At 49.8% G+C, this 72,089-nt stretch overlaps 1 protein-coding gene across 1 annotated transcript; it reads left to right on the top strand.

Annotated features, from left to right (window-relative positions):
- Nucleotides 1–12,677: 12,677 nt before the first annotated feature.
- On the top strand, nucleotides 12,678–39,340 carry HDHD5 (haloacid dehalogenase like hydrolase domain containing 5). Its single transcript, XM_078609647.1, has 9 exons — nucleotides 12,678–12,998; nucleotides 20,019–20,231; nucleotides 21,283–21,395; nucleotides 29,346–29,439; nucleotides 31,469–31,502; nucleotides 32,873–33,047; nucleotides 34,232–34,420; nucleotides 35,223–35,526; nucleotides 36,771–39,340. The coding sequence occupies exons 1-9, from the start codon at nucleotides 12,903–12,905 to the stop codon at nucleotides 36,927–36,929; spliced, it is 1,377 nt and encodes a 458-aa protein (XP_078465773.1). The 5' UTR covers nucleotides 12,678–12,902; the 3' UTR covers nucleotides 36,930–39,340.
- Nucleotides 39,341–72,089: the final 32,749 nt, after the last annotated feature.

Genomic DNA, 72,089 nt, shown 5'->3' with positions numbered 1-72,089 from the left:
TGGTCTCGGCCCGTGCACCAATTTATTCACAAACGTAATATTTGTTTGTTATTTTGGCTAATTATATTATTAGTGCTGCCCGTCCCCTTATATGTGGATCAGAGGTCACTGGAACAGTTCTCTGAAGCAGTTCTTTGATATCCGCTTCCGCGGTCTGTTCTAGTACACGAGGAATTCCATTGCTGTGCGAGACTTCCAAACAGTGACACGTCCCGAACATTACGCTGATTACACAATCCGAATGAAGTGGTGAGAAAAGAACAGCAACAGAAAAATAATACCCCCACAGAAGGTTAAACGTTGATTAACTAAGCGACACAGTTTGCGAGGCATTGCGTCATTTCACGTAGGTAAAAAATAAAAAGAACGCCGTGATTTAATTGATTTATTTTCATTTGTTATTGTTTACTTTATTATTTTATTTTTATTATTTTCCCCTACGTGACTTTACCGAAAAAGACCTAAGAGTATGAATCCTTGCAGTCACGAAAGCTTCAAATCTAGAATTGCGTAATTTGTTCCATCGAAAAATCACACCTTGTACTCTATGGGTCGCGCATGACATCACTGCGCGAGTATCGTCATTTTACGACGGACAATTTATAGAGCAGGTTTTACAGTTTCTCTAAATAGGTGGTGGCTATGCACGTGGCCTGGAGGAATCCAGCACTGTAGAGGCAGTTAGGTTGGTGGATCACACATAGATGATGTGAAAACTCCCTTCCGGTTGGCTTCGAGGAAGTGCCAATCCCCCCCTTGCTCGCCAGGAGAAGGCAGTGCGGCAAGTGGACTAATCGCCATCTGTTTCCATCTGTATAGGGTTAGAGTGTTCTCTCATCGCGTGCGTGGCTTTTCTCCGGGCGCTCCGGTTTCCTCCCACTTGTATACAAAAAAAAAATCATTAATTGCCTGGAAACATCTTAAAATAAACACCTCATGCAGAAGCCGCTAATTTTTCTCCGCCACTGAGAGTAACGTTCGTCGCGCAACATCGAGTCCCAAATTGTCAATTCTCCGAACTGGAATTTCGCCAAATTAAGTTCAGAACAAAATGTCATGTTCCAGGTTTTTTTTGTACGTGTTGTTGTTGTTTTTGTTCAGTCATTCGTGCCTGTGTTGAGACAATAAACTCATTGCACTTGAGAGTCCGGTTTCATCAAGTTCAAGTTCATTTATTAGGCATAGCCCTGTGAGCCATTCGGCTCTTGAATCGGGCGAGCGACTACAACCTGGATTCGAATCCACATTCTCAGCAGTGGTAGCTCAACGCTCAACTGACCTCTGACCTCTGAGCCACTCGGCCACTTCTACAAGCATAGTTGCCAACTGAAAGATTAGAGGAGTGTATGGTTATTGGTTTTTTACCCTTTTATCTGGCAACAAAACTGACATCTTTTTTACAAGGAGTCATGTTTGCATAGACCACAATACCTGCGGTCGGAATGCAAACAAAAAACACAACTCTGATAATGTATGCATTGTCCTTGAAATTGATTGGTCCACACCCGAGACAGCTTTCTGAGAGCCTAGTCTCACATGGTGTTGGACCAGATGACGCCAAAAGGCGCACAACTCAAAGACAATGCACCATCAGAGTATGAAAGCTCGGGGTAAGCATTTACACCATTTACATGTTTATAGTATTTACATGATCAAAGTTGTGTTTATTGTTTGCATTCCGACCGCGGGTATTGTTGTCAATGCAAACATGACTCCTTGTAAAAAAAAGGTGTCAGTTTTGTTGCCAGATCAAAGGGTAAAAAAACAATTATCATATTTTGTTACTGGCAAAGGAGGTTCCAATGGAGTGTATGGTTGTAGGGTCCCCAGCATATGGGTGCCATGGTAGGGAGATGTTAACTACTTCGCCTGGTATACAGGATAGTCGTGGGCTCGATCCCGACCCTGACGCCTGCTGTATATATTTGGAGTTTGCAAGTCTCTGTCCCCGTGGTTGTGCGGATATTTTTTCTCCGACTCCTTCGGGTTTACCCTTCACATTTAGAAACATGCGTTTAGAATATTTAGCTCATATACATTTCCACATGATTATCAACTTTATTGAGCGATCAGTTGTGGCCATGTCGCTTTCAGAGAAAAAGAGATAGATAGCTTAGTGGGTCTTATCTGGTAAAATCTAAAATTGTTCAGTTTCAGTTCGTGGTTTAATTTTCTCACAGCCTCCCCAACGAATGCATGCATGTCCCAAGCCTTCCCAACGAATGCATGAATGTTCCAGAGGCATGTCATCGTTACCTGTGTCACAACCATGGCATCGCTTCTGATGCCATCGCGGTTGCCACGTTTTCCAAAACAGCCTCTTGAATGTGACTCATGCACTAAATAAACAAGCGCCTGGGATATTTGCATAGACGGATGGATAAGGTGGCGTTTATTCATGACCAGGTAACAGCCCATCGAGACCGGCATACAGAGTCAGTAGTGGATGCGTTGCTGTGGTGCATCAGGGGCGAAAGCAAACACAACAGTACAGACGAAACTCCATTCTGTGTCTCTGCAAAGAATTAAAATACGATACACACATTTAGTACACACCGAGCATTATCGAGTAGCGTACATATATAAAAGCAATACAACTCTATGAGACCTCCTTTACCAGTGGCAAAATTTAGTAATGGGTTTTTACCCTTTTAACTGGTACAAAAACTGACACCTTTATACAAGGGGTCATGTTTGCAATAACCACAACACAAGCAGTCAAAATGCAAACAAAAAGCTGTCTCGGGTGTGGACCAATCAACTTCAAGGACAGTGCATATCATTATCATGATCAGAGTTGTTTCTTTTTGTTTGCATTTTGACTGCTTGTGTTGTGGTTATTGCAAACATGATCCCTTGTATAAAGGTGTCAGTTTTTGTACCAGTTAAAAGGGTAAAAACCTATTAGCATTAAAACTGTGGATCGGTTTCAACCTTCTGGGTTTCAGCAAGAGAGTCAGTCTTATACTTTTAGTTTTTTCGGTAAAGTCACGTAGGTAAAAAAATTAAATTAAAATTAATAAAATTTAAATAATAAAAATCACGACGTTTCGGAGGCAACACAAGTCTCCGTCATCAGGTGGGACCGTCACAGCCAGATTTGCTGTATCAAGTGAGGCAGGGATTCCAAGATGCAAGTTCTTAAATACAAGTGACTTTACCGAAAAAACTAAGAGTATGAATCCTTGCAGTCACGAAAGCTTCAAATCTAGAGTCAGTCTTGTTTCAACACATTCTGCTGGATCACCAGGACGTTGTTGGCGCCAGCACTGCACATCAATTATGGGAGACCGTTCATGAACTCATTGTGCGTCTGACCCCCAGCATCACTACTTTTATTCGATTGCTTTCTCCTCGTACATTCGGCTCTTCTCCGTGCACCGCTGAAGGTTCCTCTCGCGCACTTCAGCAGAGAATGTTCCAGAGAATGCGGTCGATCAAAGCTGCACCTGAATCGCGCGCTTTCAGATGCGCTTTCAGAGGCCGTCTGGAACCTTCTTCCGATATGCTTTGCACTCCGATCGTGTTTTTGTTCTTGTTTGTTGTTGTTGTAACATTCTGACCTGTGGTCATCTGTGACAAAGAGCTTTGGAGCTAATCGGATTCCTCCAGTAAAAGTAAATATTCTGATATTAGAAAGCCACTAGACCTATGCACATTTAATTATAGATTGAAAACGAATTTCTTCAGAATCGCTGTTTGTGTTTAGTTTGTTGTCTTTCCCGCGCACCTCCAACCAGCACGATTGGCCTATGTACGGTGCGATAAAAGTTCATGCAATAATTGCGAGACTCACTTAGCCTCTCTGGGTAAATGAATAAACTTTTTTTTTAAATTAAAACCGATATCTGTGTTCCAATGCTTCGCTTGCAGCGACATGATTGTGCCGCAATTAGCTGTGATCCGGGAAATCAACATGTTTGCCTTTGCGCGCCAGGCTGAGTGCACGCCATGCCCGAGACCGTCGTAAATATATTTACGAGCACAGAGCAAAGGTTGTTGGAACGTTAATAACGCACGTGGCTCCATATGGGTCACTCAACCAGCTATGTACGTGCCTGGCTATCGTCCCAAGCCATTTCCTTCGTAAACAGCCAGAGTGCCACGTGTGTGTGTGTGGTCAGTGAGCGGTGGACACACACGCACCTATTTTCGTCAAGACGCGCCCCCAACACACCCACTGCTTTTACAACTATTTATCAATGGAGGTGCTTTGCCAGTCAAATGATTTATACTTTACTGACTTTGATCGACAGAAGGGTTTTAAAACCTGAGAACAGTATTGAACTTGCGTGCGTGTGTGGTGTATGTGTATAGATGAGGAGCGGTGGCGCAATGGTTAGCGCACTGAGCTACAAATTCGGCCACTCGAGTTGGATTCACGATCAACAACAGCGGCGAATAATGGAACCGGTCCTGGGCCTCCTCCCCTTGGTCGACTCGGCCTTAAACGATGAGCACCTGATGCGGCGTGTACATTTCAGCACTGGGGAGACAAAGGGGGGCGTGCGTGGTGTTGGCCGTGCCGGCATTCCACATGTGCTCGCTAACACGACTTGCCCCAGCGGTCCGTTAAAGGTTATACAGGGGATCTTTGTCTTTGTGTAGGTGAGTGTCCCGTGTGACGTAGCGAGCGCTGATGCAATGTTAGTCAATTGCACATATTCTTGGTTCTTTCGGTAAAGTCACGTAGAAGGGAAATAATAAAATAAAAATAAAACGTAATAAAATAAAATTCTCACGACGTTTCGGTCACAACACAAGCAGCCGTCCTCAGGTGAAGAACAGAGCTGTCGGAAAAACAGCGTCTCAATGAACACTGCTACTAAACTTGGCAGCGTATTTTCAGCTGGGTCTGAGGAACAGAGCACCTTGACAAAGGAATTTTAGCATATTGACGCTAGAAAACCGCAACTAGCCTATTACCATACAATAAATCGATGTGAAGAAAACTAAATATAAACTACATTAATATAATCAATGTACTTAATATACTCTCCAATAAGCTGAGCTATTAACATTAAGTAACTGGGTATACACTACACTATATAATGGCTACCGTATAGTGAACCGATAAAAAAAAACTAAAATATAAACTACATCAATATAATCAATATGCTCAATATACTTTACCGAAAGAACCAAGAATATGAATCCCTGCAGTCACGAAAGCTTTAAATCGAAAATCGATTGCACTTAAATTTTGATTTAAAGCTTCCGTGACTGCAGGGATTCATATTCTTGGTTCTTTCGGTAAAGTCACGTAGAAGGGAAATAACAAAAGAATTAAAATATTTAAAAAAATTGTTTTATAAACAATATATTTTTTTATTGTTTTATATTTTCATTATTTTGTTATTTCCCTTCTACGTGACTTTACCGAAAGATCCAAGAAATGCAATTGCACTTGTTTAACTTGCAGGCGAGAACTCAAGAGAGCAGCAGGCTGAGTCTCACAAGTCAACACGATGGCAAAAGCCAAAACAATGTCTTGTGTAACAATTAAGCAGACAGAAATGTGTCACTGTCACACGAGAATCGAAAGTGTTGCACAAACATAAATCATTGTTGAAGTGTGCGCGTGTGTGCGCGTGCACGTGTGTACGTACGCGTGCGTCCCGTGTGACGTAAGTGGCACTCATTCAAATTAAAAGTTAGGTCTGTGTGTGTTTGTGTGTGTACGTGTGCCTGTGATACAGAGCAGTGGCCTGGCCAACTGGGTTCGATTCCCGGCCATGGCTAACATCAGCGGCGAGTGATATCCGAACCGGTCTTGGGCCTCCTCTAGGCCGACTCAGCCTTAAATGTGTATCTGGTGCGGTGTGTAAACATCAACACTGGGGAAGAAAAAGGCGGCCGGGCGTGGTGCTGGCCACCCACCCCATCGTGGACACAAATCCCATCGTCCTTCACAGGTTCTCGATTACAGCAGTTGCCCCGACGGTCTACGTAAGGCTCCACGGGGGTTGGGGACTTTTACTTTGGTGTGCGTCCGATGTGACGTCTAGGGAGGGAACGTCGATTGAATCTGACCCGGCATCAGCTGTGTGTGTTTGTGACGTCAGAGGGTTCTTAATTTAACCTCAGCCGCCGCTCTGCGTCACTTAGGGCGGCGTGTTTACCAATCACGAGGCAGCAGCGAGTTATGTTTGCACGGAGAAGATTGGTAAACACGATGAGGCCTGCACTGGAGTTTGGCAAAACTGTCCCGTGTGTGTGCACGGTGACCCGATTTCGAGTGACAAGATGAATGGGTAAGGAGACAATACTGTTTCATTCCTACGCCGGTGACACGGACTTTTGAGAGTGATTCTTTCCACCCCAACCCCGGTTGTATTGGTTCCACACAAGCCAGTTCCTATGACCACTGTTTCATTGTTTTTTATGGCTTTATTTTGGTGATTTTCGAAAAGTTTTTTGGTTTGGCCATGTTTGTTTGTTGTAGTACAGAGTTAGACTGATGGCCTTAATCTAAGTTGACTTGTGGTTGTTGTTGTTTGACTTGCATCCCACTGGGATATTTGCACAGGGTTGGTGTACGGTGATTTTTCTGCAATATTTTGCTGTCTTTTCTTGGATTTTCTGTTTTCACATAGTTACTTTAAGATGTTTTCTTATTCATGTTTTTGTTTTTTGTTTGTTGCGGTTGCACCCGATTCAAGAGCCGAATGGCTCACAGGGCTATACCTAATAAATGAACTTTGAACTTTGAACAAGCAAACGCGAGACCGGCTTCGTCACTCAATGTCTCATCAGCAGACGGCGCTGGTGAACCCCCCGATGTTCCTTGACAAGGGCCCTGTCTGTGAAGGATGGATCCCTTCTCCCTATTTATAGTGGAACCCCCCGTGAGTCATTATACAACGTGTACCCATATCCAATTCGCATGGGTAAACTTACAGCGAGTCGATTGGCAGGTTGCCTGTAGTGGACTCAAGTGTGGGTATTGCCAGCTCCTCCAAGTTGTCTGGCTAGTGTGGAAGAGTAGGCCAATATACCCACGAGAAGGTCTCTCGTAGTGGAGGCTCTTCTACAAGCAGTGTCGTGAGCAAGCGGCTGCACGACTTCATTGTATCTACCCAAATCGCGTGCAGTCTACAGACGCATTGACGAACTGAACCTTATGGCGGGAGCCCGGGGTCCCGAATAAACGGAAGTCAAAATCGTAATTAGTAAATTTATTTTTGGTGACTCTGTCCCACCGCGCACATGAACGCCGCGACCCGCCAGAAATCAATCATCTCGTCCTTCGCCAAGCACCCGTCGTTGTCAAAATTGCCGTTGTCATAAACACAACTTTTAAAATGTGATTAGCGCATCGTGTAGAGCTCGTCGAGAGGAATAGATTGCCTTCATAGACAGATATAACATGACGTCGCAACGCAGTTTATGCGAGAGCCGGGGGCTTATGGGACCTCGGGGTCCCGACATGAGGTTCATTGCTATGGAACAATGTTTTATTTTACCAGGTAAAGTCCACTGAGCTATTTATCTCTTGTTTAGAAGCGACCTGGTCACAAATAATAGCTCGACGAAGAGGCTTATCACGTGGAAATGTATAGTATCCAAATACTCTAAACGCGTGTTGATTCTAAATATGGAGGGAGAAACCGGAGAAAAATCCATTCGACCACGAGAACATGCAAACTCCAAATATAGAGCAGGCGTCAGGGTCGGGATCGAACCCACGAATTACTGCATATCAGGCATCCATTGCATCTGTGCATCGGGGCATCTCGGGTGGAATATTTTTTTGGTGATTCTTATGTATTGCTCAACAGCTAAACTATTAAAAATCGCTCATATTAAATAGTTATCACATAAACCATATTCGTTGCAGATATAAATAAATTGACACCACTGCATGATGTCATTCCAGGCGGTAACTGCGTTATGAACCCAGCCACATGAATTTGATTCACTGCCACGGCTAACATCACTGGCGAGTGACATCTGAAGCGGCGCTGGATCCTACCCCAACCCTTTCAAGTTCAAGTTCATGTATTAGGTATAGCCCTGTGAGCCATTCGGCTCTTGGATCGGGTGCAACAGCAACAAACAAACAACAAAAACATGAACAAAAAAACATCTTAAAGTGAATATGTGACTGAGTGCAAACCGAAAATCTAATTAAAGACAGAAAAATATTGCAGAAAAAACACCGTAAACCCTTTACCAACCCGCACTGTCCAGCGTGGTGAAATATGGCCAAACAACTCCCATGACTGATACAGCACGCATGGGGAGGCCTTCATCCAGCAGTGGATTGACAAAGGGTTTGGTGGCAGAGCAAGGTTGGCATGGGCCCTGTTAGAATGATTGACATGGGGTCTACTTCCCAATCAATCCACGCACCCCCCCTCCCGCCCCGTTTTGCAGTCCGGGATCTGAGCCCCCCCCCCCCCTCTGGCCCATGGGCTCCAGCGCAGTTGCACCGCCTGCACACGCGACAGTTACACTCAGGGCCGGATTGATGCAGGGGCTTTAGAGGCTGCAGGCTGCGGCCTCGGATTTTGGGGGGTACCCACTCCAAACAAAAACAATTGTAGAGCGTTATACTGGTTAAAATATAATACAGGAGCGCTGTGAAGCATCCTAATGGTAAGTACTTAATTAAAGCCAAAGTATCACTTTGTGTATTACGACCAGTTATGCACCGAAATTAAAATAGATTCGTCAGCGTGGACGTTAATTTGGCCTTACAATTCAAATCATGACATTTAAAGACCACAAATGAAATAACCACGGTGCACAACAATGGAGTGTTTTGTCCTCGGGCACGAGTGGTGGTGAAACAGCAAAGGGGAAGAAGGAATTGAACATCCAAAGAGGGCCCCCCCCTCCACAAAACTTACATAACAGTCCCCGGGCCTCCACCAAATCTAATCTGGGCACGCCTACGTCCACCGAAAAGGTCGTGTATTTTAAGGCGTGAATTTACCTGGCCCCCGTGTCTCCTGGCCACCCTGAGCGGTGGCTCAAAATCCAAATTCCAGCTTGATATGAAGGCCACGCGAGACCCAACACCCCGCGTGTGTTACAGTGCTCGTGTGAGTCTAGCAGCGGGGAGCGGTGGTGTAGTGGTTAGCGCGCTGCGCTACGAACCTGGCGACCCGGGTTCGATTCCCGCTCACGGCCAACACCGGTGACGATTATCTGAACCGGTCCTAGGTCGACTCAGCCTGAAACGAGTACCTGGTGCGGTGTGTAAACATCGCCACTGGGGAGACAAAGGCGGTCGGGCGTGGTGCTTGCCACCGAACTCCTCGTGTACCGTTTCGGCCTTCATAGGTGCTCGCTAACAGCACTTGCCCCTACAGTCTGTTAAGGCTATAGGGGGATCTTTGTGTGAGTCTGGCACGAGGCGTCAGGGTAATGGGACTCGGCCACTTAACGCTGCCAACCGCCTTGCTGCCTGTAAAAAGGGACCCTTCCTCGCTCACATCCGCGGGTAATCTTGGCGGTCCTTTGGATGCGCTGTCGTCGTGTACGAGGAGGCGGCCTCGAGAAGGTCTGCAGCAGGAGGAGAGTTTTTTGGAAAGCTGAAATTGTCAATGAAGAGTCACACACGCCACTGTAGCCAAATATAGTTTTGAATCGGTGTGTAAGACGTAGGAGATCGTGGGCTCGATCTCGACCCTGACGCCTGTGTAATTGCATGAGTCTATACATTTCTCTATTCCCGTGGTCATGTGGATTTTTCTCCGGTTCCTCCGGTTTTCCCCTCCACATTTAGACATGCATTGAGAGTATTTGGCTGCTATATATGTCCACGTGATAAGCCACTCTGTTGAGCTTTCTGAAAAAAGAGATATAGCTTAGTGGGCCTTAACTGGTAAAATAAAAAATGGTTTAGTTTTAGGTCGTAGTTTAATTCTCCCATAGCCTCCCCCACGAATGCATGCATGTTCCATTGTCATGTCATCGTTACCCATGTCCCATCCATGGCATCATCGCTTCGGATGCCATAGCTGTTACCAAGTTTCCAAAACAGCTTCTTGAAGGTGACTCATGCACTAAATAAACAAGCGCCTGGGGCATTTGCATAGCTCATTAGGCCTTGCCTGGTAAAATAAAATAAACTTCTGCATGTATGTTGATCTTCTATACGTATGTGGAACTTCTGTATGTATGTCGAACGTATGTTGTGAACCTCTTTTGCACCATACGTAACGAACCGTGCTAATTGGAGGTGCGGGGGAAGGACAACAAACTAAACAAAGTTCTCAAGAAATTATTTTCAATATTCATTATTTAAAAGTGCATAGCTCAATTAGCTTCTTAAAATCGGAAGGAAGAGCGTTCCAGACGGCCGCAGAAGCACATTTGAAAGCGTGCGATGTGGTAAATAGTGTGCCTGTTAAGCATCAGTGATATTATGCTCTCCTCCTCTAACCCAGCTTAAATATACGCTACCAAGCTTGGTGGTGTTCATTCCGACGCTGTCTTTCCGACAGCCCTGTTATTCACCTGAGGACGGCTGCTTGCGTTGTGGCCGAAACGTCGTGAGAATTGTATTTTATGATCTTTTATTTTTTTTATTTCCCTTCTACGTGACTTTTCCGAAAGAACCAAGAAGATGAATCCCTGCAGTCACGAAAGCTTTAAATCGAAAATTATGAAAATAATTCAGCTTACTGTGACGACCCTGTTGTTATGCTCGACCAGAGCATTGAAACATCGATTATTGGCCACTTTCCCAATCACCCGATAATGTAAACAGCTTTGTGGGCCACTGCATAATATTTGCGGTTTATTATCATCAACATGTCATCACTCTTTCCCGTGCATAGTTTTGAAAACATATTTACGATAGAACGCATCGTTCTTATGTGCTGTATAGTTAAACGTGCTCACACATTCTCAATATTGACTCTATACACACGCGTTTTAGGATACTTGTCTTGTGTTTCAAGGTCTCTTATATTAAAATGACTCTCAATAGTGCAGAGAAACTGGTTAAATATTCGGTTAACTGACCGAAGATCAAATTGCCCTGAATGTATCCATTCCCATTATATCCCAGAAGTTAAGCCAAATTGAGCTCGGTTCGTAATTAGATTTCACATCTGCGTGAATGAGGGACTGAATGTCTAAAATGTGACGTGGTCAAGAGATGGCAGTACGTTCACGGATTCCTGAATCTATCTGTGCGGTGCTTTGAGTGTTACCCGATTGTGAGTGTGTGAGAGTTTTCACAGGGTACTCCAGTTTCTCTCTAATGCGAAACCAAAGACTCGTTAATGAATTGGCCAAACATCCCATTGTGCGGTCCTCCTGACGAACAGTAGTGGGCCTCTGTGACACTTTGCTCGATAAATACGTGACAGTACATTATTGTTAAAATAGTAAAAAAAAAAAAGCCCATCGTTGATCCACTGCTGGATGAAGGTTTCTCCGAAAAGTGTCAGTCATGGGGGGGGGGGGGTTGTTTTTATGTATGTTGAACTTCTTTCGCACCGTACGTAGCCAAATGTGCTATTCGGAGGTGCGGGGGGGTAAGGACGACAAATTTTGGCCATACTTCACCACAAAGGTGAGTTGGTGCAGTGGCTGACCGGGACCGGTTTTGATGTCACACGCCACTGATGCTAAGCCACGACCAGGGATCGAACTCAGGTTTAGTACGGGTTCAAGACCGTGCTTCTAAATGATTGTGAATATATGGTCATTATTGCGCAAACCCAGTTTTACTTGTAAGAGAGAATGGCCATTTGACGTATTGCTTTGTCAATATGAATATTGTAGGTGTTTATTAAACCATACTATACATACATCTCGTAGAGCGTTCACAAAAGTACTTACACTTCACATTCATGTCAAATACTACACAGATTGTTATTATTCGCCTACTATAATATGTATTCATAGATGTATTGAGGACTGTACTGTCGATTGACCATATATGCCAATTGTACGCTCCCCTACATCCTGTTTACTTGACTCGGCTCTGCCTTGGAAACAACACACCCAGTCATTTATATCAAATCGCCTGCTTTTAAAAGACAACGGACTGTATGTAACCTTTGTAAATAAAGGCTATGATTAATTCATTAATTAAATACATTTTTCTAAAAAAATATATAAAGAATCTTTACAAGATACGATTAGGCTTGTTATGTAAAGGATGTGATTAATTCATTAATTCATTTGTGGAATATTGTTTGCTTAAATCAATGACCCGTCTGTACAACGTGCTCTCTCTCGTACGGCTAAATGAAGGATATTATGAATCAAATAATAATAATTCGTTCTTTAAATGTTTTAGAAAAATAATTACCTATCTGTTACAACGAGCTTTCTCTCGTATGACTAAATAAAGTACTGCATATAATATATTAATTCATTCGTTTATTTTCAATTCCAAAACGTTTCCTGGTCTGTACAACGGCGTCTTTTCAGCATCGTTAAATCGAGCACGTGAGTCATTCCTGCACGAATTCATTCATTCATTCGCTCACGGAACGAACCGTAACCCCTCCCACCCACGCACACGCACGCGGCCTCGGCAGCCAATGGCGTTCCATCGCGGGCCAACGCCTCCGCGCGCACAACAACAAACGCGACCTCCCATTGGTCGGCGCGGCTCCAACGCACCAGCGTTCTCGACCAATGGGAGGGGAGGTGTGCGGGGGTGGGGCGGGACTTCCCGGAGGGGTCCCCGGGGGTAGCGGCAGCGCCCGCTCATTACGAGACGCGAGGCTCCGTGCGAGGTCGCTCCACGCCGCCGTCGCCACCACCGCCACTACTACCGCCGTCACCGCTCAGCCGGGCTGTCAAAGGCAACCACGACGCTGGTCTTCCGCCTCTCCGCCTCTCCTCCTCCGCTCCGAACTCAACTCGGCCGTTGATTTTTTTGTGTGTGTCTGTGGTTTGCGTTGTAATTCACGCGGCCGGTAGCGATGCGGCACCTCGGCAAGCTGTGGCGGAGCGCCACGGGGCTGCTGCTTCTTCAACCGCCGGCGAGCGGAGGAGTCCAAGCGACGGCCTCTGTCCGGGTGAGCGGCGCCGCGTGCCCGACTCGCTGTGCCGGTGCCCCCCCCCCCTGCCGGCCTCCCCCCCCCTTGCCGCCCTCCCCCCCCCCTTGCCGCCCCCCCCCCCTTGCTGCCCCCCCCCCCCCTTGCTGCCCCCCCCCCTTGCTGCCCCCCCCCCCTTGCTGCCCCCCCCCCTTGCTGCCCCCCCCTTGCTGCCCTCCCCCTTGCCGCCCCTCCTTGCCCCCCCCCCTTGCCGCCCCCCCTTGCCCCCCCCCTTGCCCCCCCCCCCTTGCCGGCGCCCCCCCCCTTGCCGGCGCCCCCCCCCTTGCCGGGGCCCCCCCCCCCTTGCCGGCCCCCCCCCCCCTTGCCGGCCCCCCCCCCCCCCTTGCCGGCCCCCCCCCCCCTTGCCGCCCCCCCCCCCTTGCCCCCCCCCTTTGCCGCCCCCCCCCTTGTCGGCCTCCCCCCCCCTTGCCGCCCCCCCCTTGCCCCCCCCCCCTTTGCCGCCCCCCCCCCTTTTGCCCCCCCCCCTTTGCCGCCCCCCCCCCCCCGCTGCCCCCCCCCCCCCCCCCCCGCTGCCCCCCCCCTTGCCGGCCTCGTTGCGCCCGGCACCCCCAGGCGTACCGCGGGTTTCCGGTCTCTTGCCTGTCGCGCCTGCTCGGCCCTGCCCGCGTTAGCGCGCCTCTCTCTCTCCGGTGACCTCTCTTGTCTCCGTCGGCTAACTCGGCTGTCTCTCTTCCCCACTTGTGTGCCGTCTGCCGTGACCTCCTGCCGTCGGCGAGCCTTCGAACACTGCACGTGGTGGCCTCCAGGTGCACCTAGCCTGGCACAGACGCCATGTCCACGTCGCCGTCACTTAGTAGCAAATGGCGGCAATTGTTTTATGCCTTTTACCTGTCGACCAATAGTTGTTACTTCCCTATCCACCAACTCATGAACGTATCTATGACCCCCCCCCCACTTACATACCCACATCTACTTCCCAACCCACATACTCAAATACCAACCCACATATCCCGCTAACTACCTGTTCACCTGTCCGCATACCAGCCAGTCAACCTGCTTGCTTACCTGCCTAAATATATAGCCACTCATTGATCCACCTACCCACCCACACGCCCACCTACCCACCCACGCGCCCACCTACCCACCCACGCGCCCACCTACCCACCTACCCACCCACGCACCCACCTACCCACACACACACACCTACCCACACCCACTCACCTGCATACTCAATTCACCCACCTACCTCCACGTCTCTAACTACAGTACCTACTCATGTTCCTATCTGTTGGTATAACAATATATCCGCCCACACAATAATTTCCCTACTACTCACATCCCCTACTACCCATATACCTGCTCACTTACCTACCCATATTACGGGCGTCCCTACCTACTAATTTACCCACTAGTTGCTTTGGAATACCCACGTACGTGCATATCTACCTACCAATCTGCCTACCTATTTGCATACCCACCTGTCTACCTATACAGACACCTACTAACCACACATCCCACATACCTACCAGCCTACCTTCCTACCCACATACCCACCAAATCGGTAAAGACGTTATCTGGTGATTCCCTACTGCTTTGGCGGTGGTGCACAAGCACCAGTGACGTATACAATCGGCGACGTTTCGGGCAACAGCCCTGCTTCACAGGACAACCCAATCATGCTCATCGCCATCGTCATCATATGCCCATGATCTTATCCACTGCTGGATGAAGTCCTCGCCAATACTGAACCACGCGTGGGCTGGGGGGTGGGGTGGTGTTCCAGCTCCATGGTGCGGCCTCTGATTGTTCCTGTGTTGTGATGTGACAGGGGTCACGTGTGACAACGTTGGGACTTGACGTGGGACGGCTTGGGCCGTGGTGCGAGCGAGTTGTGTGGTTTGCAGAACTTTCGGAGCCGATTCCGACGTTTCATTTCACAGCCGTGGGGTGCCATCGATCTGCCGCAGCCTTAGTCGGTGGGGGCTGGTGGCCGGTGGGACGGGAGTTCGGGGTGCCAGTCGGCTTGGCAGCTGCGTCCGAGCCAGTGGTATAAATGCGGTCCGGATTGAAGGGTGCTTTTAAAATGTAATAATTGTGTTAACAAATCAAATTAATCTTCTTGGTTCTTTCGGTAAAGTCATCAGACGCTGTCGCCTCGACAGACCTGGTTTTCACCTGAGGACGGCTGCTTGCGTTGTGGCCGAAACGTCGTGAGAATTGTTTTATTATGTTTTATTTTTATTATTTTATTACTTCCCTTCTACGTGACTTTACCGAAAGAACCAAGAAGATGAATCCCTGCAGTCACGAAAGCTTAAATCGAAAATTAAATCAAATTAACTCAAAACTCGTTTGTCACTCCACTGACGGGTTGGGAGGGGTTTCCTCCCTACCCACGATTGTTGCGGGTCTTGAGGGTTATTTAACGGTTTGTTTTTAACCATACTTCACCACCCTGGTCACTGTCGGCCCACGATGGTGTTTATTGATTTCGTCCACAATGAAGCATTGTCTGGTGTCGTAATTTGGAAAAAACTGAAGAATTAAAAAGTGATTTCCTGCTTATCTCCTCGTTTTACAGCCCTGATCCATTGGTGGAAATTCCACATTCCTATGGCAGGCGTGAGTTTATCCTTAGGACAACCACTGTTGACTCCCCCCCCCCCCCCCAACGTGGTACTGATTGTATCTACCCTGGAGGGATGATGGGCTGAGTCAACCCCAAACCAGGAATGGTAGTCGCCCATTCAAACACTGTTCAGGGTCAAGCTTTCTTAACCTCTGAGATATGACTGGATGGATTGCATTCTGGGTTATTTGGTCATGGGCAGATTCCGTACACATCGCAGTGTATCGTGTGTTCATTTGCACGTGTGCTCTTAAGGTATTCGCGCGTAGAATGTATCTCCCAAATCAGTCCCGAGAAAAGGAATTGGCCAAACATTCCAATGCGGTGAGGATTTCCAGAGCCGATAGGTTAATCGTACTGCAAACTGTTAAAAACAGTATGCAGTTCGATTAACATATCACACTGCATATTTAACCCGTTTATTCACAGCAATGTAATTATAACCCGAATGTGACATTAACTAATTTACTGTTAAGTCGCTTAAATATATATAATTATTGTTAATGGCATGTGACAGTGTATTTGCTGACAGCTTTAGCATTTCGAATTTGGCCAACACTGAGCAGGTGGGGATACAGATAAGGGCGGATTGATATGATCCCTTGTACAATGAGTAGTCTTACATAAGGCTGCGTTACATAACACCGTCAAACGTGTAAGCGGCGTATGAAGTTGTTTAGTATATCCACGTGCGACGAGCCTGTTCATGAAACTTGTTATGCTGTGTTATTACATCTTCACGGGTGACACAATCCACAATTGTCGCAAGCAAAGAGGATGCACGAAGGGCACGATTGTTAACATTGCACTGAAATCTTCACTACATGGATTTTTATGCTCACGATCGAGTACAAGGTGGATACAAGGGACACGTGATCTAAGCATGTTTCAGATAGAGGCACACGGGTCCTTGCTACCAAAGGGATGGGGCCTGTTGTCGTCCACTTGTTACTGTGTGCAAGTTAAGTCGTGCGAGAGAATCGCTACATTATTTTGGTTATGGATGGTTGTGTGCAATGAGCTCACATGAATGCTGCAATGGACTGACAACGTGCTGTTATTGATGAATGATATAATGACCATTTAAGAGAAAAATAATGAATTTTGATTTAAAGCTTTCGTGACTGCAGGATTCATATTCTTGGTTCTTTCGGTAAAGTCACGTAGAAGGGAAATAATAAAATAAGAAAAGTATAAAACAAAATTCTCACGACGTTTCAAGAAAAGCATTTCTTGCTGTGGATTTCACACCTGATGATGATTGCTTGTGTTGCAGTCTAAACGTCGTGAGAATTTTGTTGTTTAATATTTTATTTTATTATTTCCCTTCTACGTGACTTTACCGAAAGAACCAAGAATATCGAAAAATAATGATTTACGGTGGAATATATGGCCACACGACCGACACTGTACAGGGAGACGTTCATCCAGCAGTGGCTTAAAAATAGGCTTTGATTTATATTTAATTAACTTACAAAAATGTACCAAATGTAAATGGACTCAATTGGTATAATAATTGATCGAAGCAGTGCACAGAGACACAGACGCTTCGGGACTGATGCGAACCCAGTGGCCAAATGTGGTTGGCATGGGCCCTGGTCAGAATCAGAACCTTTATCCTGGATAAATCCGATGAGCTATGAAGCTCTTTTAAATATATGTCCAGTAGGGGCAGGTCATAATGTTGCAATAATAAACAATACCAAAAAAACCGATCTGAGTACAAAGTATAGGAAAGGAAAACAAATCACACAAAAATAAATATTAAAATAGATCAAGTATATAAGTTCCAATTGTAGCAAGCAAAGATTGTGCAAGGAATGAAACGGGGGCCACCTTGCCTGTCCACTATCCCTTCCTCTTCACTGCTCACTCCTAGTCCCCGGTGCAGTAACACCGCCTGCACACTCGATGACTACGCCACTTGCGGTTGAATAATATAATGACCCGGACTGAACTGGACATTGCAGATGCCCTCAATTGAGCAGCACTGCGTCTCCGAAGCGCAGCGTTATGTAAAGGACAGGCTGACCCGAATCGTGCGCGGTAAGCTTACACAAGACGGAGCGCTACTAAGCGCTCCGTGTACCCGGCACGCTTGTGTTGTACGCTGGCAACGGGTAGCTATGGAGAAGCGGTGGCGCGGATGTTCCCACACTGCGCCGTGTTCCTGGCGACCCGAGTTCGACTCCTGGCCTCGTCTAGCGTCAATGGCGAGTGATATCCGAACCGGACCTGCAGCAGAATTGTGGCGGTGATGTCACACGCGATCCACCACTACATACGCGTGGTGTGATTGTATTGTACTGCGTGCTCGTAATGAGTAGCCGTGGAGGGAAGATGAGGTTCCCGCATTGCGCGATGAACCCGGCGACCTGAGTTCGATTCCCGGCAATGGTGAACATGAGTGGCGAGTGATATCTGAACCGGTCCTGCCTCCACCCTCCTCCGCCCACGTGACCAACCTGCACTTATACATGTGGGGAGGTGTGGTTCAAACAACCTACATGATGACACGGTGTATGCATCCGTTCATCCAGCAGTGGCCGTAATGTATATTCACAACGGCTTGCTCGTTTTCCACTTCTATAAGCTTGGATTGTGACATTTACCTGGTTCGCTGACGAAGGGAATCGTATTTTTGTTAAGGGGCCATCCATTTAGTACGTACGCATGGAGGGGGGAGGGGGGGTTAACCCAAATGCGTACGCTTGCGTATGGGGGGTCTACTGACAATGTACGCATAGGAAACTGGGGGGGGGGGGTGAAGCCTCGATACTAATTTGTCTACGTTGGCCTTCAGATGAGTTAGATAGTCCGGCGGTGGACCATCTGTTTGCTTAAACACGTGAATATTATTAATCCTTGATCGTTTCTGCGTGGATTAAATATCGGCCGTTCTGTAGGATTTGGGGGGGGGGGGTGCGTCAAGCGAATGTACGCAGGTGGGGGGGGGGGGTAAAAAGTACGCGTGCGTACAGGGAGCGGGGGGAGCGGTCAGGTTTTGAGAGATTTTTGCGTACCTACTAAATGTATGGCCCCTAAGTGCTAGCATGAAACCTGAAGCGGTTTAGAGCGTCAGGCTTGACGACCCTGCTGTACGAGTGCAAACCATTCAACTTCCACTTTCTAAGTTGGAACCCGATAAAAAAAAAGTCCCATTCATTTATCGCCGATCGTTCGGGCAAAATGTAGCGGACGCCCTTAACTAGCAGTGGATTGACAAAAAAAAGGCTGGAGATGTACATGCGAGCGAGCGTAGACTGGAATTTTTGTGTCCAGGTGTAGTCTGTGTAACCCTTTAGAGTGGTGGTTCTCAAAGTGCGGTCCCAGGATCACCAGGGGGCCCCCGTCGCTTCCCTTTCCGCTCCTTCCCCCGCCGTGCTTCACACCTCCCATCCGCCACCTTTCCCTAAGCTCCTGCAATGAAAACCCTTCGCTCGATCCAAGGGATGTGTCGCACTCTTCACATTAGTTTTTTTACATTTTTTATATTGCTGCCGATTGCTGGCTGCTGACATTTTGGACCTATGGTCAGCAGCTGTGCTGTTTAAAATAAAAATACATTTTTTTAAAACCATTTCGGAAGCAGCTTCCCACATCATTATCATCATCGTAATCGACACAACCGCAATAGTTACATAAAATGGGAACTTAATTTCTTGGGTTTTCTCCACTGTTGACCATCTTTCACACCGTGCGTAGCCAACCATGCGCGTGGTAGGTACTTACAACTGGAATGCAGCCAACAGAAACCTCGGGTTGGGGCGTTGACGCATTATTCATGCCTGTCCAGTGTCCCAAGGCATCGCTTGCCTTCGACGCGCTGACGCCAAGGCAAGGCGGTTTTGTGTCGTGACTTTAGGGCAGGGCTATTTACATGGGTGTGGGTCACGCACGAGTAATTGACCGCGGTAATAATTACTGGTGAGATTATTCCATTCATTATCGTCATCATCAGCGGCTATTATTTTCCTAAATGGGTCAACAATAAATGAAGTTTTTTTTTTGCCTATCTAACACATTTTTTTTTATCCCATCTGTGTTTATGTATTTTGCTGATGACTCCTTCCTATGGGTTGGGGGTTAGGGCCCCCCCCCCCCTCCATCATATTTCCCCAGATAATTTACAGTTGGCTGTATTTTAATCTCTCTCGATGTGTATCCGTGTTGTTTGGCGCGAAGTCCAACGTTTCGCCCCCACGTGTTGGCACCTCGTTCAGGAACGTGCAGCGATTTGTCGAACAATCTCCGCACCTCCGATTAGCACGGTTGGCTACGTACGGCGCGAAAGAAGTTCAACATACAGTACACACACACACACACCTCTCTCCTCTATGCTCCCTTCAGCAGCTCCGTCGCTGAATGATCGCGGCTCCCCCCCCGCCCCCCTCTCTCTCTCCGGCCTGCAGTGCAAGACGCAGTCTGCCTCATTCGGGCTGCTCTTCGACATCGACGGCGTCCTCGTGCGAGGCCGCACGCCGATCCCCGCGGCTCGCGACGCCTTCCGCAAGCTGCTGGACGCGAGCGGTGCGCTGCGCGTACCCGTCGTGTTCGTCACCAACGCCGGCAACTGCCTGCGGCAGGCGAAGGCGGCGCAGCTCTCGGATGTGCTGGGAGTGCCGGTGCGTTGCGTTGCGTGCGCTGCGGGTCGGTTACCGCGGTGGCGAGTCGTTAACCCCTTTCCTGTTTCCGATATCGGAAGAAAAACTAAAATAAGTTTATCGGAAGCTCCCGCAAGGCCCACGCGGCGGGGCGTGTGGCACAGTTTGTAGAGTGCGGTCGTGTCGCTACGGTTCCCTGTGGTTGAGTGCGATCTCTTTAAAAACAACGGCGCTACTACGCCTCTCTAAATATGATTAAGGCTAACCGCTTGCGCGTTTCGAGATTCAGCAGTGACCGGGGGCCACGCTGCAACTTGCGGTCGTCTCGGAACGGCAAAGGGTTAACCACCTCACCTGGTATCCAGGAATTCGTGGGTTCGATACCGACCCTGATGACTGTATATTTGGAGTTGGCATGCTCTCTCTCTCCCCGTGGTCGTGTGGATTTTTGCTCCGGGTCCTCCGGTTTTACCCTCCACGTTTAGAATCACAATCAGAATTTTTACTTAGACTGCAGGAGGAATCCTATGAGCTATAAAGCTCTTTTTCACACATGCCCAGTATGGGTGGGTGAGCAAGTTACAATGATGCGTTGAGAGTATTTTGCTGCTGTAAGTTTACATGTGATAAGCCACTACGTCGGGCGATCATTTATGTTAGCCAGGTCTATGCAGCTCAGTGGACCATGCCAGGTAAAATATAAATTGTTTAGTTTAGGTCGGTGGGTCATTCAGCTGGTCCGTCGACCGGTCCGTCCATATGTCCGTCTGTCTTGCCCAGTGTTGTAAATGTGACGAGGCTGTTGGGTGCGAGAGAGGTGCCGGTAAGTCCATCGCTCGGTGGCTGTGTGGGTCGGTCAGTGTTGACCCCCCCCCCCCGCCCCCGCCATTGTTAATGTGACGATGCATCGATTCCTCGATTTAATATTGGTTGAGATTTGTGGTCAATCTTAATAACAACAACCGCACTTTTTAGGTGACGTCACAATCGCGATTACGATATGAGTTGCACAGTCACCGTGGATCGTAGTCTCTGACGGTGTGGTACGCGCGCGTTTGTGTCGCGTGCGCAGATCTCCCAGGAGCAGGTGATGCTGTCGCACAGCCCCTTGCGAATGTTTGAGCAGTACCACCACAAGCACGTACTCGTGTCCGGCCAGGGGCCCGTGGAAGACATCGCCAAGAAGTATCCTCCCTCTGGTTCGATGTGCTGTTCTCCATCTCCAACCCACACTCCCCCCCGCCCTCACCCTCCCCCCCCCACCCCTCTTTGTAGGGGAATATAATGTCCTACGATTGTGCGTCTTGCCAGGTCTCTTGATTCTGAGTTGCAACATGAGTTCTAGATTTGAAGCTTTCGTGACTGCAAGGATTCATACTCTTAGGTTTTTTCGGTAAAGTCACGTAGGTAAAAAATAAAATAAAAATTAATAAAAGTAATAATAGAAATAAAATAATTAAATGTTATTTTATTTTATTTCTATTGTTACTTTTATTAATTTTATTTTTATTTTTTACCTCCGTGACTTTACCGAAAAAACCTAAGAGTTTGCAACATGAGTATTCGCTGCTGATTTTTTGCACAGCAGTGCCGTCAAAACTGGGCCGATCTTTCAAATCGTTAGTCCGAAGTCCCGCGGCAATTTAACGATGACAGCAGCGAGAAAATTCAGTGCAAAAATAACACGATTCGGATTTATACACGGAGTCTCGATGTTTCAAGAACGCCGTACAGGAAAAGTAGGCATATTTGTTTGGTAGAGAGAAAGGGGAAGTGAGTCATAGGCAGACGAAGAAATTAAGGAAGGCCTTGAGTCTGGACTTGAACAGAGACGCGGAGTCGACAGAACAGATGGCTGGGCGGTGGGGAAGAGAGTTCCAAACTTTTGGGGGCAGCAGAGGAGAAGGAGCGACCTCCCTCTGAGCGACGGGTTGACTGGGGGCTCGTTTACTGCGCCACCAGTACATGTACACAAAAGTGTTGGATGTGTGCCTTGGAGTATCAGGCAGAGTTCAGTACAGAACGCGTGTGCATTAGGAACGTATCGATGCAGCCTCCGCGCAATTTTAGTAGATTTCCACAATTTGGGGGTCAGGGTGCCATTAACGGCGAGGGAAAATGAGCAGGTAAATTTCGGCTGATGATTGCTCCAAAACCGTGGTTGGAAAACAAGAAACAGTGGGGCAATTTTGTATGAACAAAAAACAAAGAAAAGGGAACCAGTTTGAAAAGTAGCTGCGCAATTACCCTGCGTCCTTTTGCTTAAATATTTATTTTTAAATGAAGAAACACAATACACGTGATGAAAATCAACAGAGAAGTGTCAAAAGGCGAAAGGGTTTATCAATATATATCGATCACCTGCTGTGACATATGGATCGGAAACAATGACAGAGAAAATGTAACAAAAGCTGGAGAGTGCTCGGAGAAGCGGGGAGAGGTTCGTGCTTGCAAGGTTCATGCTTGCAATATTTCCTCCATAAATGGAAAAATCAGGGACTCCACCAAACTGCAAATGCGGTGGGGTGCAACCCATCAGGCGTGTGTGAGTGACTGTCCAACACTACATGCATACTCTGGTTCTTTTAAAATTCTTTATATTAAGTTCACTTGCTTGCTTGCTTGCGCGCTTACGCCTGTGCAAATCTTTCGGTCGTTTTTTAACCCACTTCCCGTGATCCAATCGAGCTGACATTTTGCACACAGACTCGTTGTGCGTGACAATTTATTTTCGTGAAATTTTTTTTTCCAAAATGTTACACTTTTTAGGAAAAAAATAATTATATTGAATTACCAATTGCTTAATGGTGGCAGGCAATCATCTGACCCATAGGTGGCAGCTATCTCAAGCCAGAGGACGAGAGGACTCTAGCCGCCACGCATATAAAGGATTTATAGTGAAAAACGTTGTTTTTACGGGTTAATTTTTCTTCTTTTGTATGGCTAATCTGAATGCAGAGCAACATCTTACAATCGGTAGCTCTCTCGCTCTATTTATTCCTGCCTCAGCAGTCCGCCTGCTGTATTCTTTTCACCTGAAGACGATTGCTCGTGTTGCGATTGAAACGTCGTGATTTTATTTTCTTTTCTTATTTTTCTATCTACGTGACTTTACCGAAAAACCAAAAGAGTGTGAATTCCTGCAGTCACGAAAGCTTTAAGTCAAGATTGAACTTACAATTTCACATTCGGGTGGTGAAGCCAGCTCAGTGGGCCTGGTAACATCCAAATTGTTTACAGTTTAGTTTCGTAGCATCGAGGGAGACGTTGGATCACTGGAGAGGGCGACGGGTTGTTGGGAGGTCTTCGTCCAGCAGTGGATAGATCGTGGCCGATGCCGATCATAAACGGTGGCGGTGATGACATTTCAAAGATGCTGTACCCGCGTGGCCAAGTCGGCTGTCGGGGGCACATGCGTCGTGCATTAAGATGGGGAGCGGTGGGGGTTGACCGGCTCGCTGCCGTTGTGTTAAACCGGTCTGAGCCGGCCGACGCTTGCCGAGCCGCCCCCACGTGGGGGACCCAGCGCTGTGACCTTTAGTGGAGTGCCGTGGCTCCGGAACGACGATCCTCCCTCTAACCGCTGTTGGTAGAGACTCGTCACTGGTTGTTAATTTCGTCGTCGTCGTCATCCCAATCCACGGGCAGATAGCCCATAAGTGTCTCCTGCAAATTGCGTCATTTGTTTCCACTTTCCTCTCTGTCTTGTGCCAATATGCTCAGGTAGTGCCACGTCTCTCGGGCACTGATCTCTTAAGTCGTCAAGCCATTCTCTGTTGTTGATTTAGTTAAATGAAATGGGCGACAAAATGATTGTCAACTAAGCGTTTTTTTGGGGGGGGCTTTTAATTTTGAAGTGGTGTGCGAATGCTGCGCTACGAAACTGGCGGCCAGAATTCTCTTGTGTCCCCGCTGAGAGACGTATATCCAGAGTTGGGTAGATCACAGCTGATGGTTATGACCGCACCTCCGATTACCAACGGGTGAATGCGTACGCTGCGAAAGAAGTTCAACATAGGTGACGACAGCCAAACAGATCTGGTGCAACTGTGCGAGTGCCGAGCGAGCATCCGCATTGCTCCTGTAATTCTACATTCTTTCTGCTCGGCCTCCCTCTTGACAAGACACTCGTGTAATAGCCCTACACATACACACGTGGTGTACTGTGGCATACACCGGTGGTACAGTAAAATCGGAGTAGGATGGGGGGGGGGGTGGCGGCGTGGGTCAATTTGGCGGAGCCCCCCTATGGCACGCTACCTCTGACCCCACACAGAGGTTATGTCAGTTTTGAGTGAGAGGTCAGCCAGAGCGCAAGTGCGGACGCGGCGTAGGTCGCGATCCAGACGTGCGGGCCTGGACGGTCGGACGAACGAGCGAGGACGCGCGACGAGCTGTGCGCCTTCTTGGTTCTTTCGGTAAAGTCACATAGAAGGGAAATAATAAAATAATAAAAATAAAACATAATAAAATAATTCTCACGACGTTTCGGCCACAACGCAAGCAGCCGTCCTCATGTTCATTCAGACGCTGTCTTTCCGACAGACCTGTTCTTCACCTGAGGACGGCTGCTTGCGTTGTGGCCGAAACGTCGTGAGAATTATTTAATTATGTTGTATTTTATTATTTTATTATTTCCCTTCTACGTGACTTTACCGAAAGAAGCAAGAAGATGAATCCCTGCAGTCACGAAAGCTTTCAATCGAGAGCTGTGTGCCGTCGACGTGCCCGATCGCATCCTGACGACGCCGTGGGATTCGGCCTCGGAGAATGTCGGTGTCGCATTTCTCACTGCAGGTGTAGCAGCAGGCTGCGCGAGTACAAAAGGTCCTGCCACCCCCACCCGCCCCCTCCCCGCAGTCGCCGCACGTCGGCAGTTTAAAACGCTGCGGTCGCGCTCTGCCCTGCTGCGGCACGGCTTGTTCTATCTCGTCTTGCCCTGCCTCCGGTCAAACGCAGACAAATCGACGTGGAACGGTTATGTTTTGTTTGGGACGGCGAGTGCTGATGCCTCGCCTTTGGATTGTGATTTAAATTGTCACCGTTTGGGCAACGTTGCATGTTTCCTCGCCCGCCCCCGCCCCGATAAGACGCCGTTGCCCGCCTTAGCGCGTATACGAGGCAGGGTTATTCATGGACGTTTCTGGCATTGCTCGGTGAAATTGAATAGCACGTAAAGTTTTTTTTACTCCCGATTTAGCGGCGACCTTTTTCATTCCACGGTGACTCGTGCGTTTGAATTGTGCGCTCTCTTAAACAACGTCTGCATCGTCTGCGTTATAGAACGCTGCCGCTGCGGATTTGCCGCCTTCCGATACGGGTGAAAGCGCTGCCTTGCGCACGCAGCGCGATCGCCGTTCGCATCGGCGCAGGGTTACCGTGCGGTCCCTCCGATGTGTTTTCGTGTCCTACCGCGTGCCGTTCGGAACGATGTTCAAACATCTCACTCCGTGTGTGCGCGGTGGGAGGGGGGGGGGGGCAGCTTCTTGAGGAACTGAAATTCCACGTCGCAAGAAGTTCCCCAGCACGTGAAATGGAACTGAATTAGCATCCAGAATCAGAATATAAGTTTTGTACTGGAGGAATGCGATGAGCTATGAAAGCTCTTTTTCACTGATGTCCAGTAGTTCACAACACACGGGGGGGGGGGGGGAGGTAGCTAAACGTCGGACACCACGCTGAAAAAAAATCTGTGGCACAACTTTAAAACGCGCTGCTGGAGATGTTTTGTGGCACATCTGTGGTAAAATTGTTACAGGTGTGGAGGTTTTTTTTTTTCTTGCAAAAGAACAAACGAGTTTGGGGGGGATACAATTTCCATGCACAAGAGGACGGAGTACAAAAACCTGTGCACGCGTCCTGGGTCTCCCTTTGCACACGGAGGGGGGCAAGGCACGTCGGAGGGTTTTGACGTCTGGCTATATATAATTGGGAATAAAAATATGCGAGCGCGGACAGATGGTGGTGATGGTGACAAAACATAAACAGCTTTGCAGCTGCTACAATTACGATTCCAGTCGAGTGTGGATTTGTCACGCGTCTGATAACAGTTATAATAATATTGGACTTCTTTCCAGTATGAGATACCAATAATTAAAAGTATCAATGGCAAATACAAAACATGCACTTGCAAAACAGCAAAATGTAAAATGCTGTGGAGCAACTTGAATGTTTTTGTATGTAGGCAGGTGGCGCATGGTGGCGTAAAGTGTGTTTAATCCCATCTGTTCCAAGTCGTCAGGCCTGTGTGGAAGAGTAGGCCAAGATAACCTCTGTAGAGGGGCTCTCTAACGCGCCCTCCAGTTGGATGCCCTTCCGCCAGCAGCGGCGTGAACTGAAAACATTTGCAAGTGAAAAATATTAAAACAAATTGATAATGGGAGCAAGATCAAGACTTGAGTGAGGTCGAAGGCAGTGGATCAACAGTTTTTACATTCACATTGTCCCAGCGATTAATCAAGTTCACCCCGTTAAACCGAGTGGGAGGCAAGAGTGATTGACTGTAAGCGCCATGGTGGCAAGATGTTAACTACATCGCCTGGTGTACAGGGTATCGTGGGTTTGATCCCAACCTTCACACCTGTATAATTGAAGTTTGTCTCTCCAGGTCCACCGTTTTTTTTCCTCCACAATTAGAATCGACGTGCGTTTGGAGTGTTTGGCCGCTCTCAATTTCCACGCGATAAGCCACTTCGTTGAGCGATAATTTTCTGGCTGGGTCGCTAAAAAAAGTTGAGTTTGAATGAATCGTTTCAGAGAATGCCATTCCGTTCCAGGTTCACTGAGCATCGCGGATGAACTCGCACCCGCCCGAGTCTCGCGTGAACTCTTCGGCGCACGATGCAGGGACTTGAAGGCGCCTCGTAATCCAGGTTTTGGATCGGGGATTAGTCAGTACAAGCAAGCCAGATGAACTCGCCGTTTGTGTGGTTAATGCTTCGGGGACAAACCGAATCGTTGCAAGTCCCTCACGAGTGCCAGTTTGGCTGTTAAAGGGCACAATGCGGAATTTGTGCGGTAAGCCTCACCCAGTCTCGAAGGTTCTTTTCAGGAGGGCCTTGCGTTGGGGATGTTTGACAAATTATGTTAATGAGTGTTGGGCGCCATGTGGGACTTGAGGAGGCCTTCATCCAGCAGTGGATTAATTGTGGCCGATATTATTATGAGGAAATGATAACCAAATGTCTGGACAGGTAGATTCAACCCATTGCTGTGACTGCCATCTCCTGGCCAATTCACATTATCTCAAGAAAATGCAGAGTTGATAATTGTTTTTTTACCCTTCTATCTGGCAACAAAACTGACACCTTTTTTACAAGGAGTCATGTTTGCATAGACCACAATACCTGCAGTCATAATGCAAACAAAAAACATAACTCTGATAATATATGCACTGTCCTTGAAGTTGATTGGTCCACACCCGAGACAGCTTTCCTTAGAGCCTAGTCTCACATGGGTTGGACCAGATGACGCCAAAAGGCTTGCCAGATAGAAGGGTAAAAAAACAATTATCATATTTTTTACTGGAAAATGAGGTTCCAATGGTGAAAATGCAGAGTTGATACAATAATGGAAAATATGAACACAGAAACCCGAATCGGATGTTGGTCATAAATCCAAAGTTGAAAACATGAGAAAATTCCCATCTTCACTCGTGGCTTTTGTTGGTAAATATGAAATGTTTTATGGTCACAGTTATACACGAGTAATACATTCCACTAATGTTAATACAGTGCAAGATGTCAAATTGAAAGAAAAAAAACATTAAACGAGATAATTTCAAGGTGTCATCATCAGCCATGGTCAATCCACTGCTGATTGAGTAAATCGACTGCAAATAAATAATCGCGATGTTTGTTTCACGAAGAAAATGATCTGCTTGCATGTAAAAGGTTCACGATACAAGTAGGGAGGCTGGGAATGTGAAAACTCCTGATAACAAATTGGGACACACGCAGCAGCAGCAGCCAGCTGTCATCTGTCCACTGCCCGAATGAATGCTTCCCCAAAGTTATAGCCATCTCGCAGGGTCTTGCGATGGATGCAACTGTCCACCTGGGATCGGAGCTTTGGAAAACCCACCGGTACCGTGGTGACGTCACCGCCACTTAGTGGCGAATGGCGGGTGTTGTTGTCATAAGGAGAGTGGTAATGGTGAGTTTTACTGATTTTTGTGAAATCAATAACGACAAGGCCACAGATAACGGTGATGATGTCGTATGGAGGAGCAGCAATTTGCAGTACAGCATGACGTTAGCTCTCCGATGTGTTGTTCGACAGCGATGTCCGATGCTTCCAAAGCGTCGCGGAAATTCCGTACCCGTTCTTGGAGTAGCCCCCGGCATGTGGAGCGAAACATTGGCACAACGCGCGGAACAACACGCCGCAGTACGACCCGAACAACACACGGGAGAGCCGTATAGCGCGACCGTGATATTAATTATAAAGGTTTTGGTGTTGGATCGCGTAAATATAAACGTGTCGTTAACTCATCACCACCCGGCACAGACAGTTAGTAAGGTTTGTCCCGTGAACAAAGCGTGGCATTTGGTTACTACTCCAGCACATCGGCGTGCTGGCGAGTAAACGCGGGACGTTTACAATCGAGTACGACGTTTCGCTCGTGATTACAACCAGCTTCGCCAGGCGGTTTTCCAGAATTGTGTAGAAGTCTTCCAGATTCCGCTCTTAAATAGAACAAAGTGATAGTATCACTGTGAGCCTATCAGGTGCAAAGATCAGAGGAGGGCGGGGGGGGTTATTGCAATCATATACCATCGTAATACTCGGTGCCATCGCGGTGGTTGATCGTTCGCTATCCGGTCCAGAGCCTCCTTGGATCCGGAGTGGGTTTCAGGGATGTACCTTGAGGGGGAACGAGGGCGGCGTTTGAGTTGTTGACCAGACGTCGCCCCGATGCCGACACGTGCGTTCCCGTAACTCTGTAACCCATCCTTGCCTCGTGGGTGCCCCCCCCACCCCCCCCACCCCCCCCACCCCCCCATCCCCCCACCCCCACCCCCCCCACCTCCACCGTGAAGCCGCCGCGTGTTCTCCCCGCTCGCACACGCGGTTTGTTCCTTAACCGGAGCCACCCTTCGCCCCCCCCCCCCACCACCTCCTCCCCCCTCTCAGCCTGGGCTTCACGCAGATCGTCACCATCGACATGCTGCGCGAAGCCTTCCCCCTTCTTGACATGGTGGACCAGAGCCGTAGGCCCAAGGAGCTGGTGAGTCGGCTGCCGTTTCGCTGTCGATGAACAAGCTTTATTTTTTTTTATAGAAATTATTTTATTATTTTATAAAAAAAAAATTTAAGTGTTTATTTTGCTTCTATTTTACCAGGTAAGGCCTACTGACCTATGTAGCTTTTTTTTCAGAAGCGACCTGGCTATCACAAATGATAGCACAAACAAGTGGATTATGTGGAAATGAATAGCAGCCAATATACCCTAAATGCGTGACGTTCATTCTAAATGTGGAGGGAAAAACCGGAGGACCCGGAGAAAAATCCACGCGACTACGGGGAGAACATGCAAACTGCACGTATACAGCCATCGGGATTTGAGATTGAACCCATAACCTCCTGTAAACCAGGCGAGGTAGTTAACATCTCCCCACTGGGGCATATATAGTGCGGCGTGCCAACCATGCCCCATCCCTGGCATGAGCCAATTGTTTTCCTAACCGGTAAATGAGAGGCCGTTGCTGCGTCAACGATTTCACGTGTGTACGAACGTTCCCAGAGTCTATTTCGAAACGACGAACGGATAAATTGTTAGACGACCAGTGGGCCAGTGATGCGCGCCCCTGGCAGGCGCGTTTTTTTGCACCGCGGCATTGATGTCCGCGCGTGCTGCGGAAGGTTGATTTGACCTCGCCGAGATGGGAAAACTGTGTCGAACCGCCACCCAGCCAGTAATGTGCTTCACGTGGTCACCATAAATTGAAGCACAAGTCGCCAGGATTACGTCACGGACACGCGTACGCGCGCGGCACCCGTGATGCGTTTTACTTGGCCGCTTGTGAGGATAATTACGCAGCGGAGCAGATAGTGGCACGTGTGTATGTTGAACTTCACATAAGTGATAGTGCGTTATCACATATCAGTCACTTTGTATTGTCACTTATAAAGAAACTGGAACCGCTAAACTTTAGCTGTGGCTGGGTATAAAGCACAGGTCGGCATGTTCATCGCGCAGTGCTCTAACTGCACCGATGCTATCAAGTGCAATTATTTTGAACTTCTGTATGTACGTTGAACTTCTTTCGCACTGTACGTAACCAACCGTGCTAATCGGAGGTGCGGGAGAAGGGCAACAAACAGCACAAAAAGCAATTTTGAAGAACTGAGTTTAAAAAAAAATTCTCAGCCGCTTGCCGACCCACTGCTGGATGAAGACGGCAAACATTTTTGTTTGACCGTGCTTCACCACTCTGGCCATGCTTGGGGTTTAGATTTTCGGAGGAAAGTGGAGTAAAGGGCGGTCCCTGCTATTACGACGTAATGTGTTACTGGAAACCCCGTTGTAAATCGACCCCTATTTTAGCATAGACAACAGACACGGTAGAAACATCATTTGCCGATGTGTTTTTTTTATCTGTTATCAGCCATATTTAACAGGGTTTAAAAGGTTGAAATCCAAAAACAAACTTGAGTATGGCAAAAGCTCCACGCCAAGTCACGTTAGAAAACCATGGATTCATCTTCTTGGTTCTTTCGGTAAAGTCACGTAGAAGGGAAATAATAAAATAATAAAAATAAAACACAATACAATTCTCACGACGTTTCGGCCACAACGCAAGCAGCCGTCCTCAGGTGAAGAACAGAGCTGTTGGAAAGACAGCGTCCCAATGTTCTTTAGGATGCTGTTCATTAGGACGCTGTCTTTCCGACAGCTCTTTTCTTCACCTGAGGACGGCTGCTTGCGTTGTGGCCGAAACGTCGTGAGAATTTTATTTTATTATGTTTTATTTTTATAATTTTATTATTTCCCTTCTACGTGACTTTACCGAAAGAACCAAGAATACAGACCGACTCTGTTCAAATGCATTTGGAGTCGTGTTGGAAGATGCGTTGTGTCGTTTCTGCGGCGTAATTTGATCCACGGTGGCGTTATATTAACACCGTGAATGTGGATCGTTGTAAATTGGGCGCGTCCGACACTGGAGATGCCTGTAATGGGATCTGCTGGCGACATTGTTTGGTAGTTTCGGAATATTTTACTTACAGTGTATTTTCTGTTCTTGTCTTTTCAGCCAACAACAACGCCTGATTTCCCAAAGATTGATGGTAATTTCAAGGCAGACACACAATAATAATACTTAGACATTTGTTTGGACCTGCACTTATAAAAAAACGTGAATATTTCCCTCACGAAATAATTTTTAACACAAAACATGACCGTATTCCATCGGTTCATATGTCAATATGCTATGACTTGTAATTTCTACTTGTTTGTTTTGTCTTTGAGATATGCCCACATTTCCAATGAAATATGGATTTTGCATAGCATCTAAATGTGCAATTTATTACCACGCTTGGCAGGATTCCACTTCTAAATGTTTTTTTAACCGACCTCGGTGCTGTTTCTCAACCGATGTGTTTGATACGAGATGCGTTCTCCCAGCCTCGTGCTGGATGTAATGTGCTGATGCACGACCTTGCCATTTGGAACTTGACCTCTTCAGTTGTTTTTGGATTGTTCTGTTCATGATTTTTGCTGTAACCAGGTCCCCCTTAGGAAATGAGCGTTTATTTCCCAAAGGTTTTTTTGTTTTGACTTGCGCCAAATATAAACAGACAATGATGAATTCATGGGACCGCGTTTCATGATGCTGTACAGAAACAGTGGGCTAAGCTCGTCTATATAGAGGCAGTGAGTCATAGGAGGGAAGGTTTTGAGCCTCTACTTTAATAGGGGCAGGGAGTCAACAGCGCGGATGACTGGGGGAAGAGAGTTCCAGACAACGAGGGCAGCAAAGGAGAATGAGCGACATCCCCACTGGGCAATGGTTGATTGGGGACTGCTCGCCAGTAGCTCTCCACTGGCTTCCTCTCGCAGCCCAGTGGATTTGAGAGTTTCACAGATCCCTGCCTAATCCACCAACCCTCAGCATGCCCCCGTGTGTATCTGTTCATGTGCGCGTCTGTGCGGGCGTGCGTGCGATGTTGTGTTCAGTGGTAGTGTGGAGTGGTTCGCGCGCTGCGCTACGAACCCCGCGACCTGGGCTTGATTCTGACCACGGCTAGCCTCGGTTGGCGATTGATAGATTGTTTATCGGCACCAGTCCTGCACCTCCCCTAGGTCGACGCAGCCTTAAATGAGTACCTGGTTCGGTGTATAAACATGAGCACTGTTTAGTTTGGGGGGGGGGGGTAACCAAAGCAGCCGTATGTGGGCGTTGTCAGCCACACAACCACTGCTCCGTGCGGCATCCCGGCCTTCGTAAGTTGCTCGCTGAGGCCCCTTGCCCCACGCTGTTGTGTGTCGGTGGCCACATTGAGTGGGCGGCGGCAGCGGGAACTTTGTTTAATTTTATTTTTTTTTCTGACAAGAGCCCCGGTACAAAGCGCGAGCGATAAACAAAAGGGGGACGCAGGAATTCCGCGGAGGGACCTTTAAATTTCCCTTGAATCTTTTTTGCTTTTTGCCATGACAGCGATCATCCTGTTTGGGGAGCCAATCCGGTGGGAGACGAACCTCCAGCTGGTGATGGACGTGCTGCTGACAGATGGGCGTCCCGGCACGGGGGCCCGCGCCGTGCCCCACCCCCACCTCCCGCTGCTCGCGTGCAACATGGACCTCATGTGGATGGCCGAGGCCAAGATGCCACGGTGACGATCCCAGATAATCGTTGGGGGGGGTGCTGGGCGCTGGGTGGGCATCCCCCCCCCCACGCACCCGCGCCCACTCCCGCCTTGCGGGCATAGCTGCCAAGGGGTTAGGGGATTACACAACGAGGGAGGAGCAATTCACTCTCCCGGCGAGATGGATTTAAACTGTCGATTCGATTCCAAGAATGGATTCGTATTGATCCACCGTGCCGATGTGTTAACTACCTCGCCTGGTATGCAGGAGTTTATGGGTTCGATCCCAAGCCTGATGCCTGCTGTGTATTTTGAGTGTGCATGTCTCTCTCCCCGTGGTCGCGTGGATTTTTTTCCGGGTCCTCCGGTTTTTACCTCCACATTTAGAATCAACGTGTGTTTAGAGTATTTCGCTGCTATGAATTCCCACACGATGAGCCACTTCGATTATTTGTGGCCAGGTCGCTTCTGAAAAAGAGCTCTATAGCTCAGTGGGCCTTAACTGATAAATTAGTAAATAGTATAACAATTTATAGTGTTTACATTGTGGTGAATGGTAGCACCTTCGTGCGGCTGCAGGGGGTGAAGTGAACACAGTTCGTTCAACTTTGCAATGATGTAACAATACAATAATGCAATATAGAAAAACAACAACAACAACAAAAATTCGCCGCCCTCTGTCAATCCACTTGTCAGACGAAGGCCTGGCCGTTCCTTGTCAGTCATTGCGAGTGTTTGGTCACGTTTCACGACGCTGGTCAGTCAGCGTTGGTCAAGGGGTGAGTGTGGGGTCGAGGAGCGGTAGTGTAGTCGTTAGCGCGCCGCGCTACGAACCCGGCGACCCGAGGTCGATTCCCACTCATGGCCGGTCCTGGGCCTTCCCTAGGTCGACTCGGCCTCAAACGAGTACCTGGTGCAGTTTGTAAAATATCTTCACTGGGGAGACAAAGGCGTAGTGATGCCCACCCACCCCTTCGTGTGCTGTGCTGGCCTTAATAGGTGCTCACCAACAGCATTTGCCCCGACAGTCTGTTAAAGCAATACAGGGTGTGTCGTCTTGGGTGGGTGGGCGGAGAGAGCACGTGATCGTAGCGCAGTGCGCTTACCACTCCGTCACCGCTCCCGACGCTACGATCGGAGCGGTTCGCTCGCCGCGTCGTCGCCCCCTGAACGCCGTCGTCCCCCCTGCTTTGCGCGCCGTGGTGCCGCAGGTTCGGCCACGGCACGTTCATGGTGTGCCTGGAGAGCATCTACAAGAAGGTGACGGGCAGGGAGCTCAAGTACGAGGCCCTGATCGGCAAGCCGAGCGAGGTGACGTACCAGTACGCCGAGTACCTGGTGCGCACGCAGGCGCGCGAGATGGGATGGCAGCACCCGGTGGAGACCCTCTACGCCATCGGGTGAGCGGTAACCGCGGGGGCGTCTCTCTCTCGTCAGCGGGATCCTCGCGCCCCGCCCTCCCCCCGACACGCCACATTCCGTTTTAAATGATAAAAAATAGATATTTTACAAGGCCCTTACCTGCCGAGGCCCTCACCCGCCCAGGCTCTCACCTGCACAGACCCTCGCAAGAGCAAGCGGCCCCTTCCTCCCTCTTGTTGCCCCCTCCCACCCCCTCCCACCCCCTCCCACCCCCTCCCACCCCCTCTCACCCCCTGCTTCCCGTAACGTTTATTTATATTCGGAGTCTGCATATCTCTCTCCCCGCTTAACACGTAGGCTTTCGCGACCAATTTTATCCATAATATAGGTTTTTTGGTGTTCGATTTTTGGGTGAGATTGTGCTGTACTAGTAACGAATTGGAATGTTCTGCTTACGCGACAAACCTCACTAATGGGCTGTGTCGGGTGTTGGCGGGCTTAACGACACATTTTTTTTTTCTCCGGGTCCTCCGGTTTTTTTCCCCTCCACATTTATAATCAACGTGCGTTTAGACTATTTGGCTGCAACTATACATTTCCACGTGATAAGCCACTATTGTTTGTGGCCAGGTCGCTTATGGGAAAGATCCATTTCGCTCAGTGGGCCTTACCTGGTGGTTGTAAGCAAAAAAAAAAAGTCGTAATCCATGAGCTGATTTCATCGCTTCTTCTCCTCCCAGGTGACTGCCCACTCCACAATTATAATAAAACCAATGTAACATCCCTGGTCATCCCCGCACCCCTCGCCGCTCCCACCATTCCCCCCTCGTCCGTCGGCAGCGATAACCCCATGGCGGACATCTACGGGGCCAACCTCTACAGCCGCCACCTGCAGCGGAGCCTGCGGGAGGAGCGCGGCGACCGGCAGGCAGTGTCGGCGCGAGTGCAGGCCCGGGCCGCCGGAGGGCTGGCCGTGGCGCGGCCGGCACGTCCCGGCGGCGGCGGCCGGGACGTCGACGACGACGGCACGGCGAGGACGACGAGAGGGCACGCGATGCACGGAGCCGGGGAGCTCGCCGGAGCCACAGCCCTGGCGTGCCGCTCCATCCTCGTGTGCACGGGCGTATACAGCCCCCACGCGCAGGTGTGTGAGTTGGTGTGTGTGTGTGTGAGTTGGTGTGTGTGTGTGTGAGTTGGTGTGTGTGTGTGTGCGTGAGTTGGTGTGTGTGTGTGTGCGTGAGTTGGTGTGTGTGTGCGTGTGAGTTGGTGTGTGTGTGTGTGTGAGTTGGTGTGTGTGTGTGTGTGTGCGTGAGTTGGTGTGTGTGCGTGAGTTGGTGTGTGTGTGTGTGTGTGTGTGCGCGAGTTGGTGTGTGCGTGTGTGTGTGTGTGCGTGTGTGTGTGTGTGTGTGTGTGTGTGCGTGAGTTGGTGTGTGTGTGTGTGTGTAGTTGGTGTGTGCGTGTGTGTGAGTTGGTGTGTGCATCTGTGTGTGTGTGCGTGTGTGTGTGTGGGTGTGTGTGTGCGTGAGTTGGTGTGTGTGTGTGTGCGTGAGTTGGTGTGTGTGTGTGTGAGTTGGTGTGTGTGTATGTGTGTGCGCGAGTTGGTGTGTGTGTGTGTGTGGGTGTGTGTGTGCGTGAGTTGGTGTGTGTGTGCGTGAGTTGGTGTGTGTGTGTGCGTGAGTTGTGTGTGTGTGTGTGAGTTGGTGTGTGTGTGTGTGTGAGTTGGTGTGTGTGTGCGTGAGTTGGTGTGTGCGTGTGTGTGTGTGTGCGTGAGTTGGTGTGTGTGTGTGCGTGAGTTGTGTGTGTGTGTGTGAGTTGGTGTGTGTGTGTGCGTGAGTTGGTGTGTGTGTGTGAGTTGGTGTGTGTGTGTGTGTGAGTTGGGTGTGTGTGTGTGTGAGTTGGTGTGTGTGTGTGCGTGCGACCCGCGCTCGATTGCCGCTCACGGCCGCCAGTGACGATTATCTGAACCGGTTCTGGGCCTCGCCTAGGTCGACTCAACCTTGAAATGAGTACCCGGTGTGTGGTGCCGCGGTGGCGAGTCGTTAACTACCGTGGGTTCGATCTTGACCCTGACACCTGTATATTTGAATTTTTTTCGTGTTCTTCCTTCCACGTTTAGAATCAGCACGCGTTTAGAGCATTCGGCCGCCATAAATTTCCACGCGATAAGCCACTCCGTCGAGCTATCATTTGTGAGAGCTCAGGCCGCTTCTGAAAACTAAGCTACGCAGCTCGGTGGGACTTTACCTGCTAAAATAAAAATTGTTTCGTTTCATAGTTTAGAACGCCGGCACTTGGGAGACGAAGGTGGCCAGCCGTGGAGCTGGCTGCACGTGTCCCACCCGTCCCCTGAAGGGTTTTCTCACCGTGCGCCCCCCCCCCCCCCTCCAGGTGCCGGAGGACCCGGCGGAGGCGGTGAAGGAGACGGTGTTCCATGGCCACCGCGACTTCCGCTTTGACCCGGAGCTCGTGGAGCCCACCTACACCGTGGAGGACGTCGACGCCGCCGTCGACCTCGTGTTCCGCGAGGAGAATTTCACCCTCGCTTGATCAAGCCATGCTGCACCCTGCCCCCCCCCCCTGCCCCCCCCCCAATGTGCTGCCCCCAATGCTGCCCCCACGCTGCCCCCACGCTGCCCCCTCACACGAACCTCAAGCTGCCCACACGCTGCCCTAACCATGTTCTCAACATTGCCCACACGCTGACCTCATGCTGCCCCCCATGCTGACCGCACGCCGCTCGCACGCTGCCCTCGCGCTACTCCACACTGCCGTGGGCGACTTGGATGATCCGACGGCAGCATCCGGTTCCATCTCCACCCAGTCGGCCCCCTACTGGCATATACCGACGCTCGGGCGCAGGCCGGGGCTGCGTTCACCCTCACGCCGCACAAAGACAGCTGCCACTGGAGATGTCCCCCCTGGGGCCCCCCCTGGGGCCCCCCTGGGCGAGACGGCGGTCTCTGCAGCGGGGGCGTTGGAACGGTCGAGATGACGTCACGCGCCGAGGCCTTTAGCCCGAGCGTCGCCAAAGAAACGCAAACCCTCGTCCGAGGTTGACGGAGGGAGGGAGCGAGCGAGCGATTCCGGCGCGGCAGGCGCTTGCTCGTTCTTGTCGCAACGACGGCCGCTGTGATCCTCGCCGAACACCGGAGAGCCCCTCCCCCACAGGGTCGCCTGGGTCGTAGCGGCACGCTGCGCCCGTATCGCGTCGTCTCCCCGCGTAAGCGACGAAACGTTGCGAGTCCCGGGGTTTCGTTGGAAGAAGAAGCTTGAAACAAACGTGGACCCCCCCCCCCTCCCCGTGTGGTGATGATGTCCCGAAGGCTCAGACAAGCGAGGAGGGCCGAAGAGGTTCCGTCTCCCTGATGTTGTTCATCGTTCTTCCGCGCTTGTAGCGTTCAGCGTCGCCGCAGCTGAGAGCGGCGACGTAGCACGGTTGGCATGGGCCCCCCCCCCCCGCAAGAAATGAAATGTTGGGGGGGGGGGTTCCTTTGCCCAAATTTCCCCAACCGCGCCCCCCTCTAGCGTAACCCCCCCCCCCTCCTCCTCCAGCCCGTGAACCCCAGAGTGCGGTTGCACCGCATGCACACTCGTCGCTCGCTAGCGCTACTGGGCGCTACTGGGCGCTAGCTGGCCCTACCTAGCGCTAGGTAGCCCTACCTAGCCCTACCTAGCGCTAGCTAGGGCTAGGTAGGGCTCCCGGGCAGGCGGGAAGGGAGGAGGGGGTACGTGAGAGCTGTTCCCATGTGGAGCCCAGCGTGTCGCGGAGTCACGGTTTCGTCGTCTCTCGTGTTACGATGTTAATTTATGCGCATGCGTCACGCGTGCACGTGTACATACATACGTGTCTATCTGTCTGCTGCGAGGTGAGCTGTATATTTCCGCATGCGCATCAATCGTACCCCACCCACCCCACCACCACCCCAAGTCGTCAGCAGAGAATGTCGCATGTCGCGCAAAACGCACGATCTTCGCGTTGTCTTGCGGTTCGGGTCCCGTGCCTCGCGCTTCTCTCCGCCCGTCTGTTCGTTTGGGGACACCGCACGACGACGGTGCTGCCAAAGCGCCGTGCTTCGTCGCACCACCAACGTGAGGTCCGGCAGCTGAGCGGTCGCGCACCTTCTTGGCTCTGCTACGTCAACGTCCGTTGACAAACTCTGCATGTTGAGTTTGCTGCATGTGCGTGCGTGTGTGTGCGTGCGTGTGTGTGTGTGCGCGTGTGTGTGTGCGCGTGTGTGTGTGCGCGCGTGGGCATGTGGGTGACGTAGCGGTCAGCGCGCCGCGCTAGACACCCACCGGCTCGAGTTCGACTCCCGCTCACGGCCACCAACACCAGTGACGATTATCTGTACCTGTCCTGGACCTCCTTTGGGTCGACTCGGCCTCAAATGGGTACCTGGTGCGGTGTGTAAACATCGCCACTGGGGAGACAAAGGCGGCCGGGCGTAGTCGTGGCGAACTCCCACCCCATCGCACGGTGTCGGCCTTCGTGGGTGCTCGCTCACAGCACTTGCCCCAACGGGGGTGGGGGGGGTTAATCTTTGTCTGTGCGTAAGTCGAAGTGAGTCGATTATTTTCTCGTGAGATGGGGAGTCAAGGGCGCGCCTCGTACGCTTTTTTTTTGTTTGTTTTACGTTCCTCGTGCTGTATGTGAAAGTTCGCCGCGCACATTCGTCGTCTGGTGACGGTGCAACAGCAACAACAACAACTATAATGAACCACTGTGACTTGAGGATGTGTATCTCTCTCGCTCTTTCTCTCCCGTGCGCGCCGCCGTGGATGTAGCGTCCTCTGCGTTCCTCCTTATTTATAGTCGCGCGTGATCTGTGTTCGGACTTTACTCGGCTCGGGTGTTTTATATCGTTTTAACCGCACGAAGCAATACGGGAAACTCGCACTCCCTTGCCGGATGTACTCGCATCAAGCCTGACGAATTAAAATCCTCGCATCCGAACCGACGCGCGCAGTGTTCGCTCCGTCTGTTTCTGCCAGGAGGAGTGTCGGTCGAGTTTTTACAACTTGACTCCTTATCAATACCCGCGATGTCCATGACCCCCTCGCCTCCTTTCTCACCCCACCCTTCAAGAGCACCTCCCAACAACGGAAGCTGCTTTGCATTACACTGGTCAACACACTTTTTCTGGCATAAGGTATTTCAACGGGTTTAATGTAATTTTGGGGTGCTGATTCCAAATCTGGCATCAGTTTTTGTCTCACATCAGGTTGTTGAGATATCAAATATTGCATTTTCAATAAAAACGGCAGAAGAAAAATAATAAATAAATGTGGATATCTGCATAAAATGATATTATAAACACACTATCCTAAAAATACAGCACCATATTTTAACACTAAAGCAGTCACTGACTCGCAACAACTTGCAATCATAAGTGACAGAGTTAATTTCGGGTGAAATCAATGAAAATGGGGTATGCCGATAGCATAAAATGAGATGTGATAGAGCAAATCTGAGATCAGATTTGGAATCAGCACCTTGAAATTAGTCTAAAACAGCTGCAAAAGTCCATGCCAGAATTTTTTTTTGTTTGTTGACCAGTGTTATTTAATGATCGTCATCCTCATCATCATCAGCCAGATATCCACTGCTGGATGAAAAGGTGGTTACTTTTCGACGTCAGTCACACGCACGATGGGAGCAGAAGACCGCTCATCTCACTGCTGCCTTTGAACTGATTTTCATAATTTTGCAAATCGGTATGATTAGAATCATATTAAACCCATATAATGCCCTGGGTATTTTAAGTTTCTTTTATGAGCAGTTATCCTGGAGGAATCCGGTGAGCTGACGAAGCTTTTTTTCACATGTCCACATGGCCAAAGGCTCCAAGCAGCCTGCAACAAACAGCAAATATATGCACATGTATGTTACGTTGAACTTCTTTCGCACCGTACGTAGCCAACCGTGCTCATGGGAGGTGCGGGTAAAGGACGAGAAAAGTGCTGTAATGGTTACAGTTAACACGTTTCTTGAATTTAGAAATGTAGTTTAACATGTAGGCTTTCACGACCAATATCCATAATCAAGGTGTTTGGGGTTAGATCGCGTAAATATAAATGTGTCGTTAAACCCGCCACCACCCGACACAGCCAATTAGTAAGGGTTGTCACGTAAATAAAACACGCCAGTTAGTTACTAGTTCAGCACACCGGTGTGTTGGAGAGTAAGATCGCAACGTGTAATCACCAGCGAAACGTCGTGCTGAAATGACATTTCTATTTACGCCATATATCCCAAACAACCTTTATCATTTTTCGATTCAAAGCTTTCGTGACTGCAGGGATTCATCTTCTTGGTTCTTTCGGTAAAGTCACGTAGAATGGAAATAATAAAATAATAAAAATAACACAATTAAATAATTCTCACGACGTTTCGGCCACAACGCAAGCAGCCGTCCTGAAGATGAACCTTTATCATGGTTGTTATTATAACAGCTGGGGGGGGGGGGGGGATGGGGTGGTGACGATGGGAGGGAATTCCAAAGCGCAGCAGTGCGGGGGAACAAGCAAACACACCACGAGCGAGAGAGAGAGAGAGAAGTGGGGAGGCCTGCACTCAGCACCAAACAATCACCGCATCCACAGCGCAACCACCACCGCAACCACGACACCACAACAACAACCACGACAACTGCAACCAAATCACCACGACGACACCGCCAACGCGGTTGCCCCGCGGCAACCAGCCAGGCCCCCAAGTCATAACATTGTCACGGCTGGAGGGGAATCAATTGTGTTGACCAATCATCGTCAGCATCGATCGACCTATTCACTCAGCACTTGCTGTACGGCAGTGTTCTTCACTCATTTTCAGAGGGGTGGGAGCACTTTGGCCGATACATTTGAAAACGTTGTTGGGGTTTGACAGCAGCACGACGATGATGTGGGGGGAGATGCCAGGGGCCCGCGGGCCTTGCGATGAAGAACGCCGATTGTACGTTGAACTTCTTTCGCACCGTACGTAGTCAACGGTGGCAATCGGAGGTGCGGGCGGTCAGGGTAACAAAACTAAACATGAAAAAAAAACCCGACAGTCTTTGATATCTTGACTCGAAGCTTTCGTGACTGCAGCAATTCATTTTATTTGGGTCTTTCGGTAAAGTCACGTAGATCGGTTGCAATTGACCTCAGACGCGTGTGCATCCAACGCGAAGCACTAGCAAGTGCAAATAAACATATACAAACATACATTGTGTCCTCTCTGCAGGGGTCGGTGAGCGGAGTTTGATGTTGGATGGAGGGGGTTGTGCAGAAGCGACTCTCTTCCAACATCACTCGTTGAGTCGTGATGACCCCAGAGGCCCTCCCCTCTCTGCTCTCTTGAATTCTCACCTCGCTAAACAAACTAAAAGCGGGTTCCTTTCTCTGTGTTAGAGGCCACATTAAGGATGCCCTCTGTATGTATGTTGAACTTATTTCGCACCGTACGTAGCCCACCGTACAGACGGACTCACTAGAGTTTGTGTACTTGCCCAGAAGCCATAGAACGTTAGGCCAATGTTGGTTTGGGTCAGGGCTATGGTCTGGGTGGCTAGTGTGGTTAGGGTCTGGCTAGTGTGGTTAGGGCCAGGGTCTGGGTGGCTAGTGTGGTTAGGGTCTGGCTCGTGTGGTTAGGGCTATGGTATGGGTGGCTAGTGTGGTTAGGGTCTGGCTAGTGTGGTTAGGGCCAGGGTCTGGGTGGCTAGTGTGGTTAGGGTCTGGCTCGTGTGGTTAGGGCCAGGGTCTGGGTGGCTAGTGTGGTTAGGGTCTGGCTCGTGTGGTTAGGGCTATGGTCTGGGTGGCTAGTGTGGTTAGGGTCTGGCTCGTGTGGTTAGGGCTATGGTCTGGGTGGCTATTGTGGTTAGGGTCTGGCTCGTGTGGTTAGGGCTATGGTCTAGGTGGCTATTGTGGTTAGGGTCTGGCTCGTGTGGTTAGGGCTATGGTCTTGGTGGCTAGTGTGGTTAGGGTCTGACTCGTGTGGTTAGGGCTATGGTCTTGGTGGCTAGTGTGGTTAGGGTCTGGCTCGTGTGGTTAGGGCTATGGTCTTGGTGGCTAGTGTGGTTAGGGCGAGAGGGGAGAGATACTCGATGGGGTAGCTTGTTCTACCCGCTCACAGTATTCCGCACCTCCGCTTTACTAGAAGTATTTATTTATGTATTTTCAGTGTGCGTGGCTTTCTCCCCTGGCATTGATACAGAGCATTTATCTCCACCTTAAGGGGGATTTGTGATATCTCCCAAGGCCCTCTCTTAATCGCGTGACCTCTTTGGCTGAGCCACAAGGTGGGCCACAAGGTGTCGCTACAGGCTCAGCAGCACTCAGCAGACGAAGAACCCCCCCCCCCCCCTTGCAGTCTTGTCGGCTGCTCGGACAAGTGTTGTGAGCGAGCTCCTATTGATGGCCGCAGAGTACGGCTAAACAGTGACTGTGGCCAGACACCACGCCTGGCCACTGGTGATGTTCACACACGCACCACCAGCTACTCATTTATTGTCGAATCGACGCAGTGGAGGAACATGGCACGTTCAGATATTACTCGCCACTGATGTTAGCCGTGAGCAGGAATCGAACTAAGGTGTCAAAGGGCACAGTGCAGTGACCGGACTCTGTTTCATTCAACGCAAAGAAGACGAATATCACCACGCGTAAGCCTTTCACAGGCTGGCAAAGATCCCGAGCACCTCTGAAGACTTTCACTGTGCACGAGGGGGGGGGGGGGGCGGTGTGGCCAGAACACACAAAGACAAAGATAACCCGTATAGCCTCAGCAGACCGTTGGGGGCAAGTGCTGTCAGCGAGCACAACACGCGTGCAGGCACGCACGCACGCAAACACAGACTGGACATCAAACACCGATGATGTCTCTCAGCTCGTGACGACCGCTGTGAACTTTAATTTGACATTTCTGAGCAACGTTGCATCATTCGCAGCGCTCGTAGAAGGCGAATAACACCAGGCAGCAATGATGCGTGTCGGGTCGAGCGGTGGCACATTGGTTAGTGCACTGCGCTATGAACCCGTCGACCTGAATTCGTCCGATTCCCATCAGTGGCGAGTGATAATTGAAACCGGTTGTTAACCACCCTCATCTATTCGCCCATTCGCGTTCACCGGCATGGTGAAGTATAGTCAAGCAACGTCCCCGTGTGGCCGATACGGTGTGGGGAGGCCTTTATCCAGCAGTGGATTGATTCGATGTTGAGAAATGCTTGTGTTGCCCTACGGATATCGGACGAACAATACTGTACTACGCAAACATTCATATTCTTGGGGTCTTTCGGTAAATTCACGTAGATAGGTTCAAATAAAAAAATTGTAGTAATAACAAAAAACTACAGACAATAGTTTTTTTTGTTATTTTCTTTGAACCTATCTACGTGACTTTACCGAAAGACCCAAAGAATATGAATTCCTGCAGTCACGAAAGCTTTAAGTCAAGATTTACGCAAACATTCGTTTCACGATCTCAGCAGTAACGTGTTTGTTCATGGCGCAGTGTGTTCCGCTAATCGTGGTGACAATGGCCTTGAAGTTTATGAGGATTATGTGGTCATGGTCCTGATTATAATCTGCGGGAGCGGTGGGGCAGTGGTTAGCGTCATGTGCTACGAGCCCGGCGACCCGAGTTCAATTTCCGCTCACGAAGAATTACAGTGGCGAATATTTCATCGCTGTCACCCCCCCATACGGTTTACCCCGTATTCTTGTACAGGGAAATTGAGTTTCCAGGTCCATACGGCGTACACCCGTTGAGATGTACAAGGGGCACGAGGTGACCCAACAAGGTCTGACTTGGTCTGTAATAAGGTAGGGCACTGACAAGGGGTTGAAAGGTCTGATATTTTAACGTGTTCTGCATAGACCTCTCCTCGGTCTGAATCGACCTCTCATAGGTCTGAATCTACCTAGGAGAGGACCTACGAGAGGTCGATTCAGCCTTAAATGAGTGTCTGGCGCGGTGTGCAAACATCAGCCACTGGGGAGACAAAGGCCACTGGACGTGGTGTTGGCTACCTTGAGTGCCGTGCCGACCTTAATAGGTGTTCGCTTAATAGCCTATAAGTGGGATCGTTGTCTCTATAATTACTATCACGGTGACGGTGGTAATGGTGGTGGTCTTAATGATGATGGTATTGGTGATGATTATGATGGTGGTGGTGCAATGATAATAATGCTGGTAATGATGATTATATGATTATACTAATGACGTTCAATATTACTATGGTGGATGATGATTATCATTATGGTGGTGCTAACAATAACTGTGGTGGTGTTTGATGATGGTGATGATGATTATATAATTATGCTAATGAAGTTAAGCATTACTATGGTAGATGATGAATTATCATTATGATTGTCGTGGTAACACTAAGTGTGGTGGTTGATGATGATGGTGGCGATGATAACTCGTGACGCAGCACTGCCATCTCCTGGTCACTTGGCAACTCCGCGAGGGTTTGGAAGATGACGACCGCTGGAGTTCCTCCCCAACTTCACATCTCTGAGTTGTTGCGTTGGCGCAATTGTTTCTTCGCTCGTTTCCAGAGGGGGTGAGGTGGTGGGGGGGGGGTCACCCTCGCCAATCGCGAGGGCCACCACATCGCCTGCTGCTGCAGGATGATTGCGACTCGCTCGCCTCCTCTTCTTCGCTGTGCTTGACGACATGCGCAAGTGTCATTGTTTTTTGACGCAGGATTTGCACGCACAGTGTTTCATGCGTAACGTACGTTGATTGCGCTGTGAATAACCGAACCGGTAATGGGAATCCATCGTCAATTATATGCAGACATTAACCCGCCCCAAACTCTGGCCTTCGCACCATGAATGGCTCACAAGTGACGGCATCACATTTATACTCTTAGGTTTTTTCGGTAAAGTCACGTAGGTAAAAATTAAATGAAAACAACTAAATTAAATCACGACGTTTCGGAGGCAACACAAGCTTCTGTCTTCAGGTGGAACTGTTACAGCCAAAATTACTGTAGTACTACTGCACTTACTACAGTAATTTTGTTTTCATTTTATTTTATTCTTACCTACGTGACTTTACCGAAAAAAATCAAATAGTATGGTTCCTTGCAGTCACGAAAACTTCAAATCTAGCATCACATTTATCCGCCGTCTATTTAAGACCGAGTCAGGAGGATTTCTCCGAAACTCTGGCTGTCGCCTGATGATGCCGGTTGTAATTACCGGCGCTACGTCGGACTGGAATTCTAAATGTTGTGGGTTTACTCTCCAACACACCGGTCTGCTGTGCCAGTAACGAATTGGGCACGTTCTGTTTACGTGACAAACCTTACTAATTGGCTGTGTCGGGTGGTGGTGTCGGGTTTAACGACGCATTTGTGTTTACGCGATCTAACCCAAAGACCTCTTGTTACGGATCTTTTCTGTTTGTTTGTATCCTGTCACCTACTGATGTTAGTTTTGCTACTTTTACGTTCGGGAGCTAAATGTATGCCAACGTCTAGCACTGCCTCGCCCTACGAGATGACGTCACAGGGGGAGCCCGCAGGGATTCATCTTCTTGGTTCTTTCGGTAAAGTCACGTAGAAGGGAAATAATAAAATAATAAAAATAAAACATAATAAAATAATTCTCACGACGTTTCGGCCACAACGCAAGCAGCCGTCCTCAGGTGAAGAACAGGTCTGTCGGAAAGACAGGAAAGACATTCCGACAGACCTGTTCTTCACCTGAGGACGGCTGCTTGCGTTGTGGCCGAAACGTCGTGAGAATTGTATTTGATAATGTTTTATTTGCATTATTTAATTATTTCCCTTTGTGAGAATTGTATTTTATTATGTTGTATTTTTATTCTTTTATAATTTCCCTTCTACGTTTGGCTGTGCGTTTGAGAATTACAGTCCGTGCAATATGACAAGAAGAATTAATAACAATTAGTGATGTTTTTTTTAATCTTGCTGTTGTGAAAAGTCGCGGGTTAGGCGTGAGAGGTGACATCGATGGGTTGTCCCACGTGATCGCTCGCACACGCTGGGTTTGCCAGGTGGGAATGTTTTAAATGAAATGTAAAAAAAAGGACCCCATCGCGTAATTACTCTCACTGCCGAGTAAATAAACGGCGTGCGAATGTGGATGGTTTTTCCTGCTGCCTGTCCCCTCGTGTTTTGCTTGGCGCGCACTAAAATCCTTAGAACATTTAAAACATTCTCTCGTTGCTTTTCAAACTTGCGAAAAATTACCCACGTTGCCCCCCACCCATCTATCCTCCCTCCCTTCCTCCCCTCCATCCCCTCCTCCACATCGCCCCCTCCACTTTCCCTGCTCCACATCCCCCCCTCCACATCGCCCCCCCCTTTTCATCGCCCCCCTCCACACCCCCCTCCACACCCCACCCCCTCCACATCGCCCACCCGCTACATCGCCCACCCTTCACTTCCCTCCTCCACACCCCTCCCCCCTCAACATCGCCCCCTCCACACCCCCCCTTCACATCGTCCCCCCTCCACACCCCACCCCCGCCACATCGCCCACCCTCCACATCGCCCCCCCTTCACTTCCCTCCTCTACCCCCCCCCCCTCAACATCGCCCCCCCCCCCTGCTTATCGCCCTCCTCCCCTCCGCATCGCCACCCACGCCCCTGCCACCATCACTCCAAGTGGCGTGTGGCCACGTGACTTGTCACCGCAACGCAGCACCCCGCGGCGCGCGCGCGAGCACGCGCGCCCACGTGCTCCCAATCGGTGGCAACCCGGGCACAGGGCAGGTGGCATGGGACGTGAATCAACGAGTCGCAACAATAGGCAGGCTTTCATCTTCTTGGTCCTTTCGGTAAAGTCACGTAGAAGGGAAGTAATAAAATAATAAAAATAAAACATAATAAAATAATTCTCACGACGTTTCGGCCACAACGCAAGCAGCCGTCCTCAGGTGAAGACCAGGTCTGTCGGGGAGACAGCGTCTGAATGTTCAGACGCTGTCTCCTTGACAGACCTGGTCTTCACCTGAGGACGGCTGCTTGCGAAACGTCGTGAGAATTATTTTATTATGTTTTATTTTTATTGTTTTATTACTTCCCTTCTACGTGACTTTACCGAAAGAACCAAGAAGATGAATCCCTGCAGTCACGAAAGCTTTAAATCGAAAAATAGGCAGGCTGGCTGTCGCTAAATTCGCGTGATTTGAAGCGTTCGTGACTGCAGGAATTACTCTTTGGTTCTTTCGGTGAAGTCACGTAGAAAAAAATTATGAATTCGCGTGCTCGTCGCAAATCGATTTACTGCGAGGATAGATTTAATTATCGCACTCCAGGCCCTCGTTTCACGTTACTATTGTGATGTTTTTGTTTTACGACGGTCTCACCTTGAAACCGGTTCTTACCTGAAACCGATTCTTCTGATCAAAACCGGTTCTTTCCGTGCGCTTGAAAATGCAGGGAATTCAATTCATTATTCAACGGTCACCAAAATCACCCGCAATGCTTTCCCGATCTCGTCAGATCTCGGAAGCTGAGCAGGTTTGGAGGCTGGGTCACTGTAACTCAGGTGATCGACCGCTCCGCATTGACAAACACAATCGGTGTCGAGATTCAATTTTCAGTGCAACCTCCACCACGTGGAGAGCGGTGGTGCGCGCGCTGCGCTACGAAATCAGACGAACCGAGTTCGATTGCCCTCCAACACCGGTGACGGCTATCTGAACCGGTCCTGGGCCTCCCCTAGGTCGACTCGGCCTCAAACGAGTACCTGGGTACGATGTGTAAGCATTGTCGCTCAGGGGGAACAAAGGTGTTGGCCACCCAGGTAGGTGCTCGCGAACAGCACTTGCCCCAAACAGTCTGATAAGGCTACACGAGGATCTTTGTCTTTATCCTCATATTGACCACGTGGGGACGCGAGTGAGCTACGGACGATTTCAATCCCAACTCGAGTCGGCGCCTGTTGCTCAAACCGGCTCAGAGATGCCACCTCGAATCTGAGCAGATGAAGCGCACGCATAATGGTGACAATGATAACGCTGCAATAAAATATAATCGAGGTACGTTTGGGACAACGGCCCTTCTACACTGCAGAGAGACGACCAGGTAAGAATAAGCGCGAACATTCATCCACCTACTCATTCATTAAGTCAGCGTGCGTGTGTCTCTGTACGTAAATGTTACGAATAGGTGGCACAATGGTGAGCGCACTTCGCTACGAGCCCGGCGACACGAGTTCGATTTCCTTCCGTGGCTACTATCAGTAAGGGGCCGTCCATAAATGACGTCACGCGATTTTGGACGATTTTTGCCCTCCCCCAAAATAAAACATGCTTCAAATCGCTTTAAACTATTGTCATTGGAGTGCGTATTTAATGTACCGCTGCACTCTGATGTTGTAGGGAAAAAACATGTATTAAAAAGTCTATTTAATTAAGTAGAACGTGTTGTCTATATATATTTAAATTTGCGCCTTTTGATGTGACGTCACATTTTTCAAACAACCCCCCTCGTCACACATCGTCACAAATGTCTGACCCCCCCCTCCTAGGTGCGTGACGTCATTTATGGACGGCCCCTGTCACCTGAACCACCCCACCCGCCAAGTCGGCTCGGCCTTAATGATTGAGTGACTGATGCGTCGTGTACACATCAGATTCCCGGCCAGGAGCGACATCAGTGGCGAGTGATATCAGAACCGGTCTCGGGACTCCACTAGGTCGACTCGGCCTTAAATGAGTACCCTGCCTGTAAATATGTGCCGTGACAGTCTTAATAGGTATTACAGTGCTGTACGGATAGTCGCTAACGACACTTTCCCCAACCAGTCTGTGGCTCAGTAGAGAATCTGTTCGCCTTTTAGCGTTCTCTGATCTGACACTGGCAGTGGAGACGAGGCCACGAAGACGACTGCCGTCTCTGGTGTCGGCAATATCCGTTGCAAAGCCAATGCCAGTATAGAGTCAGAGCACGTGCGTTTGCACGTTGCACCACGTGTGCGTGTGGTCAGTGCCCTTCCGCTAGCAGTGGCGGGAGGCGGACATTTCAGGGCTGCACTTTAACCAAGAGCGTGAGAGAGCAACACAGCGAAAGAGAGAGAGGGGAGCAAAGTTGGGGAGGGAGCGAGACGGGCTCTGAATCATCATTGAATGGACTATGTGAGATACAGCGCAGGGCAGGTAGTGTCGGGTGTGAGTGTTGGGTAATGTCACTTTATTCAAGACGGTCTGCCCAGCGTGGATGAGTAGGCCAAATACTCTAGTGCTCCCTCGAGCGGAGGCCCTTCCGCCAGTCGTGGCCGAAGCGATGTCAGGACTTGCAAGAGCGAGAGAGGGGAGCAAGGTTGGGCGGAAGGAGGGTGGAGCGAGACGGCCTTCTGGATCGTTGAATGGACTCGAGTGAAATGCCCCTTTCTGGGTTTTCAGTCCAATCTCAGAATGTAATTTGTTATTCAACGCGTTGGCGCCGTGGCGTTTGAAATGCGGCCGTTACAAACCAGATGTGGTGGGGTGGTGAGCGTCGTGGTAACGCGCGCGGCGTGAGCCACGGAGGAGGAGCCGAGTGGCGGTCGGTGCCCGGCCACGGCTAACATCAGTAGCGAATTATACCTGAACCGGTACTGGACACCAGCAGCACCACCAGCACCACCAGCACCACCAGCACCACCACCCCAACTGATTTTCACCAACGCCACACTGACCACCACCACCACAACCAGCAGCAGCAGCAGCAGGGGCCCTCTGTCCACCCGGTAGTATAAATGGGTACAACCACAGATGTGCAGAGGTAGTTAACATCTCGCCGCGCTAGCGAGATGTTAACTACCTCTCTTGGTATGCAGGCGGTCGTGGGTGCGATCCCAATCCTGACGCCTGCTGTAGATTTGGAGTTTGCGTGTCTCTCTCTCTCTCTCCCTCTGGTCGCGTGGTTTTTCTCCGTGGTCCTCTGGTTATTTCCCCCCCCCCCTCCACGTTTAGAATAGACATCACGCGTTTAGAGTATTTGGCTGCTATACATTTCCACGCGATAAGCGAACTCATTGAGCTATAATTTGCTGTGGCGAGGTCGCTTCTGAAAAAGCACTACATAGCTCAAGTGGGCCTAACCTGGTAAAAGAATTAAACTTCATAGTTTATGCTTTTTAGTGGTGGGGTAAAGTGTGGGTAGTCCCACCTTTTCTTCCAAGACGTTTGGCCTGCGTGTAAGAATAGAACAACTTCTCTCTCTCTTTATTTCTCTCTACATGAGGCCTCGAGATGCACCCTCCCCCCCATCTTAGTGGAGGCCCCTTCCAACAGCAGTGGCGTTAGCAAGGCAATTGCAGGGGCTGCACTTTGACGTTCGTAACAGTCGAACGAGAGACCCCCCCCCTCCCCTCTGCAGCTCTCGTTTATATCCGTGAAGAAGTGGACGAGGTGGAGCTGGATGGGGGGGGGGCAACCTTCGCTGACCCTATCTGTAACCGAACCAATAACCAACCTCGTGGGAACAATTCGCTTGCGTGGTGCAGCGGGGTTCTCAACCGGGGGGTTACGCGGACCCCTAGGGGTAACGTGGCAATGTCCCGGGGAGGAGGGTAGGTACGTGAGTTGATTTGTAAATATCTCTGAAATTATATCGGACACGACAGTTATTTTGCTGAATGACCACGTATCACTCCGCCGCCGTAAAACAACTACGGTTAAACATTAGTAATAGGTTTTTACCCTTTCAACTGGTACAAAAAACTGACACCTTTATACAAGGCATCATGTTTGAAATAACCACAACACAAGCAGTCAAAATGCAAACAAAAAGAAACAACTCTGATAATGATATGCACTGTCCTTGAAGTTGATTGGTCCACACCCGAGACAGCTTTCTTAGAGCCTAGTCTCCATTGGTGTTGGACCAGATGACGCCAAAAGGCGTACAACTCAAAAACAGCGCACTATCAGAGTATTGAGAGCTCGGGGTAAGCATTTACACTATGGTTAAACATTTTTTAATCCGTGCGGTCATTCGGAACGATATTAAAGAGCCCCCCCCCCAACTAAACTCGTTGATGGTAAGCGATGTCGGTTTTCCAAGAGTGAGCGGCGAGCGCGAACACGTGGAGGCGTCGTCCCCCTTGAAATTCGTTTTTTATTCGCTGGCAAGTTGCTGAGCTAAGTTAGGATACCTCGGAGAATGGACAATCGGGTTCAACTATCTTCGTACTTTGATTTCCTCAGTGCCACTTGGGGGTGGAGGAAGGGAGGGGTACGCTCGGTTAAATAACAAAAAAATTCAACAAGTAGCCACACAACAGCTCGATAACCGCTGTCACTACCGAAGACTCCCTTCGCCCAGCACAAACACGACTATTAAATGAAACCAAACATTGTCCCCCATCGTGGCTACGGTGCCCCTCCCCACCCCAAACTTGTGGCGGCTGTCGACCGCCGGAGGATGAGGGAGCTCCTCTCGAGCGAGCGCGGACACTGCCACCACCGCCTGCCCTTAGGCGGCGGGGGGGGGCAGGGGGGGGGCTCGTGTGATCCATGGGCGGTGTGAGCGACCCCGACAGGGCGCGCATTCCGACCCCTAAATCGGTTGCTTCCTCCCCTTCCGTGCGTTTCATGTGAGGAGAGAGTCCTGGAGCTACGGGGGGGGGGGGGGGGCACGGGGAAGGGGGCTGCCCACATCTGGGGACCTCCCCACCCCGTCGGCCCCCCCCCACACACACCACCCGCCCCGCCACCCCCTCTTGGCTAATTGTTTGGTGATGCCGCCGATGCTGCTGCGTTGAAGTGGTACTCAAGCACAAATAAAATAAACGCGTTGTCGTCGATAACACCGCGCGCGCGTGTGTGTGTGTGTGGCCTTAAAAGGGAACGATAGGCAACGTTTCGAGCAACGCCCTTCTTAATTGGCGTATGGTGGGGGAGGGGGGGAGGTGTTTATGTAGGGAGCGGTGGTGCAGTGGTTAGCGCGTTGGTAATGATGCCATTATTGTGAGTGACATTATTGTCGCGGATGGGATATTTTTGGTTGAGCGCGCCACGTAAACCGCGAACTAGCCAGCTATGGGGATCGCCGTGTAGTTGGAATGCCATTGTTGTCTTTTGTGGCTTTAACCCTCCGCCACCCGACACAGTTAATCAATTAAGCTGTCACGTGGGGCAAATATGCAAAAAAAATCAGTACAACGGGAATGTTGAAAGGTAAATTAAATGTTCATGGTTTATCAAAATAAAAAAAACTACAAATATCATTACACACTATATCACGATAACATGATGTGCAAATAACCAACATCACTGCCACCACAACGACCATTACACTACCACAATTATCACTTCGCCACCGCGGTAACTAAAACCAGTACCATAACTGCCACCATTATCATACTACCAGAACCACCACTACACCACTACTATTACCATCACCACCACTATTACCACCACCACTACCATCAACAACAACCACCATTCCGCCACTAAGTGGCAGTGACGTCACCACGCGCCTGTGCCAGGCCAGGTGCACTTTGAGGCCACGTCGAAGGTTCGCTGACAGGAGGTCACGGGACAGACCCAGGTGGTGCCACGGGGTTGACTTACTGAGATTACTGGCAGATGCATCACTACTACTGCCACCACCACCGCCATCACCACCACCACCACAACTACCATAACGTCACCACGGTCACCACCCCCCCCCCGCCACTCGTATCAGAGTCGTTGTAATTACGGTTGCTAATACCGCGCCTAATGAGCGAGGTTAAGGGGGTTAAGCCCGACTCTTGACAACTTTATAGGCGCGGCATGCGAGATCCAGTTTCGACTGCTGCAGCCGCTGCTGCTGCTGCGTTCTCCTGCCACGGGGCAGCAGGGGAGAAGGGAGAGAGAGAGGGAGACGGCAGGGAGGGAGACGGGAGTGAGATAGGGGGGATACGGGAGTGAGAGAGAGAGAGACAGGAGTGAGAGGGAGGGAGACGGGAGTTGAGAGAGACTCGCGGTCAGGGCTGAATTCCTCGTGCTATGTATTTCGTATGGGACAGCGTCTGCCTTGTCTGCCCCCTGTATTTCTCTCTGCGTCTGATGTGTCTCTCTAGGTCCCCTCTGCCCCGTGTCTGCACAGCCTCCCCCACATCTTCTTGGTGTAGGGGCCGCCTTGCCCACCCCACGTCACCCCTCCTACCCCCCCCACCCCCCAATTCCACACGGCGCAATTAGAGCCCAGGCGAGCGGGGTCGCGTTACAACGGAGCGGACCTAGAGGCGGGGGGCGGGCAGGGGCGAGCGGAAATGGTCGGAGCACGATGAAAACAAATATCCAGCAGTGACAAAGGGCTGTCAATTAGAAGGACACTGTGACGCAGACTGCCTGCTGGGTGGCAGGAGACTCACTTATCGGACTGGCTTAGCACGTTGTGGGATCTGTCATTATAGGCACGTGCAGGGCTTAAGATTCACATTTTATGGAGTCTCCCAGCGGGACAGTATTTTCAGGAACGCAGCCCCGGACAGCTCCAGCTGAAATGAATCTCTCTGTCTCGGCACGCCAGTGACGAATTTTCTGAATGTGTCCTACGGCTCCTCTCGATCGATTCGGCCTCAAATTTTGGAAACATTAGCATCGGGGAGACAAAGGCCGCCGAGCGTGGTGGCGGCCACCCGTCCCTCATGTTCCGTGCCGGCCTTAATAGGTGCTACTCGCTAAATATTGTAAAGGCTACGTGGGGGGGAGGGGGGTAATCTTTGGGTTTGTTCCACCACCCCTATCCTCTTTACCGTCAACAGCCCGCCGCACTGACCTGCGTGGTGAAGTATGGTCAAACAACCCACATGGTCTACACGGCGTTGCAGAGGAGGGGAGGCCTTAATCCAGCAGTGGATTAACACAAGGGTCAGGAACGATGCTGGCACTGCCCCTTGAATGCCTCGTTATTTTTGTCCCTCTCCGATTAGCACGGTTGGCTACGTACGGTGCAAAAGAAGTTCAAAAATAGATAGATACGTAGCCCCGCAACAGCCGATGAACTTAAACTGTCTTCATTTTACCAGGGAAGGCCCACTGAGCTATCAAAAATTATAGGTCAACAAAGTGGCTTGTCGTCGTGTGGAAATTCACAACAGCCAAATTATCTAAAAGCGTGACGTTGATTCTAAATGTGGAGGGAAAACCCAGAGGACCCGGAGAAAAATCCACGCGGTCACTACGAGGAGAGAGAGAGAGAGACGCAAACTCCAAATATGCAGCAGGCGTCAAGGTCAGGATCGAAGCCACTGTAGACCAGGCGAGGTAGTAAACATCTCGCCACCGTGGCACCTATAACAACCAGTCGTGGCACTGTGGTCGCCTATTCTATCCAAGCGCGATCCAGGCTTAACTCCTGCTGAGTTTCCGAGCTCAGGCGAGATGGAGCGCATTCCGGGCGATTGGCTCATAGGCTGAAGCTTCATTAGGCTTGTTATTATTATTATTACGCCAATAATTACAATAATAAGCGATGCTATTCCATGCGGCATCGACAGTGGCGATTGGGATGGAATTCGTCGCTCAGGGACGCTGCGTAAACAGAGGAAACGGCTCTGAGCGATCTCAACTCCGCGTGTAATTGCAGACTCGCTCTCTCGCTCTCCCTCGCCACCACTCTCGCCCTCTCTGCTTCTCTCTTTATCCATCTCTGTAGTTCTCTCTCTATTGGTGTACAGAACGAGGAAAAAGATGCTGGAAGGTGACACTGACGGCTGCTCTGTGCTTCCAGTGTTCAGGGGCCTGCTTAAGGCGCGGTTCTGGCTGGAACACGCGTACCACACACATGTCGGTGATGTGCACGTCTTCTTCAAACGCTGGGGAGCCGGAAAGGCCCCTCTCTGTACCAGCGTGGACGGCACCCTCGTGTTCACCTTCTGAAGCGCTCGCTCGTCACCGTGTCGTGCGCGATGACCACCACCACCACGTGACTTTTCTTTCGTGTTGTGCGCGGTGCTTTTAGCGCCACAGCGCGTGGATTTGTAGCGTTTATTTTCATTTGTTTGCTGGTGACTGTGTATTTCATATCGAAATCGCCTCCAGTGCTTTTGCTGCTGGCGGCAATAAAAGTTGTTTAAAATTCAAGTGTGTCTCGCCATTCACATCTATTGAAACACAATTATAAATTAATTAACTCTCCAAGCCCCGTCTGTCCCCCCCTCTCTCTTTCGCCACTTCTCTTGTAGTGTATGTTGCTTGAACTTCTTTCGCACCGTACGTAGCTAGCCGTGCGAATCCGAGATGCGGGTGAAGGACAACAAACTAAACACAAACAGCAGCTCTAAATAAATTAGTTTTCAATCTAGATTAAAAAAAATTATAATAATATCACTCTTACTTCGCTCGCTCGCGATCTTCATCATTCTATCTCTCATTTCTCGAATCTTTCTCTCCCTCTCGTTCGCTCTCTTTTTAAATCCTTTATATTAAGTTCGCTTGCTTGCTTGCGCGCTTACGACCGTGCAAATCTTTCGGTCGTTTTTTAACCCACTTCCCGTGATCCAATCGAGCTGACATTTTGCACACAGACTCGTTGTGCGTGACAATTTATTTTCCTGAAAAAAATTTCCAAAATTTTCCATTTTTTGGGATTTTGTTTTCATATTTAATTTAAAATACCAATGTGATAAAAATGAAACTCTTACTCAAGAAAAACAGAAATGAATAATAAAATAAAAAGGATTTATAGTGAAAAACTTTGTTTTTACGGGTTAATTTTTTTTTTATGATCAGTGGAAACAAGAAGATGCTCGATGTATTCGGCACTTTGCTTCGTTCATCATTTCGTATTTTTTTTTTACTTAGCTTTATGTAAAACTCCCACCTCTCGCTCACTCTCTCGGTCACTCTCTCGCTCATTCTCTCGCTCTCTCGCGTTCTGCACGCAGCCCTTCTCGCAGTCCGACGGCCTCCGACGGGTAGCTCGTTCGCTCTCCCTCTCTGACTCTCTCCTTTATCTCTCTCTCCCACTCTCTCTCTCTCGCAGGCGCTCTCGCTTGCACGCTGTGCGGCCCGCTGCGTGATGAAGCAGGCGGAGGAGAAGGAATGGAAGAGGGGGAAACTGCGTTCAATTGCTCTCAAGCGTTGCCTTTGAGGCGCCTGTAATTGGACAAAATTGCGCGGAAACACACGCGGTGTGGGCTCGCATCTCTCCCTGCTCCTCCTCCTCCTCGGAGCAGGCCCGATGGGCGCTCGCCCCCTTGCGTTTGACACGACCGAGGGGGGTCGCCAGCAACCTTTCAAGGAAGATGAAGAGCCTTGTTTGTTGTTTTTTGTCAATGAGTAAAATCGTTTCGAGAGCCGCATCGCGCGTGGAGCAGCAGCAGCAGCTACCTGTGCACAAACACAGCAGCAGGTTTCTAGGTAAGATGACTAAACGCGCATCCTGACTTAAATACATATAATAGGCGATGGAATAAACTGCATTTTTCCCCATTTAGTTCTTCTTCGACAATACAGTTCGACTGTTGTACATTTTGTTGTCAACAAGACATGCCATAGTCACCCATTCCCTACCATATTGAATAAATGATCTTTACGCTAAAATTTTTAAGATTTAAGTTTTTTTTTTAAACGGCTGCCCGCAACGGGGCAGCCAAAGAGCCGCATGGGGGAAGCCAAAGAGTCACATGGGGGAAGCCATAGAGCCGCTGCATTGCGGCTCTGGAGCCACAGGCTGCCGACCCTATGGACATGACCGAAACAAAGAATCAGATCCCCCAGCATGGCCCCGAACAGACTGTTAGGTGCAAGTTCTGTTAGCGAGCACCCATGAAGGCCTGCACGGCAACACCACGAGGCTGGGTAGGAGGGCGGGAGGGGGGGGGGGCGGTGGCCAGCACCACGCCTGACCACCTTTGTCTCCCCAGTGCCGGTGTTTAAACACCGCACCAGGCAGTCACCTACAGGTTGAGCCTACCTACAACTCCCCTATCTATGCGACCGCGAGCAGACGCAGACCCGCGCGCACACACAGCACACACACACAGAGCACACACACACACAGCACACACACACACAGAGCACGAGCGGGGAGAAAACCCAGCACAGGTTCGGAGGCTCGGAGAATCACTCGCAAACCGATCTTCGTCCCGAGATCGGAAATCGACCTCGGGACAAATCTCGCCACGTTCACGACTGCGCTAACCGCTGCGCCACCGCTCCCACCGCAGCAGCAGAAGTCCCATGTAGGTCTGCCAGGGAGTGCGTTTGGCTGTGCTTGTGAAGGGCTGTCGCTTTGGGCCAACGATAGAATGCGTCAAGATGCCCCCCCCCACTCCACACACACACCGACTCTCCTGCCTACCCGTCTCGTGGATGATGAGAACGCCTTCTCACGATCTCCACAGGGATCCATCAGAAGAGAGCCCCCCTCGAGCCTTGCTAAGCCGTCGCTGTGTGTGTGCTGTGTGCTGTATGCTGTGTGTTCTGTGTGTGTGTGTTCTGTATGCTGTGTGCTGTATGCTGTGTGTGTGTTCTGTGTGCTGTGTGTGTTGTCTGTGTGTGCTGTGTGCTGTATGCTGTGTGTGTGCTGTGTGTGCTGTGTGTGTGTGCTGTATGCTGTGTGTGCGTGCTGTGTGTGTTGTGTATGTGTGTGTGTGCTCTGTGTGCTGGGTGTGTGTGTGCTGTATGCTGTGTGTGTGTGCTGTGTGTGTGTTCTGTATGTGTGTGTGTTCTGTATGCTGTGTGTGTGTGCTGTATGCTGTGTGTGTGTGTTCTGTATGCTGTGTGTGTGTTCTGTATGCTGTGTGTGTGTGCTGTATGCTGTGTGTGTGTGTTCTGCATGATGTGTGTGTTCTGTATGCTGTGTTCTGTATGCTGTGTTCTATAAATGTTGGAAACAAAAAGAGGCACGCGCGGATTAGAGATCGCACGCAGGTTAAGGACATCAATTCGACGTTTCGAGAAAAGTGAGTGGGTCCTGGGCAGGACGCATCACGGGTAGAAAAGAGGATTTTGACCGATGTTCGATAACAATTGATCGAGAATAATTGCGGAGTGGGCAGTCACCTGGGAGGAGATGGCGCGATTAATTCAACTCGTGGAGTAGTTGTATTCATTTACTGTACCAGTTGAAGAGCTATGCGGCTCTTTTTGCAGAAGCGACCTGGCCACGAATGATGGCTCGACGAAGTGGCCTGATCATCATCATGGTGCGGACATTTATAGCAGCCAAATACTCGAAACGCGTGATGTCGATTTCTAAATGTGAAGGGGGGAGAAAAGAAACCGGAGGACCCGGAGAAAAATATCCACGCGACCACAGGAAGAGAGAGAGAGACGCAAACTCAAAATATACAGCAGCAGGCGTCAGGGTTGGGACCGAACCCACGACCTCCTGTAGACCAAGCGAGGGAGTTAACGTCTCGCCACAGCGGCACCCCATGACAGCTGCTTGGGGGGGTGGCGTCATCCATTCATCCAGCAGTGGATTGAGCATGGGGGGATGATGATAATGATCGTGGCAGTGTCCCCTTCGTACGCGCTTTGTGAATCGTGAACTCATTCTTGTGACGCTGCTCTGTGTTGCGCCGCTCCCCGCGGTGTTTTCGGTTGGCGCCGCGTGCTGTCCGGCACCGATGTCCGACGTTTCGCTCCACGTGCCGGGAGCTGCTGCTCCTCCTTCCTCATCATCCCCCACCCTCCCTCCTCCTTCAGTTGTCCAGTTCCAACGAAGAACCTTTCCAGCACGTGTCACGAAACGTCGGACAACCACGCAGAACAACACGGCGGTACAACCGGTAACGGTCGCACCTACGCTTCGTGACCCGTGAAGCTATTTTAACATTCGTTCTGGTCACCTATGCAATGTGGCCTGTGACCACCTGAATGTGAAAGTGAAGTTGTTGCTCGGCATCGACATCAGCAGCCGTACGAAAGAAAAATAAAAGACCTATCTCCAGCACTATCCAGGCTCGGAAAAGAAACCCTGCTTAGCTTATCTTCCGAAGTCTGGCGAGATCGGGCGGCGTATTCGGGGATAAATTTGGATCCGTATGGAATCCATTCGGTTGCACACCCGCACACAAAGACAAAGATCTCCCGTATAGCCTTAACAGACTGTTGGGGCAAGTGCTGTTAGCGAGTAGCAAGCCTATGTGTGTGTACACAAGTGCACACACAGACACGTACACACACACACACGCGCGCGCGCGCGCGCCCACAACTCCACTCTCAATTATGCTCTCCGACAAATTGCTCCAAGGTGCACGCACAGCGGCACATCGTTCTTTATTAGCCGCTCATACCTCGCCGCGCCATGCGTCTCTCCTGCACCCCTTGGTGGTGGTGGTGGGGTGGTAACGGGAGGAGGGAGGGCGGGGGTGGGGATAGGAAGAGAGGGTGGCCGGGATGAAACATGGGGTTGGCACACCAACTCATGCACCACCCCGGATCGCTGCTTTCATCTTCATCTTCCCGTACTGAGCAGCGTGGTGAAGTATGGACGAATGACCACCCGCACCCCCCGCCGCCGCCTCGCCCCACCCACCCACCCTTACGACAACCCGCAAATCGTAGGGAGGCCCTCGTTTGCCGCTGGATGGGCAAGCGTTTATTTATTTTTCAAATCTTTTAAATGAGAGTTGGACCGTTCTGACTGAGCGCAGTTTCTCCGTACCCGCTCTGTGGAATTCCATCCCCCCGCCTCCCCCCCTCCACCTCCCTCCCCCCTTCCCCCCGCTCGACTAATGACACACCATCCTACTAAACTAAACTTTAAATCTTGACTTGTAGCTTTCGTGACTGCAGGAATTCATATTCTTTGGGTCTTTCGGTAAAGTCACGTAGATAGATTTCGATTTAAAGCTTTCGTGACTGCAGGGATTCATCTTCTTGGTTCTTTCGGTAAAGTCACGTAGAATGGAAATAATACAATGATAAAAATAAAACATAATAAAATAATTCTCACGACGTTTTGGCCACAACGCAAGCAGCCGTCCTCAGGTGGAAAACAGGTCTGTCAAGAAGACAGAGTAGATAGGTTCAAAAATAATAATGAAAAATAAACAAAAACCTACGACGTTTCGATCGCAATACAAGCGACCGTCATCCACCTGTTTTTTTGTTTATTTTTTTATTTATTTTTACCTATCTACGTGACTTTACCGAAAGACCCAAAGAAAAACAAAACTTTTTTTTATTTTTATTTTACCAGGTAAGGCTCACTGAGCTGTGTAGCTACTTTTTTCAGAAGCGACCTGGCCACAAAGAATAGCTCAACGAAGTGGCTTGTCGATGTGGAAAACATTATAGCGGTCAAATACTCTAAACGCGTGTTGTTTCTAAATGTGGAGGGGCGGGGGGGAAACCGGAGGACCCGGAGAAAAATCCATGCAACCACAGGGATAAAATGCAAACTCCAAATATACAGGGCGTCGGGATCGAACCCACGAACCTCCTGTATGCCAGGCGAGGTAGTTAACATTTCCTAGCCACCGTGGCGCCCAATCCACGTTCAGCTGCCGGGAGAGACGGCGCGCTCTGATCTGAAGGCTTCCGTCCGTGTCGCCGGGCGCGCGACAAACCAAGAGCCTGGCTCTAAGCCTCCACGTCGCTATCGACCTTCGATTAGCATGGTTGGCGACGTACGGTGCGAAAGAAGTTCAACAAACATTGACCTGCCCGGTCATTCCGTGGGAAATGTGTGCGTTATACATTGTGACCTATATAACAGAAATATATTTGTATACATTATATTATAAATTAGTCAGCTCCTCTATGAAAGCCAGCCTGGCTGCGTCGCAGGAAAAAATGGTCGAGTGACAGAGAATAAATTAAATGCTGATTGAGTCCAAAAGTATTTGAGAACTTAAATAAATGTTTGGCCACCGATTACAACTCCTATTATTATTCCTGCTACTACCACCACCACCACCACCAAGTACGCGCATAATAACATTGTTGCGCGGGTCCCATTATGATTATGGGTTTGGCCTCGGAGGGGATTTGTTCGCCGCGTTTGCAAAGGGGGCCCCGAGTATCGATTGCACCGCAGCGCTCGTTTGCGTCTCGCATTGCGCGAAGAGTCGTGCGTGACTCCTTTCTCCGCTAAATTATAATTGCGCCCTCGGCTCATGGCGCAGCCATGTGCGGGCCAGGTGCCCCCTCCCCTACCTCCCTCCCCCTGCCCCTTACCCCCGCCCCCCCCATAATATCCTGGCGTCCGAAAGAAAGAAAAAGCAAAGTTGGGGGAAGAGACCAAAACTTCTGGATTATTGAATAGCTCGAGTGAAATGCATGCCCTGCCATCTGGGTTATTAGGAAGCCACTGGATGCTGTGCACTTTTAAACCTCGATTGAAAACTAATTTCTTTCAGAACGGATTTTTGTATTTCGTTCCATTTGCACTGCCCCCCGCACCTCCGATGACCACGGTTGGCTACGTACGGTGCGAAATAAGTTCAACACATGCATACGGCCCAATATCCGTATATAAATTTCGATTTAAAGCTTTCGTGACTGCAGGGATTCAGCTTCTTGGTTTTTTCGGTAAAGTCACGTAGAAGGAAAATAATAAAAATAAAATATAATAAAAGAAAATTCTCACGACGTTTCGGCCACAACACAAGCAGCCGTCCTCAGGTGAAGAAACAGAGCAGTGTTCATTGGGACGCTGTCTTTCCGACAGCTCTGTTTCTTCACCTGCTTGTGTTGGGCCGAAACGTCGTGAGAATTTTATTTTATTACGTTTTATTTTTATTATTTTATTATTTCCCTACCGAAAAAAACAAGAAAATGAATGCGCATATAAGTTGTTATTCAAAGCGTCCACGCTGCCGCAGCGGTGTTAATGGTGATTAGCAGCAGCAGCAGCAGCACACTTGGGCTTGCAATCCACAGTGTCGCCGATTCGATTCCACCTACCCGGTGCAGCTGTTGGAACAATGTGGCAAGGCCCTTAAATGATCACCTGGCCTCTATGCAACCGGTGGCATTTATTATTATAACAATCCACTCCTCTATGTGAGGTACAGCGCAGGGCAGGTTGTGTCGGGTGTGGCGCTGTTAAGCGCTGGGTAATCTCACTTTATTCAAGACGGTCTGCCCAGCGTGGATGAGTAGGCCAAATACTCTAGTGCTCCCTCGAGCGGAGGCCCTTCCGCCAGTCGTGGCCGAAGCGATGTCAGGACTTGCAAGAGCGAGAGAGGGGAGCAAGGTTGGGCGGGAGGAGGGTGGAGCGAGACGGCCTTCTGGATCGTTGAATGGACTCGAGTGAAATGCCCCTTTCTGGGTTTTCAGTCCAATCTCCGAATGTAATGTGTTATTCAACGCGTTGGCGCCGTGGCGTTTGAAATGCGGCCGTTACAAACCAGATGTGGTGGGGTGGTGAGCGTCGTGGTAACGCGCGCGGCGTGAGCCACGGAGGAGGAGCCGAGTGGCGGTCGGTGCCCGGCCACGGCTAACATCAGTAGCGAATTATACCTGAACCCCCCCCCCTCCACCCTGTAGATCCGTGTTCTTCATCGCAAGGCCCGTGGGCCATTGACGGACCTACTGGTGGCCTTTAGTGCAGCCCCTGATGTGCGACCGCTGAATATACACAAATGGTGAAAACACTTCCCCCCACCCCCCCAATCATCATCATCATCATCGTACTGCTGTCAAACCCCAATGAGTTAAATTGTGTGGCGGCCCTCCTCACACTGGTAATGTCTTATCGGCGAAAGTGTCCTCCCAACCCCGCCCCCCCCCCCCTTCTGAACATGAGTGAAGAACACTGCCTGACACCAACACGCGCTCATTCAGCGTGGTGAAGTATGGTCAAACAATCCTCACGACCCAAAGGTCGTCTGGAGGTTTTCATCGAGCAGTGGATTGACAAAGGAGCTGTACTTCGCTGTCTCCTCGACAGACCTGGTCTTCGCCTGAGGACGGCTGCTTGCGTTGTGGCCGAAACGTCGTGAGAATTTTTTTATTATGTTTTATTTTTATTATTTTACTATTTCCCTTCTACGTGACTTTACCGAAAGAACCAAGAAGATGGATTCACCGTTTATTATGATGATTATTGTATCAGTAGGATTGCTTACACGCGGGGGCACAAAGCGTGAGGACACGTGTGCTCCTCCAGCAACGCGGCTCGTGTAAGTGAAGTGAAGAGCAACAGGATGTTAATTGTTTATCATCATCATCGTCATCAGGCCTTCATTTCTCACGAGTAGTTATGTTAAGGGAATGCTTCTAGGCCGGCTGGGAGTAATCGCCACATCGGCGTCAGGAACTCGATGGGATTTTGCTTGGTAGCATGGGCATGGAATCTTGACTTAAAGCTTTCGTGACTGCAGGAATTCATATTCTACGGGTCTTTCGCTAAAGCCACGTAGATAGAAAAATAGTAAAAATATATCACGACGTTTCAATCGCAACACAAGCAATCGTCATCAGGTGAAAACATATAGCGGGAGAGCTGCTGAGGCAGGATGTTAACACATTCCTGCGGAGGGAGCTGGTAGGAACGTTGGGTTGTTCGGTCAATGGCCAGGGTCAACGGCGGCGTGGTGTATTCCGCAAATATGCCCGACTGTGAGGACGGGCACAAGCCGGCGTGAGTAGGTTGAACGTTGAGTTTTATAAGGGCACCACGGAGTGACCAGCCCCTCCCCACCCAGCCCCACCCCTCCCACCCCCCACCCAGCCCCACCCTCCCCAGCCAGCCCCTCCCCACCCTCCCCTTCCCACCCAGCCCCTCCCCACCCTCCCCACCCAGCCCCTCCCCACCCTCCCCTCTCCACCCAGCCCCACCCCTCCCATTTTTGGATGCACGACGGACGGACAGAATAATCCCCTGTGGGCTGGTGTAACCAGGAGGTTCCTACCAGTATAAAGGTTTGAGATGGGTGTAGTCCAAGGGTCATAAGCGATGTGGGCGGGGCTAGAGATGAAATTTGCGTGTAAATGTAAGATCGGAGAGCTGAGCTCCTTCACGACGACTAAGCTGTAGAGATGGCCATTGTATTGTGAGAGATTAGCATGTCAATGTAGGAAACACGAAAACCACCGTCACATCGAGGAAAACGAGCAACGGTGGCTGTGTTAGTGAGACATTTAGCCTGTTAATGTGAAGACATTTAACATGGTAATGTAACTCAGAGAGTCGAAAATAACTTCTAACATCGGCAGATAGGATGGAAACATCAAAGCCAGTTATGACTTAAACTGGTTAATAACGTCCTTCCAACGATTGCTCAGTTTGTATCCATCTTCTCGGTTGAAATTTTGTCAGTGTTTATATATCTGGATGGCTTCATGAATGAATTTTTGCTGATAGCCAGTGGGTTTGCAGAGTACCTTCGTCTTGGAAAAATAAATTTCGTGTGTGCCCACAGCGTTAAAACAATGATCAGCCACGGCCGAGGTATTGGTCCTACCGTGTTTCAGATCTGCCTTATGTTCACGAACACGGTCCGAGACATGTCGCTTAGTTTCCCTAATATAACTACTACCGCTGCCACAGCTTAGTTTGTAGACGCCGGGGTATTGCATGTCAGGGATCACATCCTTCACAAATGGGATCAGATCACGAATTTTACGTACTGTGTTGAATGGAACTATGGCAAGGTGATGGTTATGATTGGGTCCTCAAATGGTTCTTTGCCAACGGTTGGGGTGACAGCTTTACGGATTGTGTAGTCTGAATATCCATTCTTCTTGAGGGCTTGGTGTACGTGCCCCAGTTCACTGGCTAGGTGGTGATGGTCGGAAACCCAACGATCTCAATGGTGTAGAGTTTTGATGAGGCAATTCTTCTGGGATGGATGGTGGTGGGATTCATGGTTCAGTGTTGTATTTGTATGTGTTTTGGGTGATTTGCTTAACTTTCTTGTACTTTGCACTGCGATCGTGTTTGTGTACTGTTTGTTGTTGTAACGTTCCTACCCCGTGCCCATACCGGACATCTGTGATAGAGCTTTATAGCTCATCGGATTCATCCAGTATAATAAATATGATGTATTGTGAGCTTCTGCGAGAATACAAGGAGAGTAAGTCCACAGCAATTCGTAATGTTGTGGATTTAGTCTCCAACACACCGGTGGGCTGACTGTGTCGGGTGGTGGAGGGTTACAACACATACTTACGCGATCTAACCATAAAAAACATTGATTATGAAGGTACGCATATACATCATCATTAGCACCTCCGATTAGCACGGTTGGCTACGTACGGCGCGAAAGACGTTCAGCATGCATACACACATCATCCTACTTATTGTTCCCAATATTCCTAGAGTTCTAGGAGGGAAGTAGAGGAATTGAGGACAAAATATGGACAGCGAGATGGGATGTCACTCGATGGCAACATAATTTTGCGATCTGCGTTACGCACTATTTTTAATGGGCTGATCGTAAGGGTTCTGGAGAAAGCTGGTGTTGAAAGAAAACTGTAAGAGGTGATAAAGTCAAGAAAGCTTGAACTACTTTGGTCATGTCATGAGAATTTTTTTTAAAGTTGTTTGGAAAAGCAGATGATGCAAGGCACAATACTAGGTCCACGTGCGCGAGTAAGACCCAAGGATGACAATGGATGGGATGACATCAAAGCATGGACGAGACTCACGCTGGGACAGACAATGAGGATAGCAGAGGACAGACGTCAGTGGAGAAGGCTTGCCCATGGTGCGGCCAACCCTCGCATGGAGGACGGCTGAAGACAAGACAAGATCGTAAGCCGTGGGCGAATGCCTCTTGAAGCCGCGTGCATCTCTCCTGATGATCCAGACATTAACCCATAAAACTCAAAGTCAGCGCACACACGGGAAGAGAGAGAGAGGAGAGCGCTTCGTATGTGCAGAGAAGCAGACAGATGGCACGCGAGGTTGGAACGTAATGGACAACAGGTGTGGTTCTACTAAGATTTTTACAGCCACTGTTTCTTTGTTAGTTTTAAAACATCGGGTTCATATTGGTGCACATGATGATGGTGGTGATGATGGTAATGCCCCGCAAAAAAACCATCGGATGTTGAACGCCGAAGTAAATGCATCCAAAATAAATCGTCATCATCATCATCATGATCGGCAGCATTAACGCCATCCATGATCAATCCACTGCTGGATGAAGGCCTCCCTGAACCGCTGGGATTATATTGCCATAATTCACGCTGATGAAGGGGTCTAGTATAGTACACCTTTGTTTGTTTAATCCACTGCCATAGAATCCATCATTGCCTAAATGGTGCTGTGTCTTGCTCTTGGCCGCTTAGCGTCTTGATTAAAACATATATTTGTATCTTCTTGGTTCTTTCGGTAAAGTCTACGTGACTTTACCGAAAGAACCAAGAAGATGAATCCCTGCAGTCACGAAAGCTTTAAATCGAAATATATTTGTATTTTTAAAGCATTTGTCCAACATGCCGAAGCAGTGGTCTATGCACACGCACACACACACACCACAATCCGCTGGCTTCTAGCGAGGCCAGTGTAAATATATCGCGAGAGAGGGTCTCGGGGCATTGCCTCACGGCTCCGATCGAAATAGCAGCGCGTCTTTGATGGCTTTAATTAATGTATTTTCATTCCCCCTGAAAACCTCCACTCCCATCCTTCGAGCCCGCTCCCTCCTCCTCCCCCCGCCGCTCCACGTAAAGATACAGATTCCCCGTATAGCCTTAACAGACTCGGGGCCAAGTGCTGTCAGTAAGCAACTATGAAGGAAAACGTGGGACGGACGCGAGGTTCTGGTATGGGCAACGGAGCGCGCGGCCGCCTCGATCTGGCGATGTTTGCACACCGCAACAGGTAATCATTTAAGGCCCAGTCGACCTAGGGGTCGCTGGTGTTGGCTGTGAGCGGGAATCGAACTCGGGTCGCCGGGTTCGTCACGCGGCGCGTTAACCGCTGCGCCACCGCTCCCCACTAGACAAAGAGGAAGGTCCCCTATGTAGCCTTAACAGACTGTTGGGGCAAGTGCTTTTAGCTAGTAAGCACCTAGTGAAGGCCGGAACGGTACACGAGGGGGTGGGTGGCCAGCACCACGCCCGACCGCCTTTGTCTCCCTAGCGGCGATGTTTACACACCGCACCAGGTACTCATTTGAGGCTGAGTCGACCTAGGGGAGGCCCAGGACCGGTTCAGAAAATCGTCACTGGTGTTTGCCGTGAGCGGGAATCGAACCTGGGTCAGCCAGGTTCGTAGTGCAGCGCGCTAATCGCTACACCACCGCTCCCCACTGGATACCCACACCAAAGACAAAGATCCCCCGTGTAGCCTGTAACAGACTGTTGGGGCAAGTGCTGTTAGCGAGTAGCACCTCATGAAGGCCGGCAGGGCACGCGAGGAGGTGGGTGGCCAGCACCACGCCCGACCGCCTTTGTGTTGTTGCACACCGCACCAGGTACCCACATTCCAATAACCCGCCATTCGCCACTAAGTGACGGTGACGGGACCCACACACACACACATATACCCCCACACACACATATACCCACACACACACATATACCCACACACACACACATATACCCACACACACACTCACATATACCCACACACACACATACACACACACACATATACCCACACACACACATATACCACACACACACACATATACCCACACAAACACACATATACCCACACACACACATATACCCACACACACACACGGACTGCACGTGCAGCCCAAACGTTGAAGCCTCCTTCAAAGATAACACGAGTTTAAAAAAGAACAAAAAAAAATCCCCCCGCCGTATGGATGATGAAGCCATCAAGCGTGGACCTTAAGAAAACACGAGCACGTGTTATTGCAGAAAGGCGATAGCGTTCCTTGCCAGCGACATCCAATTAAAACCCGCGGTATTAATTACGCAAAACCCCCTACCGCCCACCCTTTGTGCGTGAGACGAGAAGGTGGCAGCTCTATAGACGAGTGGCTGAGCGAAGTAGCGGCCGACTGCTGCTTCTGCTGCTGCTGATGTAAAAAAAACGTTGCACAAATAGAGCGGTGGGTGGGTGGGATTGGAGCTCTTCCAATGTGTCCTAGGACGCGGCGATGTGCAGGATTTCATGGATCGAATGGCGCCTCCAGTGGTTAAACAGGGTGGCCCATCACAGTCTGTTCTATACTCGCCTTTTGCCAAGGACGGGTGTATTGCAGACCGCGACGTGATATATTCACTGCATTAATGCGTGTGCAATTTGTAATGGCGCGGTGACATAGACTTCTTTCAGTAGTAGGTTTTTACCCTTTAAACTGGTACAAAAACTGACACCTTTATACAAGGCATCATGTTTGCAATAACCACAACACAAGCAGTCAAAATGCAAACAAAAAGAAACAACTCTGATAATGATAATGCTATGCACTGTCCTTGAAGTTGATTGGTCCACACCCGAGACAGCTTTTCTTCGAGCCTAGTCTCCATTGGTGTTGGACCAGATGACGCCAAAAGAGTTGTTTCTTTTTGTTTGCATTTTGACTGCTTGTGTTGTGGTTATTGCAAAAATGATGCCTTATTTAAAGGTGTCAGTTTTTGTACCAGTTTAAAGGGTAAAACCCTACTACTATATTTTGCCACTGGTAAAAGAGGTCTCATAGTGTAAAGACTTCTTTCATTTTAAGGTTATAATCCCTTGTTCATCACGACGTCCTTTTTACTCCGATGTCTCAACAGCGTGACGGAGATCACGTGACGTGAGGGTTCTGCCTTTGTCGTGAGGGCTGTAAGTTGACGCCGAGGAGGGGGGAGGAGGCGCCTCGCCCCCTCCCATGTGGAGTGACGTCACCCGCTAATTAATATTAATAGGGGGGGGTGTCCATTTGGAGGACGTCACCTCTTCATAAATATTAATGTGGGGGGCTGTTCGATGTAGAGTGACGTCACCCGATCATGATCATTAATGAGGGGGGAAGGGTCCATGTGGAGGACGTCATCCGTTCATGAGTATTAATGAGGGGGGCTGGCCGACGTGGAGTGACGTCACGCGTGGGACACAGACATTCTTGGCTCATTATAGTAGTACATAGGGGCCGTCCATAAATGACGTCACGCACCTAGGGGGGGGGGGTCAGACATTTGTGACGATGTGTGACGAGGGGGGGGGGGGTTGACAAATGTGACGTCACATAAAAATGCGCAACTTTTAATAAATATAGACAACACGTTCTACATAATTAAATAGACTTTTAATAAATGTTTTCTCCTACAACATCAGAGTGCAGCGCCACATTACAATGATAATAGTTTAAAGCGATTTGAAGCATTTTGGGGGGGGGGGGGGCAGAGCTTTGTGACGTCATATTTGAGGGGGGGTCTGACTTTTTGTGACGCCGTGTGACGAAGGGGGGGGGGGTGGGTAAAAAATCGTCCAAAATCGCGTGACGTCATTTATGGACTGCCCCATATTTAAAATATATACAAACGTCATTTATAAAATATCATTTTTAAGGCGGCGTTATTGGCGCGTGTGAGCGTTTTCGAGTTTGTTTCTTAACAACGTGGTACGGACTGTGTGGCGTGATTTAGGTTGGAAGGTCAATGGGGTTACGTGGTGGGAAATAAGTTTACAGGGGTGCGTGCGTGCTGTGGTAACCCACGACCTCCTGTATACCAGGCAAGGGAGTTAACATCTCGCCACCGTGGCAGCTATTCGATTTGCGCACACAACACCAGTGACGATTATCTGAACCGGTCCTGGGCCGCTCCTAGGTCGACTCAGCCTCAAAATGAGTACCTGGTGCGGTGTGCAAACATCGTCACTAGGGAGACAAAGGCGGCCGGGCGTGGTGCTGACCACCCACCCCCTCGTGTGCCGTTCTGGTCTTCATAGGTGGAGCGGTGGCGATGTGCTTAGCGCATTTTCGCAAGTGGCCACTTTGGCCAACCATTTGCTGACCAGCGTGGTGAAGTATGGATGTCTCCAGTGACCGAAGGACGGGTGGGAAGGTCTTCAGCCAGCTCTATTTAAGGTACTGTACGTATGTGTGTAGAGAACGTGTGTGTTGAACTTCTTTCGCGCCGTACGTAGCCAACCGTGTTAATCGGAGGTGCGGATTGAGGCACCTCCGTTGAGGGCTGAGATGCATAAACTCCTGTCCCTGAGCAAGTGGTGGGAAATTCTCCATTACTATGGCGGGGGCGAGGTTATGCACAGTGGAAATTAGTGAGCTTATCGTAAAGTTGAGTGGTAGTCAATGGTGTGTGTATGGTATGCATATAAGTTCTGATTAGTGACTTTATTTTGGGTGATATAGTGTGCTTGTGTGTGGTATGTGTGTGTTGGTATGTGCGTGTATGTGAAGTATTGGAAAATGACGGCAGGAAACTCCTTGACGGGAACACACTTCTTTTATTAAATCTTGACTTGTAACAATACAACGCGTGGCTTCTCTTCTTCACAATGCGCTTCTCTTGACTCTGGATTCTGTGCTGCCGGCTCTCTGTGCCTCGTGTAGACTCCGCGCCTCGGCTACACTCCTCTCTCGCCTCGTGTAGACTCTGCGCCTCTGCTACACTCTCCACTCGCCTCGTGTAGACTTTGCATCTCTCTCTCTGGCTACACCGTATGCATACTCGGCTCGTGTAGACCTTCCTCTCTCTCTGGCTACACCGTATGCATACTCGGCTCGTGTAGACCGTTCTCTCTCGCTGGCTACACACTATACATTACTCAGCTCGTGTAGACCGTTCTCTCTCGCTGGCTACACACTATACATTACTCAGCTCGTGTAGACCGTTCTCTCTCGCTGGCTACACACTATACATTACTCAGCTCGTGTAGACCGTTCTCTCTCGCTGGCTACACACTATACATTACTCAGCTCGTGTAGACCGTTCTCTCTCGCTGGCTACACACTATACATTACTCAGCTCGTGTAGACCGTTCTCTCTCGCTGGCTACACACTATACATTACTCAGCTCGTGTAGACCGTTCTCTCTCGCTGGCTACACACTTATACCTTACTCTCCTCTACTCTCCATTACTCTCCTCTCCGGGCTCTATCTCTGCACCTTCGTCTTCATTCTTAGATGGTTCCACTTCTGCCCCTGCTCCTCTGTGCATCACCTTATATACCCCTTCTTCCCGGGAGACGGAGCGGATGCGGACCTCAACGTCGGCACCGCTCCTCAGTTACCCAATCCCCACGCGCTATCCCTACGATCCGGTTCCGCTCAGCGCGTGTTTCCACTCCCCGACCAATCACACCGCGCTGCTACCCGATCACTCCCTCTGGGCGCGTCACCGGCACACAGCCAATCAGCAGCACTACCCCCACCCGCGCACTGACGCCTGCTCCTCCCCGTCAGCGCGCGTCACCACACACACACCCGTACATACGCGCTGGCACACGACATATACACCCAGCGCGTATCACCACTACATCACCCCCTCCCACATAGCTCGCAGCCGGCCCGGCTGCTAACAACAACCAACCGCGACGATAAAACGACAACCAACAAAAAAAAACCCCGTAACCCCCCGAGTGTGCCCCGTAACATAACACAACAACAACAACAAGAATAACTATGTACAGATTGACAATGAACCCGAAAAGTCAACAATAACAAGATACGAGCAAATTCGAAACGAACGCGCCCCACGTCCCTGCGACTACACGCAGTGACGAGGCGCTCCAACTGCCCCGACTCCTCACGAGGCAGGTCATGCAAAGTAGCACGACCTGGCGCGAGTCCGTCTGGCTGGTCCATCGTATGGGGCGGGACACTGACGACCGTCCGGCGGTTCCGGCTGCTCCAGACGGCGCGGAACGGGCCTGAAAGGGCCGGCCCCGCCGCGGAGATCCGGCCGCCGGTGATCGGCAGCTGTCAG

This window comes from Lampetra planeri, chromosome 32, assembly GCF_965212315.1.
Source record: "Lampetra planeri chromosome 32, kcLamPlan1.2.h2, whole genome shotgun sequence".
Classification (NCBI taxonomy): Eukaryota; Metazoa; Chordata; class Hyperoartia; order Petromyzontiformes; family Petromyzontidae; genus Lampetra; species Lampetra planeri.
Note: the sequence above shows the minus strand (reverse complement) of the source record. Positions and strands in the feature narration are given on the sequence as shown.

Coding starts and splice junctions, on each gene's coding strand:
- HDHD5 (XM_078609647.1), top strand. CDS start 12,903: ATGCGGCACCTCGGCAAGCTGTGGCGGAGCGCCACGGGGCTGCTGCTT. Junction 31,503..32,872: donor TGATTTCCCAAAGATTGATG/GTAATTTCAAGG, acceptor TTGCCATGACAG/CGATCATCCTGTTTGGGGAG. Junction 35,527..36,770: donor TATACAGCCCCCACGCGCAG/GTGTGTGAGTTG, acceptor CCCCCCCTCCAG/GTGCCGGAGGACCCGGCGGA.